We start from the raw sequence: 51,105 nt of genomic DNA on the forward strand, positions 1-51,105 counted from the left end.
TGTTCAGCAAATCGATTTATTTCTTCAGCCAGACAGAGACAATTTGTACAATGAAAAGAGACGGTTTAGCGGACATACACTTTGTTGCAATATCAGACAGAGTAAATTCCACACTATGCATTAAACATACTGTTTCAGCCAATCAGCATTCAGGATCTAAACTAACTGGTTTATAAATAAACATATAGCATGAGTAAAAATGGGGGAAAATAATAAATAACTTAAATTTTTAGCTAGAATATGAAATGACATGCAGTGGGGTATTATGGGATACATTTGAGTTTTCTTGTCTGCATTGGTCTGCGTCGGCGTTCTTCCGGCTTCCAAGACTCGAACGGAAAGGGGAAAGCCTTGGCTGTGATGCCGCTGGATGATGGCTGCTTTCGGGATCTTAAGTTACGAACACCGGCCCCTGAAGCGGCCACGACTCGGACCTCCGGACGTTTATCCACAAGACCCAAAGCAAAAAGAGGTCAGATAAACTTAAATCGTGTGTCAAACCAACGTTGCAAAGAGAAATTGACACAAAGAGCCTATTTGGAAAGGAGCCCTTAGCTACGCTATGGTTGCTAACGTTAGCTAACGTTAATCCCCCCAGACGGCTATCAGGCCCAAACCAGTCTCTCTAGTAATAACAATGAACAGCTACTTGGCTTGTCAGTTTGCCTGCTCGCACTGAAAACACCAACCAGCTAGCTGGCTAGCTATCTTGATAGCTTTCTATGGGGCTAACGTTAAGTCGTAATTTAGTTAACGGTAGCTAGCTAAATGATACGACAAATATAATTTGGTTAACTTTCAAATTAACAAATATTTCACGAACCGTTGTTTGCATTTCAAATAACGTTAACTAGCAACACAACTAGGATACATTTGGAGCAGCTTGGTAGATGGTTAGCGAACGTTAGCGTTATTAGCAACTAGCTACCGCAGATTAGCTAGTTAAATGTCGTCATTCATGGTCATGATGTATTTAGCTACTTTGACATGTCACTTAACGTTTCTGGCATACGTGGAATGGGATCCTAATACTTAGTAAAACAAATTAAATAATTGACTAACAAGTTCAACTCAATTTGATCATGTAGCTAACTAGTTACCTAGTTGGCAAAGCAGTCCCCTACTGAGATAATCGTTTGTTTTGTAAACAAAGGTGGAGAATGTGGTATCCCGTGTCCAGTACATGTGCTCATTGGGTGACTTCATCAACTGCATGGTTTGAATTTCACAATAGAGAACTAATGTAAATAATTTGTGTTCCAGGATGAATTGACTGCGTTGAATGTGAAGCAAGGATTTAATAATCAACCGGCTGTGTCTGGGGATGAACATGGAAGTGCTAAAAATGTCAACTTCAATCCCTCAAAGGTGATCTTCTACTCATCACTGTTTCTTTGTCATCTGTATCAGACACACGTAGTGAATAATGATGCATGTTGTAGGATCTCTTGTTCATAGTATATTTTCCTATTACCCAAACAGATTAGTTCAAACTTCAGCAGCATCATTGCAGAGAAGTTGCGCTACAACACATTTCCAGACACAGGCAAACGGAAGCCTCAGGTCAACCAGAAGGACAATTTCTGGCTCGTTACTGCCAGGTCACAAAGCTCTATCAACAACTGGTTTACAGACTTGGCTGGGACTAAACCCCTCACCCAGCTGGCCAAGAAGGTAGGACTTTGTACCAAAACACCCCTGGGGGCACGTTCGGCAGAGCATCACATTGTGATAGAAATATGTTACTGTATGTAAATCAAACAAGACTCTGACATGTAGACTAAGGAATCATGCTGGCTCTATTCATGACATTTATATCTGCAAAGTTCCAACATGTTTGACTGCTGAACGTGGCCCTATTCTTCCTGTGACCAACTCAAATTTAACCGCAATATGTCTGCCTTGGGAGACTTATACACTATCTTCCTAATATTATTCAAAGTAACTACGTTGCGATTTATAAGACAGACTTGTAAATTATAAAAAATGTATGTTATTTTTCTGCTGCATCTTCCTTTACTGGGTTTGTTTGGGTTTGTGTACCAGGTGCCGATCTTTAGTAAAAAGGAGGAGGTTTTTGGCTACTTGGCCAAGTACACAGTACCTGTGATGCGTTCGGCATGGATGATCAAGATGACCTGTGCGTATCACGCCGCCATCACAGAAACAAAAGTTAAGAAGCGGCACGTGATTGACCCCTGCATAGGTAATCAAGCACTCCTTAAAAAATATATAGCCTAACCATCCTCCCTTGAACAACATCGTTTTTTTAAAATGATTGAGCATGTTCCAGCTAGCCCCCTGTGGCCAAAACTCCTCAATAATGGAACATTCCAATATCCTGAGTGTTCACTGCCATTTAGAAAAGATAGGCTGCTACATCTCTAGAATTTTGCTCAGTCATGCTGCATTAACAGAAGCATATGCCACTGGGATGAATTGAACTCTTAACTGTATGTTCTTTTGTCTGCACTGCAGAATGGACTCAGATCATCACTAAGTACCTGTGGGAGCAGTTGCAGAAGGTGGCCGAGTTCTACCGCCAGTCTCCCAGCCAGGGCTGTGGCTCCCCCCTCCCAGCCAATCCGGCCGAGGTGGACACGGCCATGAAGCAGTGGGAGTACAACGAGAAGCTGGCCATGTTCATGTTCCAGGTTGGTTGGTCCTTTGGTTTGTCTGTTTGCCTGCCTATCTCAGGTACTACGTCTGTCTCTACCGGGGACCTATGTATCTGCCATGTCTGATGCGTTTGATAAGCAAAATAAATATGCTTCAGTTGGTAGAGCATGACCCTTGAAACACCAGGATCGTAGGTTCGATTCCCGGGGCAACCCATGCATCAAATGTATGCACACATGACTGTAAGTCGCGTTGGATGAAAGTGCCTGCTAAATGTTATATTATTTTTGATATACAGTGCCTTCGGAGAGTATTCAGACCCCTTGACTTTGGGGAGTTTCTCTCATTCTTCACTGCAGATGCTCTCAAGCTCTATCAGGTTGGATGGGGAGAGTTACTGCACAGCTATATCAAAATCAAATTTTATTTGTCACATGCACCGACTACAACAGGTGTAGTAGACCTTACCATGAAATGCTTACTTGCAAGACCTTAACCAGCAATGCAGTTCAAGAAATAGTTAAGAAAATATTGACTAAATAAACTAAAGTAAAAAATAAAAAGTAACACAATAGAATTACATAACAATAACGAGGCTATATACAGGGGGTACCGGTATCGAGTCAATGTGCGGGGGTACAGGTTAGTCGAGGTAGTTTGTACATGTAGGTTGGTGTAAAGTGACTATACATAGATAATAAACAGCGAGTAGCAGCAGTGTAAAAACAAAGGAGGGGTCGAAGTAAGTAGTCCGGGTGGCCATCTGATTAATTGTTCAGCAGTTTTATGGCTTCGGGGTAGAAGCTGTTAAGGAGCCTTTTGGACCTAGACTTGGCGCTCCGGGTACCGTTTGCCGTGCGTTAGCAGAAAGAACAGTCCATGACTTGTTTGCCTTTTCAGTTCTCTCCAGAGATGTTCGATCGGGTTCAAGTCCGGGTTCTGGCTGGGCCACTTAAGGACAGTCAGACACTTGTCCTGAAGCCACTCCTGTGTTGTCTTGGCTGCATGCTTAGTGTCATAGTCCTGTTGGAAGGTGAACCTTCACCCCAGTCTGAGGTCCTGAGCAGGTTTTCATCAAGGATCTCTCTTTACTTTGCTCCATTCATCTTTCCCTCAAACCTGACTAGTCTCCCAGTCCCTTCTGCTGAAAAACATCCCCACAGCATGATGCTGCCACCACCATGCTTCACCGTAGGAAGGGTGCCAGTTTCCTCCAGACATGACGCTTGGCATTCAGGTCAAAGAGCAATCTTGGTTTCATCAGACCAGAGAATCTTGTTTCTCATGGTCTGAGAGTCCTTCAGGTGCCTTTTGGCAAACTCCAAGCTGGCTGACGTGCCTTTTACTGAGGAGTGGCTTCTGTCTGGCCACTCTACCATAAAGACCTTAAAGGTGGGGTGCTGCAGAGATGATTGTCCTTCTGGAAGGTTTTCCCATCTCCACAAAGGAACTCTAGAGCAGAGTGATCTTTGGGTTCTTGGTCACCTCCTTGACCAAGGCCCTTCTCCCCCGATTGCTCAGTTTAGCTGGGCGGCCAGCTCTAGGATGAGTCTTGGTGGTTCCAAACGTCTTCCATTTAAGTATGATGGAGGCCACTGTGTTCTTGGGGGACCTTCAATGCTGCAGACATTTTTGGTACCCTTCCCCAGATTTGTGCTTCAACACAATCCTGTCTCGGAGCTCTACAGACAATTCCTTCGGCCTCATGGCTTGGTTTTTGCTCTGACATGCACTGTCAATTGTGGGACCTTATATAGACAGGTGCGTGCCTTTCAAATCATGTCCAATCAATTGAATTTACCACAGGTGGACTCTCATCAGGTTTTAGAAACTTCTCAAGGATGATCAATGGAAACAGGATGTACCTGAGCTCAATTTCGAGTCTCATAGCAAAGGGTCTGAATATTTCTGTTATTTGTTTTTAAATTTGCAAAAATGTCTGAACCGGTTTTCGCTTTGTCATTATGGGGAATTGTGTGAAAATTGCTGAGGATTTTTAATTTACTCTATTTTAGAATAAGGCTGTAAAGGAACAAAAATGTGGAAAAAGTCACGTGGTCTGAATACTTTCCGAAGGCACTGTGTGTGTGTATATTTTATATATTCAGCAAAAAAAGAAATGTCTTCTCACTGTCAACTGCATTTTATTTTCAGCAAACCCAACATGTGTAACATTTGTATGAACATAACAAGATTCAACAACTGAGACATAAACTGAACAAGTCCCACAGACATGTGACTAACAGAAATGTAATAATGTGTCCCTGAACAAAGGGGGGGGGGTCAAAATCAAAAGTAACAGTCAGTATTGTACCAAATACAATGCTCTTAGTTCTAGAGATGTTCAGGACCAGTTTATTACTGGCCACCTATTCCAAAAACAGACTGCAACTCTTTAAGGGTTTCAGTGTCTTCATTAGCTGTGGTTGCTGATGCGTATATGGTTGAATCATCAGCATACATGGACACACGTGCTTTGTTTAATGCCAGTAGCAGGTCATTGGTAAAAATAGAAAAGAGATGTGAGAGTGAGATGTTACCCCACTCTTCCACCAAGGTACCTGCATGTTCCCGGACATTTCTGGGGGGGAATGGCCCTAGCCCTCACCATCCGATCCAATAGGTCCCAGACGGGCTCAATGGCATTGAGATCCGGTCTCTTCACTGGCCATGGCAGAACACTGACATTCCTGTCTTGCAGGAAATCACGCACAGAACGAGTGGTATGGCTGGTGGCATTGTCATGCTGGAGGGTCATGTCAGGATGAGCCTGCAGGAAGGGTACCACATTAGGGAGGAGGATGTCTTCCATGTAACGCACAGTGTTGAGATTGCCTGCAATGACAACAAGCTCAGTCCGATGATGCTGTGACACACCGCCCCAGACCATGACGGACCCTCCACCTCGATCCCGCTCCAGAGTACAGGCCTCGGTGTAACGCTCATTCCTTCGACGATAAACGCGAATTCGACCATCACCCCGGTGAGACAAAACCGCGACTCGTCAGTGAAGAGCACTTTTTTAATAAAAAAAATTAAATACATTTTTATCTCCTTTTCTCACCAATTTTCGTGGTATCCAATCGCTAGTAATTACTGTCTTGTCTCATCGCTACAACGCCCGTACGGGCTCGGGAGAGACGAAGGTCGAAAGCCACACGTCCTCCGAAGAACAACCCAACCAAGCCGCACTGCTTCTTAACACAGTGCGCCTCCAACCCGGAAGCCAACCGCACCAATGTGTCGGAGGAAACACCGTGCACCTGGCCCCCTTGGTTAGCGCGCACTGCGCCCGGCCCGCCACAGGAGTCGCTGGAGCGCGATGATACAAGGATATCCCTACCGGCCAAACCCTCCCTAACCCGGACGACGCTAGCCCAATTGTGCGTCGCCCCACGGACCTCCCGGTCGCGGCCGGCTGCGACAGAGCCTGGGCGCGAACCCAGAGACTCTGGTGGCGCAGCTAGCACTGCGATGCAGTGCCCTAGACCACTGTGCCACCCGGGAGGCGTGAAGAGCACTTTTTGCCAGTCCTGTCTGGTCCAGCGATGGTGGGTTTTTGCCCAACGTTGTTGCCTGTGATGTCTGGTGAGAACCTGCCTTCAGTCCAGCCTCGCTCAGCCTATTGCGGACAGTCTGAGCACTGATGGAGGAATTGTGCGTTCCTGGTGTACCTCGGGCAGTTGTTGCCATCCTGTACCTGTCCCGCAGGTGTGATGTTCGGATATACCGATCCTGTGCAGGTGTTGTTACACATGGTCTGCCACTGCGAGGACGATCAGCTGTCCATCCTGTCTCCCTGTAGCGCTGTCTTAGGCGTCTCACAGTACGGACCCTGCAATTTATTGCCCTGGCCACGTATGTAGTCCTCATGCCTCCTTGCAGCATGCCTAAGGCACGTTCATGCAGATGAGCAGGGACCCTGGGCATCTTTCTTTTGGTGTTTTTCAGAGTCAGTAGAAAGGCCTCTTTAGTGTCCTAAATTTTCATAACTGTGACCTTAATTGCCTACCGTCTATAAGCTGTTAGTGTCTTAACGACGTTCCACAGGTGCATGTTCATTAATTGTTTATGGGTCATTGAATAAGAATGGGAAACAGTGTTTAAACACTTTACAATGAAGATCTGTTAAGTTATTTGGATTTTTACGAATTATCTTTGAAAGACAGGTTCCTGAAAAAGGGTCATTTTTTGCTGAGTTTATGTATGTGTGTGTATGTGTGTGTGTGTGTTAAAGGTCGAGCGATTAATCGGAATGGTCGAATAATTAGGGCCGATTTCAAGTTTTCATAACAATCGGAAATCGGTATTTTTCTACATCGATTTTGCCGATTTTATTTTTTAAATATATATATTTTTTTACACCTTTTATTTAATATTTTTTTAACTAGGCAAGTCAGTTAAGAACACATTCTTATTTTCAATGACGGCCTAGTGGGTTAACCTTTCAGTGATACCCATCCGGGAGCATCCTCATCAAAAAAGCTGACTGGCATAGCCTAGCCTAACGGGACAGGGTTATCATACAATATAATTTTCATGAAATCACAAGTCCAATACAGCAAATGAAAGATAAACATCTTGTGAATCCAGCCATCATTTCCGATTTTTAAAATGTTTTACAGCGAAAACACAATGTATTTATATTAGCTAACCACAATAGCCAAACACACAACGGCATATTTTCACCATGTTTCCACCGCATTGGTAGCTTTCACAAAACCCACAAATAGAGATATAAAATTAATCACTAACCTTGAACAACTTCATCAGATGACAGTATTATAACATCATGTTATACAATATATTTATGTTTTGTTCGAAAATGTGCATATTTATAGCTACAAATCCTGGTTTTACATTGCAGCCACCATCACAAATAGCACCAAAGCAGCCAGAATAATTACAGAGAGCAACGTGAAATACATAAATACTCATCATAAAACATTTATGAAAAATACATGGTGTACAGCAAATGAAAGATAAACATCTTGTGAATCCAGCCAATATTTCCGATTTAAAAAAGAAAAAGTGTTTTACAGCGAAAACACAATATAGAATTATATTAGCTCATCACAAAAGCCAAACACACAACGCCATTTAACCACCGCAAACATAGCTTTCGCAAAAACCAGCAATAGATATAAAATTAATCACTAACCTTTGGACAACTTCATCAGATGACAGTCTTATAACATCATGTTATACAATACATTTATGTTTTGTTCGAAAATGTGCATATTTAGAGCTGCAAATCGTGGTTATACATTGTGAATACGTAGCAACAATTCACAAATCTCCTGAGATATTTTGGACAGTCATCTAATCAAAGAACTCATCATAAACTTCACTAAAAAATACATGTTGTACAGCAAATGAAAGATACACTGGTTCTTAATGCAACCGCTGTGTTAGATTTTTAAAAATTACTTTAGTAGAACATACAGCATGCAGTATTGTGAGACAGCGCTCACATATTCCCCGCCTTGTTGGAGCCAACATTTACCACAAAAATACGAAATAACATCATAAATATTCTCTTACCTTTCTTGAGCTTCCATCAGAATGTTGTGCAAGGAGTCCTATTTCCAGAATAAATTGTTGTTGGTTCTAGAATGTCCATTTCTTCTGTCGAATTAGCAACTTTGGCTAGCCATTTCAAGCTCACGTGTCCAAGAAATGTTTGCGCCTGGAATGAAAAATTCCAAAAGTCCCAATAAACGTTGAATAAACTGATCAAACTCGGTTGAAAAATCCTACTTTATGATGTTTTTCTCATATGTATCAAATAAAATCAGAGCCGGAGCAATTCGCCGTGTATACCGAACGCTTTTCAGAAGACAATGTCGAGTTTCCCCGCGCGCCGTCGAAAACTGACAAAATACCGGACCTGTCACTCCAAAAGCTCTTATTCGGCCTCACATCAAGCTAGACACCCCATTCAACCTTCTACTGCCTGTTGACATCTAGTGGAAGGCGTATGAAGTGCATACATATCGATAAATAAGAGCCAATTGAATAGGCAAGCCCTGACACAGAGCCTCGTTTTCAGATTTTTCACTTCCTGTATGGAAGTTTGCTGCCAAATGAGTTCTGTTTTTACTCACAGATATAATTCAAACAGTTTTAGAAACTTCAGAGTGTTTTCTATCCAATAATAATATGCATATTGTATGATCTAGAACAGAGTACGAGGCTGTTTAATTTGGGCACGATTTTTTCCAAAGTGAAAACAGCGCCCCCTATTCACAAGAAGTTAACTGCCTCGTTCAGGGGCAGAACGACAGATTTTCACCTTGTCAGATCGGGGGATTCAATCTTGCAACCTTGCAGTTATCTAGTCCAACCGAATAACGACCTGCCTCTCTCTCGTCGCACTCCACAAGGAGACTGCCTGTTACGCGAATGCAGTAAGTCAAGGTAAGTTGCTAGCTAGCATTAATCTTATCTTATAAAAAACAATCAATCAATCATAATCACTAGTTGATGACACACATGGTTGATGATATTACTACATATTATCTAGCGTGTCATGCGTTGCATATAATCTGACTGAGCATACAATTATCTAAGTATCTGCCTGAGCGGTGGTAGGCAGAAGCAGGCGCGTAAACATTCATTCAAACAGCACTTTCGTGCGTTTTGCCAGCAGCTCTTCGTTGTGCGTCAAGCATTGCGCTGTTTATGGCTTCAAGCCTATCAACTCCCGAGATGAGGCTGGTGTATCCGAAGTGATATGGCTGGCTAGTTAGTGCGTGCTAATAGCGTTTCAAACGTCACTCGCTCTGAGCCTGTGGTTGTTTCCCTTGCTCTGCATTGGTAACGCTGCTTCGAGGGTGGCTGTTGTCATTGTGTTCCTGGTTCGAGCCCAGGGAGAGGGACGGAAGCTATACTGTTACACTGGCAATACTAAAGTGCCTATAAGAACATCCAATAGTTAAAGGTTAATGAAATACAAATTGTATAGAGGGAAATATTCCTATAATAACTACAACCTAAAACTTCTTACCTGGGAATATTGAAGACTCATGTTAAAAGGAACCACCAGCTTTCATATGTTCTCATGTTCTGAGCAAGGAACTTAAACGTTAGCTTTCTTACATAACACATATTGCACTTTTACTTTCTTCTCCAACACTTAGTTTTTGCATTATTTTAACCAAATGGAACTTGTTTCATTAGTTATTTGAGGCTAAATTGATTTTATTGATGTATTATATTAAGTTAAAATAAGTGTTAATTCAGTATTGTTGTAATTGTCATGTGTCGGAGGAAACACCGTGCACCTGGCCCCCTTGGTTAGCGCGCACTGCGCCCGGCCCGCCACACATTCAAAAGTGACAGCATTCAAAAGTGACCAAAACATCAGCCAGGAAGCATAGGAACTGAGAAGTGGTCTGTGGTCACCACCTGCAGAACCACTCCTTTATTGGGGGTGTCTTGCTAATTGCCTATAATTTCCACCTGTTGTCTATTCCATTTGCACAACAGCATGTGAAATGTATTGTCAATCAGTGTTGCTTCCTAAGTGGACAGTTTGATTTCACAGAAGTGTGATTGACTTGGAGTTACATTGTGTTGTTTAAGTGTTCCCTTTATTTTTCTGAGCAGTGTATATATGTGTGTGTGTGTGTATATACATATGTATGTGTGTGTATATATATATATATATATATATATATATATATATATATATATATATATATATATATTACATACAGTGGGGAGAACAAGTATTTGTTACACTGCCCATTTTGCAGGTTTTCCTACTTACATAGGTACACTTCCTACTTATCATAGGTACACTTCAACTGTGAGAGACGGAATCTAAAACAAAAATCCAGAAAATCACATTGTATGATTTTTAAGTAATTCATTTGCATTATATTGCATGACATAAGTATTTGATACATCAGAAAAGCAGAACTTAATATTTGGTACAGAAACCTTTGTTTGCAATTACAGAGATCATACGTTTCCTGTAGTTCTTGACCAGGTTTGCACACACTGCAGCAGGGATTTTGACCCACTCCTCCATACAGACCTTCTCTATATCCTTCAGGTTTCGGGGCTGTCGCTGGGCAATACGGACTTTCAGCTCCCTCCAAAGATTTTCTATTGGGTTCAGGTCTGGAGACTGGCTAGGCCACTCCAGGAACTTGAGATGCTTTGGCTGTGTGTTTTGGGTCGTTGTCATGCTGGAAGACCCAGCCACGACCCATCTTCAATGCTCTTACTGAGGGAAGGAGGTTGTTGGCCAAGATCTCGCGATACATGGCCCCATCCATCCTCCCCTCAATACGGTGCAGTCGCCCTGTCCCCTTTGCAGAAAAGCATCCCCAAAGAATGATGTTTCCACCTCCATGCTTCACGGTTGGGATGGTGTTCTTGGGGTTCTACTCATCCTTCTTCCTCCAAACACTTCTTCTTCCTCCAAAAAATAGCAGTTAACAGCTAGCAAGTTAGCTTCTATTTAGAAGGTGAGCCATTTCTGTTGTCAACTACACTATGAGGTAACCGATAAGACAATGTATGCATTTTATGACTAAGGCCAGATAGAATCACAAGCAAGACAAAACAGTTTGGGAATTTTTGGGATGATCGTTTCTTGCTCGCCTGCATCATATAGCACATTGTTTACACTGATTAATAGTGAAATGGAGTAATTGCATAAAGATGCGGGATCTTAAGCACAACAAACTCATAGCATGAATTGTACCAATTAGGTTCATAACATATCATACAAATTGCAACAACAAAAAAATGCATGGTGTAACTTATCATAGGAAGTGGATGACGTAGTACACAAAAAACGCTCGTGATCGCCACTTTCAAAACTAATGGATGAAATTATACAAAGTTCTGGAGCATCGTTTTAACTTGCCATAAATACTTCATGCTGTAGAAGAACAAGCAATTACAAATGGTTGTTTGCTTGTGTCCAGGATGGCATGCTAGATAGACACGAGTTCCTGACGTGGGTGTTGGAATGCTTCGAGAAAGTCCGACCTGGAGAGGATGAGCTTCTGAAGCTGCTGCTGCCCCTCCTGCTACAGGTAATGCCGCTATACCATCCCTTTAGCTCCCATCTTAATAATAATTTGGTGGGTGCTTATATTTGTCCTATTTCACACGTGTATTAATATGCATGTGTGAATTGGAAATGTGGTTTTTGCTTTTCCCACTCTCCCTGAGACATCCTCGGAGCAATTAGGGTTAGGTTCCTTGTTCAAGGGCACATCGGCAGATTTTTCACCTTGTCAGCTTTGGGATGCGAACTAGAAACCTTTCAGTTACTGGCCATGCCATACAATGCTCTAACCGCTAGGCTATCTTTCTCCTAATGCAGTGATGAATTTCATTCTCCATCCAGTAGCAAACCACGTATTTCATGTGGAAGAAGTAACTTGAGGAGACACTCACAGAGATGTAGTTTATCTTCACTAATCAGAGAAAGTCCAGGTTCTTACATACTCTAATTATACAATTGGGGACATTAAAAACCTATTTTTCAAATAACTTTTTGTGCAGCAATGGTACATTGTTAATGCGACAAATTATCTTGCAGGGTGATGGCAAGCACCAAGTAAAGTAGCAATCGTCTAACAATAACCTATCTAATGAAAACAAAATCTGACATCTGCCCTTGGAAGTGCAGTTTAATCTACTTTAAAGAAAATGTTTTTACCTGAGCTGCAGTAAATGTTAAGTTTTGAATGCCCCCAACTGTACATCATTGAGGCTGACCTAGCTACCCTCCCCCGTTTTTTCCTATATTGCATTGCTGTGATCACTTATCAGCTCTGAAGAGTTAGAACTGACATTGTGAGTCGTGTCCCCTCCCTCACTACTCAGGGGGGGTTAGAACTGACATTGTGAGTCGTGTCCCCTCCCTCACTACTCAGGGGGAGTTAGAACTGACATTGTGAGTCGTGCCCCCTCCCTCACTACTCAGGGGGGGTTAGAACTGACATTGTGAGTCTTGTCCCCTCCCTCACTACTCAGGGGGAGTTAGAACTGACATTGTGAGTCGTTACCCCTCCCTCAGTACTCAGGGGAGTTTGTGCTGTCGGCTTACCTATCTCGGAGACTGGCCTACTTCTGCACGCGACGCCTCAACCTGCTGCTAAGCGACGGGAGCCTGGGACCCGGCGCCGGGGGGCACCCGGCACACAGCATCCTGGCGCAGCCGGGGAACGCCCTGCCCCCCACACCCACCTCCCAGCCCACGGGGGGCAACCAACCCCAGACCCCCTTCACAGACTTCTACATCTGCCCTCAACACAGGCCCTTGGTGTTTGGGCTCAGCTGCATGCTACAGGTACAAACACACTGAATAGCCTTTCCACTGAATTGAATGGATTGTCTGCTACTGCATTACTATTACACTACTATTGATATTGCTGTTAAGCCATAAGGCTAGTATAGTAAGTACTATTACACTACTATTAATATGACTCTTAAGCCATGAGGCTAGAATAGTAGGTACTATTAATGTTACTGTTAAGCCATGAGGCTAGTATGGTAAGTACTATTACACTACTATTAATGTTAAGCCATGAGGCTAGTATAGTAAGTACTATTACACTACTATTAATGTTACTGTTAAGCCATGAGGCTAGAATAGTAAGTACTATTACACTACTATTAATGTTAAGCCATGAGGCTAGTATAGTAAGTACTATTAATGTTACTGTTAAGCCATGAGGTTAGTATAGTAAGTACTATTAATGTTACTGTTAAGCCATGAGTCTAGTATAGTAAGTACATGGCTATGTTGTTCCTGATGAAATTCTATTGTAGATTTTAAAAATCCTTATTTCCCATATTGTCAATCATATCCCTGAATTCTTCTTTTCCTGGTCTTGGTTTCATCAGAGTATCGTGCTGTGCTGTCCCAGTGCCCTGGTGTGGCACTACTCTCTGACAGACAGCCGGAACAAGACTGGTTCCCCACTGGACCTACTCCCCATATCCCCCTCCAACCTGCCCATGCCAGGGGGCAACAGCACCTTTACACAGCAGGTAAGGCCCAGAGTCTGGTTCCTGTCAAGGTTTCTTCCCGCCTTGGAAGATATTCCATGCTACTGTACCTTTGGCATTGGCTTTATATTGCTTAGAGTTTGGATTATGACTAATATATTTGGGGTTTGGATTATGACTAATGCATTTGGGTTTTGGATTGTGACTAATACATTTGGGTTTTGGATTGTGACTAATGCATTTGGGTTTTGGATTGTGGCTAATGCATTTGGAGTTTGGATTATGGCTAATGCATTTGGGTTTTGGATTGTGACTAATGCATTTGGGTTTTGGATTGTGGCTAATGCATTTGGAGTTTGGATTATGGCTAATGCATTTGGAGTTTGGATTGTGGCTAATGCATTTGGAGTTTGGATTATGGCTAATGCATTTGGAGTTTGGATTATGGCTAATGCATTTGGAGTTTGGATTATGGCTAATGCATTTGGGGGGTTGGATTATGGCTAATGCATTTGGGGGGTTGGATTTGGGCTAATGCATTTGGGGGGTTGGATTTGGACTAATGCATTTGGGGGGTTGGATTTGGACTAATGCATTTGTCAGTTGATTGATTTAATGCCCTCCACGCGCTGAGAGGTTGACATCATTGCATGCCTATTGACTTTGTCTTCTCAGTCGTCCCATCTGCTTATGTCGTCCCATCTGTCTTATCTGTGCTTTTACCTCAGGTCCGTGCAAAGGTCAGAGAAATAGAGGAGCAGGTCAAGGACAGAGGGCAGGCTGTGGAGTTCCGCTGGTCCTTTGATAAATGTCAGGAGACAACTGCTGGTAAGGAAACTGCTCCTTCATGATTAGATCAATAACACCTATAAAATGACATGACATTGCATCCAGACAATGACTGTATGGGCTGGTTTCCCAGACAAAGATTAAGACTAGTCCTGGACTAATAATCTAATTCAACAGAGATTCTCCACTGAGCATGCTTTATAGCCCAGCACTAGGCTTCATCTTTGTCTGGGAAACTGGTCCTGGATGTATAAGGAAAAGGGAAATTAGTAACATTTTGTGTTTTACTTGCTTTCGCCAGGCTTCACCATTGGAAGGGTCCTACACACCCTGGAGGTTCTAGACAACCACAGCTTTGAGAAGTCAGACTTCAGCAACTCCCTGGATTCCCTTTACAACCGCATCTTCGGCTCGGGCCAGAGCAAAGACGGCCACGAGGTAAAGATGTTTTCTCTTAGATGACCACTCTTGCATATGTCAAGTCTGAAGACTTCAAAGGCCCAGTGCAGTTAAAATGGGATTTTTCTTGTTTTTTTATATATCACACACTGCATTTGGAAAGTATACAGACCCCTTGACTTTTTCCATATTTTCTTACGTTACAGCCTTATTCTAAAATGTATTAAATAGTTTTTTCCCTCATCAATCTACACATAATACCCCATAATGACAAATCTAAAACAGGTTTTTAGAAATGTTTGCAAATGTTTAAAAAATGTGAAGTGTTCAGACCCTTTACTCAGTACTTTGTGGTAGCACCTTTGACAGTGATTACAACCTCGAGTCTTCTTGGGTATGATGCTATAAGCCTGGCACACCTGTTTGGGGAGTTTCTTCCATTCTTCTCTGCAGGTTCTCTTAATTAAGCTCTGTCAGGTTGGATGGGGAGTGTAACTGCACAGCTACTTTCAAGTCTCCAGAGATGTTCCATTGGTTTCAAGTCTGGGCTCTGACTGGGCCACTCAAGAACATTCAGAGATTTGTCCCGAAGCCACTCTTGCATTGCCTTGGCTGTGTGCTTAGGGTCGTTGTCCTGTTGGAATGTGAACCATCGCCCCAGTAAGGTCCTGAGTGCTCTGAAGAAGGTTTTCATCAAGGATCTCTATGTACTTTGCTCCATTTCCTCCAGATGTGACGCTTGGCATTTCAACCAAAGAGTTCAATCTTGGTTTCATCAGACCAGAAAATCTTGTTTCTCATGGTCAGAGTCCTTTAGGTGCCTTTTGGCAAACTCCAAGCAGGCTGTCATGTGCTTTTTACTGAGGAGTGGCTTCCGTCTGGCCACTCTACCATAAAGGCCTGATTGGTAGAGCGCTGCAGAGATGGTTGTCCTTCTGGATTGTTCTCCCATCTCCACAGAGGAACTCTGGAGCTCTGTAACAGTGACCATCGGGTTCTTGGTCACCTCCCTGACTGACCAAGGCCCTTCTCCCCCGATTGCTCATTTGGCCGGGCGGCCAGTTCCACGAAGAGTCTTGGTGGTTCCAAACTTCTTCCGTTTAAAAATGGAGGCCACTGTGTTCTTGCGGACCCTCAATGCTGCAAAAAAAATGTGATACCCTTCCCCAGATCTGTGCCTTGACACAATCCTTTTTCAGAGCTCTACGGACAAATCCTTCGACCTCGTGGCTTGGTTTTTGCTCTGACGTGCTCCATTTCGAGTCTCATAGCAAAATGACTGAATACTTATGTAAATACTTTTTTATTTTTTTATTATTATTGTCAAAAATTTCTAGCTCCATTTTCGCTTTGTCATTATGGGGTATTGTGTGTAGATTGAGGGGGGGAAGTATTTAATACATTTTAGAACAAGGCTGTAATGTAACAAAATGTGTAAAAAGTCAATGTTTTTATACTTTCCTGAAGGAAATTTGTGTTTGATAAATGTCCCTTTGCTAAGAAGTTATTTTTGTTTCTTTTTGACCATTTTAATTTGAAACAATCACAGTAAGGTACTTAATTGTTGCCCAGAAATGATTTTGATATTGAGATAAAAATAGCTACATTGGACCTTGAATGGTTTTCAATCACATATGAAAAGGCAAAATGTCAAGTGTGAGCAAGAGGCCAACTAACACCATCTGGCCCTAATCATTACTGTAGAATACATAGAATTTCTTCTTCTGGAGACAATGAACTGTATTCCATTGTATTCTTTCAGAAACACTATTTAGATGGGCCCAGGCTTCCGTGCTGTATGGTCTTCTCCCTGACATGTTTCTCTCTGTTTAGATGTCCCCTGATGACGATGCCGTGGTGACCCTGCTGTGTGAGTGGGCGGTGTGCTGCAAGAGGTCTGGCCGTCACAGGGCCATGGTGGTGGCCAAGTTGCTGGAGAAGAGACAAGCGGAGATCGAAGCCGAGGTGAGACAGTGGCCCACTCACTCGTGCACATACACATTTCCGATTCATGACTACAGCACCGTGACTGCCCCACAGTGACACATGGCCTTGTCACTCAGCCACAGCTATTCCTGAGTATTCTCAAGGATACTTCTTGCCTTCTTTCTTGCCTCGTGAGAACAGGTCTCTCTTGCAAAAGAGATCTTAATCCCGAGATTTCACCTGTGTAAATAAAGGATGAAGATGGCCACGGCCTTTAATAACAAGATTCTGAATTGTTTTAGAAGATGTGAGGTATAGGTTTTTGTATTTCCTCAAGGCTATTGTTGTGTGCAATGCTGTCTCAATCCATTTAATTAAATTGTATTCCCTGCAAACTTGTGTATACAAAACTGAAGAAACTATTGTTCAAATGTTATACCATGCTTATCACATATGTAAGGGATATTTGCTCAATGGCAGTGGTTCTCAGGCTGTGTGTGTGCTTGTCTGTGTTCGCAGAGGTGCGGCGAGTCGGAGGTGGTGGATGAGAAAGGCTCAGTTTCTTCAGGATCTCTCTCGGCGGCCACCCTGCCTGTGTTTCAAGACGTGCTCCTGCAGTTCCTGGACACCCAGGCCCCCATGCTCAGTGAGTCTGCCCTTCACTAGTAGTCAATTATAATCCCTTATTTGGGTTGTCTGCGGCTGCTTCCCAAATCACACCCTATTCCCTATACTGTAAGGTGTCTACCCACTCTGCCCAAATTTCCTAACTTAATACATCTGATAAGCACTGAGCTCTCTTGACAGAGTGGTGCGCTTTCTCGCAGAGACTTTTGAGGATTCTACATGTTGTGGTGTTCGTCTGCAAAGTTGTTTCCGCTGGTCGCAAAAAGCCAAATTAACATGACACAAGCTGAAATAAATGTAAAAGGCTTTGAAAATAAAAAGCTAGCGGTACGCTCAGTGCTCCGTTGATGTTTCACAAATTTTTCTGAGAAATCTTTGAAATCATTCATAAGAAAAGTGTATACTAGAATATGAAAATGTATATATTTCCTCTATATTGTTTTATGTCCTCCGGATTTGAGAAGAAAGATGAGTTCCACTGTAAGCCTGTCCGTTAGCCTTAATTCTTCCACAGCATCCAGCCCAGCTGACGCAATTTTCCATTTTTTTTTTCTCTGACCTCAATTGATTTAGTCACTCTAATTTTAGCCATCCTACAAGAGTAAAAATGGTACCCATTTTTGATTGAACACCATATATAATGCTCTACTTTTGATTAGGGCACTTGACCACAGCTCAATGGGTCCTGGTCAAAAGTAGTGCACTATATAGGGAATATAGGGTCCCATTTATGCTCCCGCTAGGCTCTCTGCATCTCTTGATTCCAGCACTCTTTTGGATTTAGTCTGCCCAGCGGTTGAGTTGTTATGCACTACTATGGGTTTGGGACTTGAGCTGTACTGCGCTGGCCTGGTTACACATCCACCATAGTGCTGAAAAGGACAATGGTGAAAAGAAAAAATCCACAACAGCACAGTATGGTTCAGGTCAGCAACATAGTGGGAAAACGGTATTGTTGTTGAGTAGGGTGAAAGAAATCCTGGTTAGAAGATTCCTGGGCTCTGGATGGAATAAGCAGAAAATTATGGAATTCCCCACTGGTATTTCTGGAAAACCTGGGAGTTTTTGGAATGTTACCCAAATTTAGCAACCTTAGTGTTGGGTTAGCATAGTACACAGGGTCCTGTGTGGCTCAGTTATCAGAGCATGGCGCTTGCAACATCACGTTCGATTCCCGCTTTAGCCACCCAATATGAAAATGTATGTGTGCACTACTGTTAGTCGCTTTGGATCAAAGTGTCTGTTAAAGATTATATTATAAATGTTTATGACTGGTCTCTTACTGCTGCTAATGCTGGAGTGTATAGTGACAAACTATCCCCATCTGTCCCTTCTCAGCGGAGGCAGGCAACGAGAGCGAGCGTGTGGAGTTCTCTAACCTGGTGCTGCTCTTCTGCGAGCTCATCCGCCACGACGTCTTCTCTCACAACATCTACATGTGCACGCTCATCTCCCGTGGGGACCTGGCCTCTGACTCCCACCTGCCCCGCCCACGTTCCCCTAGTGATGAGCCTTCAGACGAATCAGAGCGCAAGGAGCAGGATGCAGGCAGCAGCGTCAAGAACGAGGCATGTTATGTGGTGGCAGCTGTGCTAGTGTCCACGATGTATCATCGGTAGTTACTCACTGCTTTTGAATTGATTTTGGAATGAAACGTGTATTTTCTTTTCTTTATACAGGACACTGGTCTCTCCGAGTTAATGGAGATCGATCACAACTCGAGCGCTAATTTCGATGAGGTAGGTGTATTTGCATCATGCCAGTAGAAGTGGGCAGCTAATGTGTACTAGTGAATATTCTACCTGGCACAACTACATAGTATTCTTACCTGTGCTCCATCAGACTGTCCCATTCACCTCTGGATAACCTTTCCATGCTGTGTGCAGCCCTATTAACGTGAGTTGTCTCTTGCTTTGTAGATGTTTTCTCCCCCCACTCACTGTGAGTCAAAGGGCAGCCCCTCTCCCGAGAAGCCTGCCCCAGAACAGGAAGGGAAGGGCGCCTGCAAAGACAAGGCCCTGGATCCTGCCTTCCCATTGGTGTACGAGCAGCCCCGCCACATCCAATACGCTACCCACTTCCCCATCCCCCAGGTAAACAGCCCTGAGAGAGGATTTGGCTAGCTCAGCTCTAACTCACAGATGGAATTCAATCTGGGTCATCAGTGCAACTGTAGACCATGATAGCCTTCTGAGCTAAAGCCCAGGCTCTGGGAGCTTTATAGTTTCAGACAAGTTTACTTATCACCCCAGCAAAGCTTAGTGAACAACCGCTGCTACATTGGGACTGGTTGTTGGTCTAACTCAAGGTAATTTTAGCCCTTCAAGCTAAAACACACATTTTCAGCTTCCTGGCATTGCTTGCACCCAACCTCAACTACATAGCCTATGAACAAATTGACTCACTCCTTGACACAGTTAGCCCTCTAAACAAAAGACAGATCTCAGATGACTCATAACAACTGGGTGGCTATGTGAACTACCTCCACTATGCATGTATTGACTCACTCCTTGACAGCTAGCCTTCTGAGCTAAAGTCTAGGCCTTAGCTATTAGTGCCGACATAAGTCTTCAGATATCAGGCTATGTGAACTACCTCCACTACATAATGCACAGTGCACACATTGACTGACTTGTCGTCGTCCCCAGGAGGAGAGTGCCAGTCACGAGTGTAACCAGCGACTGGTGGTTCTCTACGGCGTGGGCAAGCAGCGAGACGAAGCGAGGCACGCCATCAAGAAAATCACCAAAGACATCTTGAAGGTGCTCAACCGCAAAAGCACAGCAGAGACCGGTAAGAATAGTACTAGTTCCAGTTCTTATTTGACTCTTGTTTTTAATGACCTCATCTATGGGCCTTCTGTTTTCCCTGGAGCAATATGGCCTGTGACTTTCTATCTGCCGTTGCTTTTAGAATTTTTCTCGTAGAGAGAAAAGACTATGCTCGTTCTGGAAACTCCAGACTTTGACATGAATTTGAGCACCAGTCGTGATGCGCAACCATAGATTTATTGAGTGAGGTTGTATATTCTCACAACTCTCAGCAGATGTGCCCCCTGTCTATCACATTACAGATACTGTTTGAGCAGATTGCAGTGAGACGTTATTTTGTTAACTTTGTTTTTGATGGACGCTGTGCCTGTTTTTTAGTGCATCACAAATGGCACCCTATTCCCACTACTTAAAGTAGTGCACTATGTAGGGAATAGGGTACCATTTGAGAGACAGTCTGCTGTTACATCTGCCCCTATCTGATCCCTTCAATAACGTTTCCCAAGTTGAAAACTGTCCTCAGAAACATTCAAATCTCTTCTCCAACACTCTTTCCTCTCTGTTCTTCATTATTGAACACAGGATTTTTGACGATTGACTCCAGGGCTAGCATCCTATGTTCAATATTCATTTCCATCCTGTCCAATTTCTATGCTCGTAGCTGTAATTTGCTGCCACTCATCTTATCTCTCTTAGCATGTGACATTAACAAGGGGGATTTGAGAAGTTATAATTATGCAGCCTAAAGGGCTTTTTTCTTATGTCATTCAAGTCATTTATGTTCAGACATATTCCTGCTTAGGAGTTGAGCAGATGGCCTTCTGGTTACAAGCCCATTTCCCTTGTGCTTTGCATAACCTTCTCTGTTCCTTTTTAGTTTTTTAGCCATTTGAGCACTGTCATTATAATGTGAACTTTGAAAGTGACGGGCCCTAGGGGCCCTGATCAAAAGTTGTGCACTATATATAGGGACTAGGGTGCCATTTGGGACGCAACCATTTGTCATCAGTAGAGCTTTAACCTTTTTAGAAAGGCTGTGTGAGTGTCACACGCATTCTGAAAGTATTCAGACTCTTTCACTTTTTTCACATTTTGATTTGTTACTGCCTTAAACATTTAATCCATTGTAGAATATTTTTCCCTCAATCTGCACACAATACCCCATGATGACAAAGCAAAAACAGGTTTGGAAATGTATAAAAAATATAAATCGTAACACATTCGCATAAGTATTCAGACCCTTTACTCAGTACTTTTTTGAAGCAATTACAGCCTCGGGTCTTCTTGGGTGTGACGCTACAAGCTTGGCACACCTGTATTTGGGCAGTTTCTCCCTGCTCTGCAGATCCTCTCAAGCTCTGTCAGGTTGGATGGGGAGCGTCGCTGCACAGCTATTTTCAGGTCTCCAGAGATGTTTGATCGGGTTCAAGTCCGGGTTCTGGCTGGGCCACTCAAGGACATTGAAACTTGTTGCGAAGCCACTCCTGCATTGTCTCGGCTGTGTGCTTAGGGTTGTTGTCCTTTTGGAAGGTGAACCTTTGCCCCAGTCAGGTCCCGAGCACTCTGGATCAGGTTTTCATCAAGGATCTCTCTGTACTTTGCTCTGTTCATCTTTCCCTCAAAGCTGACTAGTCTCCCAGTTCCTGCCGCTGAAAAACATCCCCACAGCATGATGCTGCCACCACCATGTTTCACCGTAGGGATGGTGCCGGTTTTCCTCCAGACGTGACGCTCGGCATTCAGACCAAAGAGTTCAATCTTGGTTTCATCCGACCAGATAATCTTGTTTCTCATGGTCAGAGTCCTTTAGGTGTCTTTTGGCTAACTCCAAGCAATCTATCATGTGCCTTTTACTGAAGAGTGGCTTCCGTCTGACCGCTCTACCGTAAAGGCTTCATTTGTGGAGTGCTGCAGAAATAGTTGTCCTTCTGGAGGTTTCTCCCATCTCCAGAGGAACTCTGGAGCTCTGTCAGAGTGACCATCGGGCTCTTGGATCTCCCTGACCAAGGCCCTTCTTCCCCGATTGCTCAGTTTGGCCGGGCGGCCATCTCTAGGAAGATTCTTGGTGGTTCCAAACTTTTTCCAATTAAGAATGATGGAGGCCACTGTGTTCTTGGGGACCCTCAATCCCACAAATGTTTTGGTACCCTTCCCCAGATCTGTGCCTCGACACAATCCTGTCTCGGAGCTCTACGGACAATTCCTTCAACCTCATGGCTTGGTTTTTGCTCTGACTTGTACTGTCAACTAGGGGACCTTTATATAGACATGTGTGCCTTTCCAAATCGTATCCAATCAATTGAATTTACCACAGGTGGACTCCAATCAAGGATGATCAATGGAAACAGGATTCACCTGAGCTAAATTTTGAGTCTCATAGCAAAGTGTCTAAATACGAATGTAAATAATGTATTTGTTTTTTATTTTTAATACATCTCTAAAATACAGTTTCAGCTTTGTCATTATGTGGTATTGTGTGTAGAATGATGAGGAAAACTATTTAATACATTTTATAATAAGGCTGTAACGTAACAATGTGAAGAAAGGGAGGGGATCTGAATACATTTGAGTGGCCTTTTATTGTCCCCAGCACAAAGGAGAAATGCTCACCAACAGGAATGTAAACAAATGTGCGCACAAAATTCAAGAGCAATGCGCTTTCTGTGCGTATGAAACATGTTTTGAATCTATTTCAGCTCATGAAACATGGGACCAACACTTTACATGATGCGTTGTAAATATTTTTTAATAGGACTTTGATTTGTCTCTTCTCTGTCAGGAGGAGAGGAAGGACAGAAGAGAAAGAGGACTAAGCCTGAGGCCTTCCCCACAGCAGAGGACATATTCTCCAAATTCCAGCACCTCTCCCATTTTGATCAGCACCAGGTCACCTCTCAGGTGAGACATCCCCCCCATAGTTGTTCAATCTCATCATTTTAAGTGTGCTCCAAAACTTGCTATTGTAATCGTCAAGTTATTCGGTAAAAATCGATACTTATGATATGCCCGCCATTCAATTCTTCTGGAGGTACAGTTAAATGATTCTCATAAAACAATGTCTTTAATTGCAAACTGATATTTTCAATTACTTTCCTAGAGTATACAATGTTATGGATATTCAGTAGGCCTGTGTAGTAGTAATGAAGTTTGGCTCTTTACTGACAAGTATTTTTGTCTCGTTCAGTCAAAATAACCAATCTTTTGACTAATTTTGTTAATTTGAGTCAGTAATACCGCGAACGATGGACCTGAAAACTGGAAAGAGTTATGATCAGGGTTGGAAATTAACATCTGCCAAATGCGGGAAGATTTTGTCATTGGTAGAATTTATATTTTACCAGCCACGTTGGCAGGTGGTCACACAGAGCATTTGGAAACGGTTTTGAAAAATCCAAAGCCCACATGTAAATGTTGGTCCAATTGTCAAGAAAGGCTACTAAAGTGTGACTTTGTCCTTGTGTTTCTTGGCTAGTTACATGGTTCTGTTCACACGCTAGGTTTTTCAATGTTAGTTTGAGTTTGCTGTAACTGTCTGCTGCAGTCTGAGATTTTATCACCGACAAGCAAGTGCCCAAATTACTATGGTAATGGCCTGTCCCTTGTTAAAGGGCCATCTGACATTTTTTTGTCTCAGCTTATGATTGTGCTTGATTGAGCATGGATCACTCCCTCAAAAAATAGTACATTTCCAAGCCTGATCATGATTCTACTAGCATGGCGTTCACCATAGGGGGCTTATTGGAGCTGTCATTTGTGACAGACTTGTAAACGTATGCTTTAAACTATGTATATTGGTTGATTCCTAGGCATACAAATACAATTATTTATTGATAGTTTTGAAACAAGGTCTAGTTGTGGCCGCAACCAGACTAGATTGTGAAATACTCTTGGCGGAATGCATTGACTACTGTCAGGGCAATAAGTATCCTGACAACTCACATTAAATTCTTCCGCTGCTCTGTTCGCTACATACTGTACATCCCATTGCTGAGAAGAAACAAATATGCGTGGTGTAGCGTTTGGCCAGAGCAAGGAGTCTGGGTAGTCAGGCAAGGTAATAAACACAGTCGTTCGCTAATTGAAGCCCCCCAAACGATTGGAGTTTGTTGAGCAGAGGCTGAGGCTTTTGGATCTTCAAAGCTGTGTCCATCATAACATTCAATAATCAATGAATTGCAGTCATTCTTGCTCCAATGCGATGAATTATCAGTTCAAAACACAGTGGCGTGTATTCATGTATGCGCAGGGAAGCCAGGCTTCCCACAAAAAATGTAACCCCCCCAAAAAATATATCTTTCGTCTATCTGTTTCATAATTTTCCTTCAATTCACAAGAGGCTGAATGTATCTCACAGGAGGAAGCATCTGAGCGAGCGAAACAGCGCCCCTCTGTCTCTCTACGTGTAGGCCATCTATCTGATGCTGTCTGGTCCAAATGAGTTTGACATTGTTACCACCCGTAGCATTGAAGACAAGGGATGCTTGCGATCATTTGGCCTTGGCTTCCCCAGTGATTTTTACCCACCGCTACTGTCTAAACATGTATTTTTCTTCTCTATGCTCATGACCTATTGTCCTGCACGCATATGACCTGCAGTTGGTGGTCGGAGCACGTCTCTGGAGCCGCTGAGCCGGAGGAACATGTATTAATCCTGCTGTAGGACTCATTGCGACCAGCAGGTCAAAAAAATTTGTCACCCAGGGAAAAAATGACTCAAGTCAGTAAAAAGAGTTGTTCCAAAATAACTCATTGTTAGCGAACTTCACATCACTACTGTGTAGAGGTAATAATCCTGTTGGCCTTCTCTCTGACTAGGTGTCCAGGAATGTTCTGGAACAGATCACCAGCTTTGCCTTAGGGATGTCCTATCACCTGCCCCTTGTCCAGCACATCCAGTTCATCTTTGACCTCATGGAGTACTCCCTCAACATTAGTGGCCTCATCGACTTTGCCATTCAGGTATAGCTTTGTCTCTAATGTCAAGGCATATAATCACAGCATTTAATTCCACTTCTCATATTTATACAGTAATATTTCCTTTAATGTCTACTCTTATGCCTGAGTCTGCTTCTCTCTCACCGGTTTCTGTTAGTGTTTGTTTACTGCTGTTCTCCCCTTTATGCTTTAGTATAATTTGTATGAATCGTCTCTCTATAACCGTCTCTCTCTTCCCTGTGCATTTGTGTGTATCTAGCTGCTGAATGAGCTGAGCCTGGTGGAGGCAGAGCTGCTGCTCAAGTCATCCAGCCTGGTGGGTAGCTACACCACAGGTCTGTGTCTGTGCATCGTGGCCGTGCTGAGGAGGTACCACTCCTGCCTCATCCTCAACCCAGAGCAGACGGCACAGGTCTTTGACGGGTAAGTCTTACAAGCTTAACCCTTTAGGCTTTAGCCAGACTGCTCCGTAGAGAACGGACACCAAATTAGACAGGGAATTTTGGTCTGTGTGCGTGCTCCTCTTTTCTAATTGGCTAATGTAACCGTCGGCCTGTTCGTTGACCGTCAACGTGCGACGCCCATTGAGAAAGCATTGGAAATCACAGATATGGATAAAATCTACAGGCCAATTTGGCCGTGCCCTTAACCGTTCACCTCTATAGCCTGGGTGCTAATGTTATCCAAGCCTTAAACATTCACCTCTATAGCTAGGGTGCTAATGTTATCCAAGCCTTTACCATTAACCTCTACAGCCTGGGTGCTAATGTTATCCAAGCCTTAACCATTCACCTCTATAGCCTGGGTGCTAATGTTATCCAAGCCTTAACCATTCACCTCTATAGCCTGGGTGCTAATTTTATCCAAGCCTTAACCATTCACCTCTATAGCCTGGGTGCTAATGTTATCCAAGCCTTAACCATTCACCTCTATAGCCTGGGTGCTAATGTTATCCAAGCCTTAACCATTCACCTCTATAGCCTGGGTGCTAATGTTATCCAAGCCTTAACCATTCACCTCTATAGCCTGGGTGCTAATGTTATCCAAGCCTTAACCATTCACCTCTATAGCCTGGGTGCTAATGTTATCCAAGCCTTAACCATTAACCTCTATAGCCTGGATGCTAATGTTATCGAAGCCTTAACCATTCACCTCTATAGCCTGGGGGTGCTATTCAATAACATTGCGTTATTGGATGCAGAAACAGTTGGGGCACCTAATCTATTCACTGCCAATAAACCCGCCTCTGTTTTTTTTACAGACCTGGGTCATAGAAAATTGTAACTAAATCAAATACGCCCCTCAAATACTTTGAAGTGTGGACTATTCCATTGGTGCCCTTGTATCCTGCACTCTGTCTTCTATAACTCATTTAGTACAGAAAGCTTGTTTTAATACTATTCATTGACCAGGTTGCGCATCGTGGTGAAGTCGGGGGTGAACCCAGCCGACTGCTCCTCAGCCGAGCGCTGTATCCTGGCCTACTTGTACGACCTCTATACCTCCTGCTGTCACCTAAAGAGCAAGTTTGGAGAGATCTTCAGGTAAAACATCAACATACACTAGCAACTGTTCAATGCAGTTTTATTGTATACTGTAGTTTCCCTGTGATGTTTTAGGGGGCCAAGTCATGTTACATGCTAATATTGTGTTGAAACTGAAATATTTTTCCCCACATGGTAGCCATATAATGATAGGAGAACCAATCGGTGTCCTTTCTCTCCCTCTTTTGTCCAGTGAGTTCTGCTCCAAGGTGAAGAACTCCATATACTGTAACATTGACCCGTCTGACTCCAACATGCTGTGGGACCCTGTGTTCATGATGGAGGCCATCGCCAATCCGTCGGCCCACAATTTCAACCACAGCATGGTGGGTAAGATCCTCAATGACAGCCCCGCCAACCGCTACAGCTTCGTCTGCAACGTGCTCATGGACGTGTGCGTGGACCACAGGGACCCCGAGAGGCAAGCATTGTTTTTCTATAAAACCATTATCAACAATCAATTATTGGTATGTCCAGATGCATTGAAACAATACAGGATTCTTGACTTAGTAACTGTCAACTCACCAGGTATACGTATCTTACCTGAATTCAATAGTAAGGTGTTACGAGTTTAATGTCTATCTCTGCAGGGTGAATGACATTGGGATCCTATGTGCGGAGCTGACTGCCTACTGTCGCTCTCTGAGTGCTGAGTGGCTGGGCGTCCTCAAAGCTCTCTGCTGCTCCTCCAACAACGGCAACTGTGGCTTCAACGACCTCCTGTGCAATGTGGATGTGAGTGTTCACACTCGCAGCATACACACACCTTGCAATAGCCTTGCGCCTCTCTCTCTGCACCAATTCATGTGCATTGCTCACTCAGGCTCTGTGAGGCACGGGTTAGAGGGGAACACTGGCAGTTCACATCAACTGTGAACATTTCCTCTCTGTTTCCTTCTCTCTTCCGTCTCAGGTCAGCGATCTCTCCTTCCATGACTCTCTGGCCACCTTCGTAGCCATCCTCATCGCCCGCCAGTGTCTTCTTCTGGAGGACCTGGTCCGCTGCGTAGCCATCCCCTCCCTCCTCAACGCTGGTAAGAGCTCCTCTGTCAGACCCGTAGACAGGGTCCTGTACATTAGGCACCAAATGGAAGAAAACTAACTAAAACATTGAGGGACTACCTGGACTTTTCCAATAAGAAATGTACTAGAGCTGGGTGATATGGCCAAAATCTCATCCTGATAACGATACATATCACGATATAGCACATTTTCTGTAAATTAAATGAACGTTTATATAAAATGACCGTGTAAAGGCCTATTTCTTATTACATTTTGAATTATAATCAGACAAATAAAAGGTACTTACTCATATTTTATTTTATTTAGAACCTGTGCAAATTTTAAATTAAGCATGTAAAAATATGAATGTATAAAATCTATAAAGGTAAATAGAAAACACTTCAACTACAGTTGCAAACAAAATAAATGTAGGCCTAAAATATATATTTTTTTGGGGGGGGGGTCTTGCTTGTTTTGCATGTTATTTTGGCATTAATACGTGTCACATCAATTTGCATTTGGTACCTTGGGTCGAGTGTTGGCACCAACTCACGAAACCCCCGTTTCTCGACCTTGCAAATTGGAGCCGTGTCTTTGCAGATGTAAGTTGTAACTGCAGCTGTTATTTCCTTCCAGCTTCGTAAATTCTTTGCCATATGGTGTGCCACGGGCAAAAGTCTCTTGCAACGTCTGAGTCGAGGGTTTGTTTTGAGCACTCGACTGTACTTTTTGGGGTCTTATCCGTAGACTCTCTCCGTACTGTTTTACATGATTCTTGCGTAGGTGGTAAAATAGGTTAGTGGTGTTTCAGCCTGTTTTCGGGACCGGCCTCCGGCATATTTTGCAGTGCACGGTTTTCTGGTCTGTCGGACTTTTCATACCCAAACCACGTTCATGAGTCCGAAGTTGCCTCTCTTTTAGGTACGAGCTCTGTGTCACGTAGACTGTCTTCGAAGTTTGTTTGTTTTACAAATTTGTGTGGAAGAACGCAAAGCGTCGTCCAATTGACGAAGAATATTGCCGTAAAGAGTGTGATTTGCGACACAACGAAATAAACGATAGAGCACAATATGAAACGATAGACGTTATATATTGTCATATCGCCCAGCCCTAAAATGTACATTATCACTTTTTGTTAGAAAACGTTTTCAAGCTCATGCCCCAATGAATACTACCCAGACTTTAACTGACAGATTCTCAGGTCCAAGTCTCTCCACAGGATCTATATTTAATGTAGCCCAGCTACCCAGCCAACAGGTCCTGTTAGAAATGATTGAATGGTACACCGAGGCCTGCTCTGCCTGAATGACACTCCAGGTTCTAAAGGAACTCCCTGCCCCATAATGCATTGCTTACTCCTGTTTGTCTGAGAGGGAGGTAAATGCCACAGTGTGTTTGATACCTCTCTGCAGTTTGTGTGCACACGCCCATTCAGCCTGTTTTCAAAGTCCCCTGTGGGTGTTAGTTACCACGTGTGCTGCCAGACAACCCCCTACACTCTCCCCTTCTCCTCCTTAGCCAGCAGTTCAGCTATGTGTCGAATTCTTGTTTGGCGACACTCCTTCGCAGCCAGGCTCTGAAAATGGCACTTGGTATTTGGTACTCCTTGAAAGTCAATTTAGGACACCTTCCAAGTTCTTCAAGCGCTTCTGTTCTCTGTAGTTGGCTGTGTTATTAATTTGCCATGTCATCTTGACAACTTGAAGCTCAAGGCTGTTAGTGTAAGGTCTATATATTTTTTGGTCATACTGGCCCATTCATTATGTATTAGAATTTTGTTTCAATTTTAAGAATTTAGATTCAGTGTTGAGGGTGTGTGTGTGCCCCTCTAACCTACCTCTCTACTGCTCTCTGTGTGTCTCTCCCCCCAGCCTGCAGTGAGCAGGACTCTGAGCCCGGAGCCCGTCTGACCTGCAGGATCCTGCTGCACCTCTTCAAGACCCCCCAGCGCAACCCCTGCCCCCAGGATGGAGCCAAGTCAGGTACACACACAGCAATCCCCGGCACCCCACACCCATTTGAACCCACATCGGAGGAAATTAATTAATTAATAAATGCTTTGATTTAATAATTGTTTTAAAGATACAATTTTATATTTTGCAGATAAATCTTCTGTTGGGATCCGGTCGTCGTGTGACCGTCACCTTCTGGCTGCCTCGCAGAACAGCATAGTGGTTGGAGCTGTTTTTGCTGTCCTAAAGGCCGTCTTTATGCTAGGTACAACTCTCAGTATTATGCTATTATTTTGTCCTTAAAGTTGCATATAAGTCCACTTTGACAATTGAATGTGATTAGATTGATGTAATTATAGTTATTAAATGTCTATCTATTACAACTGGTCACCAGTAAGACCACATAACCCTTAAGTTATATTTTTTGTAACATTCTTTCTCCATCTCTCTCTAGGCGATGCAGAACTGAAGGGATCGGGATTCTCTCACCCCGCCGGCCTCGACGACATCGCCGATGACGACATGGGTTCCAAGAAGTCGGGCGGCCGCACTGTCTCCATAGAAACGGCCAGCCTGGACGTGTACGCCAAGTATGTGCTGAAGAGCATCTGCCAACAGGTGAGAACATGAGAAAGAAGGTTATCGTTCACACCAGGGTTACATTTTTCCCTCACACCAGAAGCTGCATATTTCCGAATGCAGTAATGTCCAGGTGTGGAGTCCATTTCATTACAGTTTCATTTCAGTCAACCCAGGAGTAAACTGAAATTCAAAATGTTCAAATTGAAAGCTACTGGAATTTCTGTTCACTTCCTGAATTGAAATGGAATTGACACCTTCTCTGGTAATGGCACTCTATTTCTATGCATTTAATCCTCTATCCGATAGTCTAAATCCAGATAGATAACTTTTGAAAACGGGTCCTTGGTGCTCTCATGAGAGGCAAGGTTGACCCCCCCCCACCCGTTAGTCTGTTATTTTCCTCCACAACACCAACAATTACAAACTTGAGTCATGACCACTACTTCTGTTTTCCACAGAGAAGCACATTGTTTAGTGGTAGTTGCTGAATGTCGACAGGTGCAGTCATTGTAAATCTCAATTTGCTCTTACCATAAATAAAAGGACTGTGTGCCTAGCTGTTGTTGACAGATTGTGTACAGTGGAAAAACAAACTCAGAAAGTATTTTTAAATTGATGTAGTGATTTTTTTATTTTCTTCATATGATACAATAAGTCATTTTTTTATTAGGATTTTAATTTCGATTCTCTTTCTGCATTGACTGAATTGAAAACTGAATTAACCCAAACCCTGTTCAGTATATACCCCTTGGTGATCTCTCTCTCTTCACCCATCTCTCCTGCTATCCTTCGTCAGGAGTGGGTGGGCGAGCGCTGTCTCAGGTCCCTGTCGGAGGACAGCAGTGCCCTGCAGGACCCGGTGCTGGTTAACATCCAGGCCCAGCGGTTGCTGCAGCTCATCTGCTACCCCCACCGCCAGCTGGACAGTGAGGAGGGGGACAACCCCCAGAGGCAGCGCATCAAACACATCCTCCAGGTCAGCCCACACAAGCCCTATGCACTGACCACAGGGCTGCGTTCAGCAGGGCACAATGTTGTGGAACATTCAGATAAAAACTTTGTGGAACAAACATGCCTTTCTGTAATGTAGAATAAGGAAACATTACATTTCTGTCTGCGCTGAATGTTGCCCTGGCAACAGACAGCACTTCTCATGGGCAGAGTAGAATTTTCACTTTTCCCTTTTCCATCAAGGGCAGCAGATGTATGACCTAAAAGCTTTTTCTGGAAATTGCTTTGAAATGGTTTTTTGAAGCCATCAAGGCAAGTTGTAAGTGAATCAGTGTCAGCCCTAGATGATCCTTGGGGATGGCTGAGAGCACAGCAGAAAGACGCACACGGCACATTCATTAGAAATGGGGGAGTTGTGGGTGCTAGAATGAATCAGTGGGTGAACTGTCTCTGAACCCCTGCCTTAGCTCAGCAGACCACATTAGGGTACATGAGTGTTCTGAGTTTTGTGAATGGCATTACTGCCATCTGCTGACTAAAGCGGCGCTACAGGGAGAGTGGAGCTAAAGGTCTCTGACTATTTAACTGCTTGGAGATGATTGTGGTTTATAAATGTCTAAAAGTGGTGTCCTATCCTCCTGCCTCTAGAACATGGACCAGTGGACCATGAGACAGTCATCCCTGGAGCTGCAGCTTATGATCAAGCAGAGTACTAACAACGTAAGTTACCAGACTCCAGTGTCCTGTAAGGCCCTGAAAACACTCACAACACTGCCATCTAGGCACAATTAAGCATTTTTGTTTTTTTCTCAATAAAATATTGATTTAGAATACAATCCATCTGTAAAGTTCCAAGTGTGCCTTTGATTCAATGAAGTACATTGAGATAGAATATTAAAGTGGGTTATGTCATAACCCTTCATAACTGTAGAATGTGATGATAATGGCAGCCATCTTGTTCAGGGATCAATTCTCTGTGATTGAGGTTAAGTGGACGAACTCGTCTTCCTTGTCTCCCTGCAGGAGCTGTACTCCTTATTGGAGAACATCGCCAAGGCCACTATCGAGGTGTTCCAGAAGTCAGCGGAGATGAACTCCACCAACCTCTCAGGGAACGGGTCAGCCGGCGCTGGAGGATCTGCCTCCAACAGCAACAACCCAAGCAAGAAACCAGTGTTGAGGTGTGTGTGTGACCTTTCTAAATTCTCCCTTTTTAAAAATAGGTAGAGACTGCGGAACTGTAGGTAACCTCCCCCTCCCGCCCCCCTGAATCCCTTTTCACCAGAGCTGAAGATCTGAATCACGTTCTGCGCATGGGTTTCTTTGCCTCTTCTTTACACACACATTTCTGTGGTCCCCCTCCCTTCACAAGTCTCACTGTCAATCGTGAATGATAATTCTTCATGTTTTACTGGTGAAATGTCTATGTAGCAGCTGCATACCAACTATTTGATCTCCATCAGTTTCATGGGGATATGCGTTTAGATCCTCTTGAGTTATACAGTGTTTCAAAGTAGGTACAGTGAGTACATTTTAGAGCATGGTGTTAAACTGTAGCATACCTGTGTTTTTAGTTTCAATCAAAGCACATATTTTGCCTTGTGATGTCTGCTTTTGAGTTTTGGTCACGCTATTATATTCACTTCTGTTATGTAGAATACTTAAATTTTTCAAACATTGATTTTACTTTATTAAACAAGCACCATTCGCCTGAGTAGCCTGAGCATGTGCAGGTTTCTCATAAAGTAAAGAGACTTGCACATGCGGAGAAGCTTCTGGACCTTTAGCTGTCGGAAAGAGGGGTCCATAAAAGTTGGATCCGCAGCCACACCGTAAAAAATATGTAGGAATATTGAGTTATTGGAGAAAACACATGGTAAAAGGGTTATTTGCAATCTTATTATTTTATTATAACTTTTTGTTGAAATGCATTGAAACAAGCATGGATCATAGGTACTACCAATTATCAAATTTCAACCAGAAAATATCCATTGTTTTCATATTATCTCTTTTGGTGAAACCATTTGAATCCGCTAAAGCGAGGGTCTGAAACAGGTGGTCCGCAGGCCAAAGCTGCCCTGCGAGTGACTGTTTTTGGCCCCCTGAAGATTTCAGTAAAAACTATAAAACCGGTGCGCCTGGCACCTACTACCATACCCTGTTCACTTAACTTTTGTCTTTCCCATTCACCCTATAAATGTGTTCCTAAAGTTTTGTGCATTCAGTGTAGATAATTTTCTAAGGTTTTTAGTTTGTAGGTAAAAAAAGATAAATCACCAGGAATTCAGCTAAAAATATGTTTAATTTTGGAAATCTGTTCCCAAATATTCCCATGAATAAAAAGAGACGTGATCGTGTCTCAATGAAATCAAGGTATGAAATTGTTATCAAATACAGTCTCTTATTGGGCTTAGTTGTTGTTAATTTGCAATGTACAAATATTATAATTAGGTTCCGGCCCACCGACCATCCGCTGTGACATAAATGATCCCGTGGCTGGATCTAGTTTCCTACCCGTAAGCTAAAGAATCATCAAACATGCTTTCTCATTGTTGGTGAAATCTAACCTCAGCGTAACAGCTCATTCTTTTTGTTTGTGTTCCCCCCAGTTCGTCTGAGCGGTCTGGTGTGTGGCTGGTGGCGCCACTGATAGCCAAGCTGCCCACCTCGGTCCAGGGCCACGTCCTGAAGGCGGCAGGGGAGGAGCTAGAGAAGGGCCAGCATCTGGGGTCCTCCTCACGCAAGGAGAGGGACCGGCAGAAACAGAAAAGGTCAGACAACTCACCCCGACTATTTTGGGTCATTTGGATAATGCTCATTTTGTCAACATAGTTGTACTTTCATCCCGAAAGCGTGATAATCTGTGTTAGATACTAAAAACAAATTGGATGCAGGAGTTATTATGATGCAATTATGATAACATTTTTGCCCCAGCTTCAATATTCCCAAATTGATGGTGGATGTATCGCCCTTACACTTTTGTCTGTTTCCAGCATGTCTCTGCTGAGCCAGCAGCCCTTCCTGTCTCTGGTGCTGACCTGTCTAAAAGGTCAGGATGAGCAGAGGGAGGGCCTCCTCACTTCCCTCTACAGCCAGGTGCAGCAGGTAACACTCAACACAGCCTCTCCTCCATTTTCCTGTCTACCCAAACTCCAAATGCTACGCCACACCCACAGAAGTTTGTTTCCTTTCTGCAGTGAGTGGATGGGAGTTACCTCCCTGACAATTTCTAGAACGCAAACACAATCTAATTTTTCCGATTTGTCCCAGAAATTGATGGGTTGACCCAGAGCCAGAACACACGTGGTTAAAGCAGCAGTTTGAAAATGTCATTGGTTTTAATATTCTGATTACTTAGAGATAATCCAATCACTGATGACTTTGTTTTGTACAACAACTGTCATTTTGACATCACTTCAACAATGTCAGTCTGACTGAAGTATGTAGCTAACATAGAGCAGCGGAAGAATTCAGCTGGAGGAGTCAGACAACTCCCCCCGTCTTCTCCCACTTCACCTCTATTAGGCCCAAATCCCAATTTGAGATCTGTGTGCATAACTGAAGATTCTGTTGACATCAATGAACACACTTTTGTGTAAAAATGTGCATCTCAAGTTAGGATTCCCTCCTCAGTGTGCTTAATGTTGGCTAAATGTGCCGTCTCATGCTGACTGCGGCTATTGGCTGCGTTTCCATCTTCCAGATTGTAACGAACTGGCGGGAGGACCAGTACCAGGACGACTGCAAGGCCAAGCAGATGATGCATGAGGCGCTGAAGCTGCGGCTTAATCTGGTGAGGGCTCTTCGTCATCATAGTCATGTTATCCCTGTCATGCCTGGAAGTGGTCACTTGTCTCAGTATCAGTTTGGACCAGATGGTATCTAAGGGGACCGAAATTCCTCACTAGGAAGGATTGGAAAGTGTTAACTTAAAATGACACAACGACTAGGTTCTAGTTTAACAACGTTTACTAAACCGTATTTCCACAATACATAGTTGCCATTGCGCTCAGGTCAGGTCCATCAACAGTGAGACTCCGGCACAGCCGTACTAATAACAGAGTGATAGCACAGAGTAATAACAGAAATATAGGGATACTTAAAACATGAACTTAACAAAGTACGTCTGTAAACAGATGAAACCCAGTTATTTACTGCTACAGAACACTGTTGTTTTATCCATTTAAAGTACGTAGAGATCAAATTATTATATCTTTTTTTAACTCGCCCTTTGAGTTTTCATGAACGGTTCTGAAATGCATACTAAAAAGAAATTGGATGTGTTATCTTTGCTGTCCAGGTGGGTGGGATGTTTGACACGGTACAACGCAGTACACAGCAGACCACGGAGTGGGCCGTGCTACTCCTCGACATCATTAGCAGTGGTACAGTGGACATGCAGTCCAACAAGTAAGTCACAACACAACTGCTCACACATTTTAAATTTCATGTGTTCATTTGTTGTTATTGTAATGTCACCATGTAATGCATCCCTGTATAATTTCCTCCCCTCCCGCTCTCTCTTCCACCTCCCGCTCGCTCGCTCTCTCTCCCTACCTCCCTCCCTCACGCTCACTCGCTCCCCCCCGCTCTCTCTCTCTCTCAGTGAGCTCTTCACCACGGTACTAGACATGCTGAGTGTGCTAATTAATGGCACGCTGGCTGCTGACATGTCTAGCATCTCTCAGGGTAGCATGGAGGAGAACAAGAGGGCTTACATGAACCTTGTCAAGAAGCTCCGGGTAAGATCACACACATCACACTGGATGTACACAATATATACAACAGTATGTGGACACCCCTTCAAATGAGTGGATTCTGCTATTTCAGCCACACACTTGCTGTATAAAATCGAGCACACAGCCATGCAATCTCCATAGATAAACATTGATGTAGAATGGCCTTATTGAAGAGCTCTGACTTTCAACGTGCCACCGCCAAAGGATGCCACCTTTCCAACAAGTAAGTTGATCAAATGTATGCCCTGCTAGAGCTGCCCCGGTCAACTGTAAGTGCTGTTATTGTGAAGTGAAAACATCTAGAAGCAACAACGGCTCAGCCGCGAAGTGGAAGGCCACACAAGCTCACAGAACGGGACTGCCGAGTGCAGAAATGCTTAGAAATTGTCTGTCCTCGGTTGCAACACTCACTATCAAGTTCCAAACTGCCTTGAAGCAACATCAACACAATAATTGTTCGTCGGGAGCTTCACGAAATGGGTTTTCATGGCCGAGCAGCCGCACACAAGCCTAAGATCACCATGCGCAATGCCAAGCGTTCTCTGGAGTGATGAATCACGCTTCACCATCTGGCAGTACGACGGACGAATCTGTGTGTGGCGGATGCCAGGAGAACAATACCTGCCCAATGCGTAGTGCCAACTGTAAAGTTTGGTGGAGGAGGATTAATGGTCTGGGGCTGCTTTTCATGGTTTGGGTTAGGCCCCTTGGTTCCAGTGAAGGGAATTCTTAATGCTACAGCATACAATGACATTCTAGATGATTCTGTGCTTCCAACTTTCTGGTAACAGTTTGGGGAAGGCCCTTTCCTGTTTCAGCATGACAATGCCCCCATGCACAAAGCGAGGTCCATACAGAAATGGTTTGTCGAGATCGGTGTGGAAGAACTTGTCTGGCTTGCACAGAGCCCTGACCTCAACCCCATCGAACACCTTTGGGATGAATTGGAACACCGACTGTGAGCCAGGCCTAATCGCCCAACATCAGTGCCCAACCTCACTAATGCTCTTGTGGCTGAATGGAAGCAAGTCCCTGCAGCAATGTTCCAGCATCTAGTGGAAAGCCATCTCAGAAGAGTGGAGGCTGTTATAGCAGCAAAGTAGAGACCAACTCCATACTAATGCCCATGATTTTGGAATGATATCCTTGACGAGCAGGTGTCCACATACTTGTGGTTATGTGTAATATATAATAATGTATGTCCTATGTAGCAGAGTATTCCACCATTTTGTATTTTATCTATTGAAGTCAGTGGAAGGGTATTATGCTCTGTGCTCGCCACAAGAGGTCCCCACTCGCCTAGAATTCAGTTGAATCAAACTACTTTCAAAAAATGCTAGGAAACTTTTAAATTAAATACTTTTTGTCTCGTTCTCTGCTCAAAGGTATCAACAACTCAAATGTTGTGTATTTGCAGAAAGAGCTGGGTGACCGGCAGTCAGAGAGTCTGGAGAAGGTGCGGCAGCTGCTCCCCCTGCCCAAGCAGACCCGTGATGTCATCACGTGTGAACCACAGGGCTCGCTTATTGACACCAAGGGCAACAAGATCGCTGGCTTTGAGAAGGAGGTACAGTACTATGAGCTCTGACCCTTTGAAGGTATTGTCAACTTAATTGTTGCCTGTATTACGGTTTCTCTGTCACCAGTATTGAGATTGACTTTTTGTCCCACACGGTTCTTCATAAAATCTTGTCTCTTAGCTGTTCACTAGGAATGTCTTCAGTAACTTCTCTAAATAGCAGACCTGGGTTTTAGTTCAAATACTTGATTGAGATTGCCTGGCAAAGTGGAACCAATGGAATAGTCCCAAAACTGTAAACCATACACTCTTGTCTAGATGCAGTCCAGGCACCTTCAAATGCTCAACGTTTCTGAAAACAAATTGTATTTGAACCCATGCCTGCTTAATATTACTGCCTCTCAACATCGTAGTTGTCAGGAGATATTTGTGGCAACACTAATTGTAATTTTTATCGATGTAAAACCATCTTCCTCCTTTACCGTCAGGGTCTCCAAGTGTCGACCAAGCAGAAGATCTCTCCGTGGGATGTTTTCGAGGGCCTCAAGCACTCGGCCCCTCTCTCCTGGGGCTGGTTTGGTACGGTGCGCGTGGACCGTAAGGTGACCAAGTTCGAGGAACAGCAGCGCTTCCTCCTCTACCACACCCACCTGAAGCCCAAGCCGCGCAGCTACTACCTGGAACCCCTCCCCCTGCCCCCTGAGGATGAGGAGCCGCCCACGCCCGCACCCCAGGAACCCGAGAAGAAGATGGCGGAGCCAGTGAAGCCGGAGAAGAGCGTCTCTGTGGTGTCGTCCGATTCAACCAAGAAGAAGACCAAGAAGAAGAAGACACCGTCCACCAACAAGACTGAGGTTAGTGAGACACTGGGACAGGTCCTGTCCAACAAGACTGAGGTTACTTAGACACTGGGACAGGTCCTGTCCAACAAGACTGAGGTTACTTAGACACTGGGACAGGTCCTGTCCAACAAGACTGAGGTTACTTAGACACTGGGACAGGTCCTGTCCAACAAGACTGAGGTTAGTGAGACACTGGGACAGGTCCTGTCCAACAAGACTGAGGTTAGTGAGACACTGGGACAGGTCCTGTCCAACAAGACTGAGGTTAGTGAGACACTGGGACATGTCCTGTCCAACAAGACTGAGGTTAGTGAGACACTGGGACAGGTCCTGTCCAACAAGACTGAGGTTAGTGAGACACTGGGACAGGTCCTGTCCAACAAGACTGAGGTTAGTGAGACACTGGGACAGGTCCTGTCCAACAAGACTGAGGTTAGTGAGACACTGGGACAGGTCCTGTCCAACAAGACTGGGGTTACTTAGACACTGGGACAGGTCCTGTCCAACAAGACTGAGGTTAGTGAGACACTGGGACAGGTCCTGTCCAACAAGACTGAGGTTAGTGAGACACTGGGACAGGTCCTGTCCAACAAGACTGAGGTTACTTAGACACTGGGACAGGTCCTGTCCAACAAGACTGAGGTTAGTGAGACACTGGGACAGGTCCTGTCCAACAAGACTGAGGTTAGTGAGACATTGGGACAGGTCCTGTCCAACACTGGGACAAGTCCTGTATTCTACCTAGCCTATCAGAAGGCAAGATGGAGTTTCAACCATGTTATTTATACCGGTCTGATCCTTTCAGATCTAGAAATATAAAGTTACTCATCGCTTTAAGCACTCATGAGTGGCATCTTGACAGGGATTTGAAGGCCTTGTTCTAAGGGTCCAAAAGCTGGATGATGAGGTTGTTGCACGTATGACCAGTCTTTTTTTTCCTCTCCAATTTCATGATTTCTATTTGGTAGTTATAGTCTTATCCCATCGTTGCAACTCCCTTACGGACTCGAGAGAGAGAGGCGAAGGTCGAGACCCATGCGTCCTCCGAAACACGACCTGCCAAGCCGCACTGCTTCTTGACACACTGCTCTCTTAACCCGGAAGCCAGCCACACCAATGTGTCGGAGGAAACACCGTACAACTGACGACCGTGTCAGTGTGAGTGCGCCCGGGCCGCCACAGGAGTCACTAGAGCATGATGGGACAAGGACATCCCGGCCGACTAAACCCTCCCCTAACCCGGACGACGCTGGGCCAATTGACGATTGGCTGCACCTCATGAGTCTCCCGGTTCGTGGCTGGCAGCAACACAGCCTGGTATCGAACCCAGATCTGTAGTGATGCCTTAGACCGCTGCGCCACTCGCAAGGCACACATATTACCGTTCTATACAAGTAGCATGTCTCGTAGAAGATGCACATCTTCTCCTCTCTACAGGACTATGTGACCCGTACCCAGGGTGGAGTGTCATATGGAACGTGTATACCCCCAGACAACCTCATGGGCCAGCAGGCCCACCCCTACAGCAGGATAGGCTACAACCAGCAGCCCATGGGCATGTATGCCCAGAACCAGCCTCTGCCTCCAGGTCAGTGGCAACATTATCATTGTCTAAAATCAGGGTTCTGATCCACTATCAGTTTTTCCTTTATAGATCATGATGATTAAGATTACAAGGATAGCGGGGTGCGTACCTGATCTTTGGTCAGCACTCCTACTCTGATACTGATGAATACAGGCCCTATTGTATTTATTACTAGTGTGTTTTTACATTACTATCAAGACAAGAAAAACTCTGGAAACCTGTATTCTTCTCATGACCTTTGAATGTGATGTGTTTTGTTCCATTCCAGGACTAGATTTTAATGTTGGGGTGGAGCAAAACCCTACAACCTTGTAGTTCCCCCAGGACTGTGTAGTTCCCCCAGGACTGTGTAGTTCCCCCAGGACTGTGTTGAAGCTATTTGGAATTTTGACTTTAACGCTCATCTTTTTCCCCTTCAGGAGGCCCTGGTTTGGACACCCCGTACCGACCAGCCCGGAACCCTCAAATGGGCAAGATGATGCCCACGCGGCCCAGCTACCCAGGCATGATGCCCGGCATGCAAGGTGGCATGCCAGGCATGATGGGCATGGACAAGCAGTACCCGATGGGCTACAAGCCCCAACCCAACATTCCGCAGGGTCAGATTCTGCGCCAGCAGCTACAGGTCAGACTGGTGAGTGTGCAGTAACTAGACTCCACTGGAAGGGGACAGTAGTGAGTACAGAGGTTATTCTGGACTGGATCTACCACAGTGTGCCTGAGGGGTTTGCTAGAAGTGTTATTAACATGCTCACAGAATAGGACCTTGAACCTGGCTTTCGCTGTACGCAGGACATGTTGATAAGTTTGAGTTGGAATTCACTCCCTGTGGAGAAAAAAATGTTGGCCTTCAGGTGTAAAAAGCAGCACATTGCTTTTAGAGAACGTTGGAGGATGACTGTTGTCTCTTGTCATTTTCAGAACCAGAGTATGATAGGACCGCAGATGAGGCAGATGACGCCTAACCAACAATACAGCTCCATGCAGCCAAGTCAGGCAAGTCTTTCAGATGAGACGCTCTCAGCAACATTTCATGTGATTTTCTTTCCAGATGAATCAGTACAACCTGTTTTCTTATATTTCCTCCACCTCTGAAATTGACCACATGTGTAAACTAGTGTCCTCTATTCCTGATCATCAGTATTCTACCCATCTCCTCCCTGCATATTGGTCCTATTTTCATGAACATTCTGGTTTCCCTCTCTCCATGTGCAGAACATCTCCCAGGGATATACCACGTACGGCTCCCACATTGGGATGCAGCCACACCCCTCTCAGGCGGGTGGTATAGTCCCTCCATCGTATGGGAACCAGGGCTTCCAGGGAAGCCACCCGGGGGCCAACCCGGCCGTGGTGGACTCTCTGAGGCAGAGGCCCAGCGGCTATGTTCACCAGCAGGCACCAGGCTACTCACACACCATGCAGAACACACCAAGGTGGGCAGGAGGGAGGAGTTGCAGAGGGGTGGGGGTGTGGACAATACACCCCAACAGCACAGGGTTGTCTACTGTCCATTTATTAAGGATATTTAGGTTACTTTTATCTCATATTGTGTTCATGGAGTTCCATTTTTCACTCCTTTTTCTTGCACATATCAAGGCCTTAAATATGTCACATTTAGCATCACTGCCTAGTATCTGGATACAGTGTTATCAGTCAGTCCCACCCAGAAACTGGACTCTTGATTTACTTTAATGAGGTAGATGGGAACATTGGACACTGCAGTCACAGAACATGTCTTTGTTCCATGCTGTAGCACTATTGGACAACAGTGACCTTATTCAAGATATAGTGGTGTATTTATGAAACATTGATGATGTACCTGTCCACTGAATTTGTCTCTCTTCCACCATCTCCAGGTTTCCCCACCAGTCCATCCAGCCAGCTCCCGTCATGCAGCCCCTGAGTCACATGGGGGTCCACCCGGGCATGAGACCAAACCAGATGCTGGCCGAGCAGCAGCAGCAACAGCAGGCCCAGCAGCAACAAGCCCAGCAGCAACAGCAGCAGTACCTCAGACAGCAGGCACTCAGAGTATGCTTTGTCTAATTGTCTAAATACTACTAACAATCTCTAACACTACAGACCAACATGGAACAGTGGGTCAATACTATTGCAACAACACATGTATTGCTATTGCCACTCAATGTGCTATATATCTACATAACCACTTGAACATTCATTCAATGCTTTACCTGATGATCTAACACAGGTGTGGACAAATTTGTTTGGCTCTAGGGCCACATGGGGATTTCAAAATTCAACTGAGGGCCACACAGATTTTTTTTGGGGGGGGGGCGATTTTGTTGTTCAATCTATTTGCGTGCCAGAAAATGGGCTGTTATTTTAAAGAATATAGGTCCAATTTCTACATCCTTTCTATCTAGTTTTAGACATTCAAGCGACGCCTGGAGTTTTTTTGTAACCCAAAATAATCAACCCTAATAACATCCCATGGGCCGTTATTAGCCCACTGCTGCTCTAGTATCATAGTCAGTGTAGGAATTCCTGTATAGTTGTACTATGGTCTAACCCTGCTCTTTTCCTGTGTTTGTCCCTGGCCCTATAGGCCCAGCAGCAGGCTCAGCAACAACAACAGCAGCAGCAGCAGGCTCAGCAACAACAACAGCAGCAGCAGCAGGCTCAGCAACAACAGCAGCAGCAACAGGCTCAGCAACAACAACAGCAGCAGCAACAGGTTCAGCAGCAGCAGCAGCAACAGGTTCAGCAGCAGCAGCAGCAGCAACAGGTTCAGCAGCAGCAGCAGCAGCAACAGGTTCAGCAGCAGCAGCAGCAGCAACAGGTTCAGCAGCAGCAACAACAGGTTCAGCAACAGGTTCAGCAGCAACAACAGGTTCAACAACAGCAACAGGTCCAGCCCCAACAAGTTCAACAACAACAACAACAGCAGCAACAACAACAACAGCAGGTAGCGTCGGCCCAGCCCCCCGGTACCCAGGCTCAGAACCAGGCCCTGGGCATGCAGCAACCCATGGTACGTTCCACTTAGAGGGTTACGCTGTCAAATTACCCAGGGGTGGTTCCAAAAAGACGGATCAACTTAGCCAACTAACTGTCCTAAATATTCACATTTAACTTAATCTTTTTGAGAAATATAGACTTGAAATTAGCATGGTATAATTGACTTCACTACCAACGTGTATTCAAGTTTATCTTTCAAAATGAACCATAAAATGATATGTACAAAATTGTGTGTGTGTATACTATGTATGTGCAGTATCAGTCAAAAGTTTGGACACACCTACTCATGAATTGTAGAATAATAGTGAAGACTTCAAAACTATGAAAGAACATATATGGAATCATGTAGTAACCACAAAAGTGTTAAACAAATCAAAATATGTTTTATGTTTTAGGTTCTTCAAAGTAGACACTGTTTGCCTTGATGACAGCTGTGCACACTCTTGGCATTCTCTCAATCAGCTTCACCTGGAATGCTTTTCCAACAGTCTTGAAGGAGTTCTCACATATGCTGAGCACTTGTTGGCTGTTTTTCCTTCGCTCTGTGGTCCAATTCATCCCAAACCATCTCAATTGGGTTGAGGTTGGGTGATTGTGGAGGCCAGGTCATCTGATGCAACACTCATCACTCTCCTTGGTCAAATAGCCCTTACACAGCCTGGAGGTGTGTTGGGTCACTATCCTATTGAAAAACAAATTATAGTACCACTAAGTGCAAACCAAATGGGATGGTGTATCACTGCAGAATGCTGTGGTAGCCATGCTGGTTAAGTGTGCCTTGAATTGTAAATAATTCACTGACAGTGTCACCAGCAAAGCACCATCACACCCCCACCTCCATGCTTCACGGTGGGAACCACACATGCGGAGATCATCCATTCACCTATTCTGCGTCTCACAAAGACACAGCAGTTGGAACCAAAAATCTCCAATTTGGACTCAACAGACCAAAGGAGAGATTTCCAATGTCCATTGCTCGTGTTTCTCGGCCCATGCAAGTCTCTTCTTCATATTGGTGTCCTTTAGCAGTGGTTTCTTTGCAGCAATTTGACCATGAAGGCCTGATTCACGCAGTCTCCTCTGAACAGTTGCTGTTGAGATGTCTGTTACTTGAACTTTGTGAAGCATTTATTTGGGCTGCTATTTCTGAGGCTGGTAACTCTAATGAACTTATCCTCTGCAGCAGAGATCTTCCTTTCCTGTGGCGGTCCTCATGAGAGCCAGTTTCATCATAGCGCTTGATGGTTTTTGTGACTTGAATGAACTTTCAAAGTTCTTGACTGACCTTCTTGTCTTAAAGTAATGATGAACTGTCATTTCTCTTTGCTTACTTGAGCTGTTCTTGCCATAATATGGCCTTTTGACAAATAGGGCTATCTTCTGTATACCCCCCCTACCATGTCACAACACAACTGATTGGCTCAAACGGATTAAGAAGGAAAGAAATTCCACAAATTAACATTGACAAGGCACACCTGTTAATTGAAATGCATTCCAGGTGACAACCTCATGAAGCTGGTTGAAAGAATGCCAAGAGCGTGCAAAGCTGTCATCAAGGCGAAGGGTGGCTACTTTGAAGAATCTCAAATATAAAATATATTTTGATTTAACACTTTTGGTTACTACATGATTCCAAATGTGTTATTTCATAGTTTTGATGTATTCACTATTAATAGTAAATTAGAGGAAAAACCTTGAATGAGTCGGTGTGTCCAAACTTTTGACTGGTAGTGTGCATACATGCATACATACATACATATACATACATGCATATACAGTACCATAAAAAAGTATTTGCCCCCTTTCTAATTTTTACTATTTCTGCGTATTGTTGATACTGAATGTTATCAGATCTTCAACCAAAACCTTATATTAGATAAAGGGAACCTGGATAAAAGGTGAGCCACTTACATGGTACCGGTTATCCCTAACACAGAGTTGTCCGAAGTTACCTTGCTAACTCCTCAAAACACGTATGTAGTATAGGGCTCTGCTTTCTGGAACACCCCACAAGTCCAAAATCAAACCCTACCTCGCCTTGATCTATTTTCAAATATCACGCTGACATGAACAATTATTTGCTAGTCTATCTTTTCACTGAGGTTTGTTCAGTTTAAGGTTAGCGCACCCTGCTTACGTCCAGCCTGGTTTAGTCAAGGCATGGCTAGTGAACTGTGCCCCTCTAGGTTGGCACCAGCCATGTTATTGGATAGAGGTTTGAGTCAGCACGATATATCTCAAATAGATGTTATTCCTATATCAATAAGGATAATGTGGGTATAAGTAATTAGCAGGAAACTAACATATTAAAGATGGCTAGAGGAAACTCCTGCCTTATTGCCAGTTGGGGCCCTCTCACAGAGTACTGATATGAGATTCACTAGTACAAGACTGACAGACTGTAGCCAGACAGAAACGCATTAATAGGAATTTGTATCTTATAAATTGTCTGTTTTTTCCATTAAAAGTTCAACTCAAGTCAATTATTTTTGGGACAAGTTGCATATGCACAAAGGCCTAAATATTGTGTTTTTGGTCGGACAATCTTGTCAACGGTCTCAAACAGTGGTTCAATTTTCGGATTCTGAATATCTGACCTCTTTTGCCTCATCTTTTTTTGTAAATGTGTGCTACTGGAAAGGGACAATGAGTCCCAAGTCATGGTCACAGTATTTTTTTATTAGTTCATTCCTCTCAAATTAGGTTTGATGTGAAGTTATAGCCTGTACGTTCAACCACCGAAATGTGTGTGTGTGTGTGTGTGTGTCAGTTCCCACGACAGGGGATGCAGCAGACTCAGATGCAGCAGACTCAACAGCAGCAGCAGACCGCAGCACTGGTCAGGCAGCTCCAACAACAACTCTCAAGTAAGAAAGAGACTCATCATGTCAGTGTACCTTAGTGAGATCTGTTATAGCCTTGTACTAACCCCAGGGTCACATTCATCAGGCACCAAACAAGAAAATAAATCACTAAATATGATATTCTATTTTCACCATTTCCAGAAATTTTAGGTGTTGATAACAAGTGTGTTCTTTTCTTTTCCCCAGATACACAACCCGGACAGAACACCAACTCATATTACTGATAGTGCTTGTTGTATATTAGTGTGTGTGTGTGTGGAAGGATAGGGAGACCCTGTGTGTGGTCGTGTCCCCAGCCAGCCTGTAGATTGGCAGATAGATGTGTCAATGCCCCGCAGACCCCATATTTAGAGGTGTAGGCTCTTAGGAGGGAAAGGCTGCTATTGGCCAAGAAAGACGACCAGGCGGAAGAACCCACAACTCAACCAGAGGCCCAACATGCCATTCGAAAACCATCTCAACTTCAGTCATGTAATTTCGGAACATCCAAGGAGGGATTGTGCTGTGAAATATTATGATCATGGAGAATAATGGAATGGAAGAGTCTATGTAAAAAATAAGTACAAGAAATTATAAGAATAATGCAATTTTTTATTTTATTTCAATTTGTACAATTTTTCAGTTTAGTGTATTTCTCATTAAATATCATGTCAGTTTTTATGTCTTGTACTTGTGTTTGGTGCATTCTTTTCATCCTGACACAGCATTTTACTAATCAGGTTGTGAATAATCAGGATATTATTAATGATTTTGAAATACTATGAGTCATCATTATTATCCACTTATTGATTGTAGATAGTATTGTTTTCATTTTTTTGTGTAGTCAGGGTTCGCACAGGTCAGTGATTTGTTTTTGTTAAGTCAGAATTTTCTGATATGCATTCCAGAGGGATAGTCAGGGCATTTTGCATATTGGTCACTACTTGGAAATGAAATGATCAGAAAAATGTATTCTGTTCTTTTTCCACATTGCATTGCCCAGTGAGCTTTTGTCCATTGTCATGTACATTCTGTAAGGTATATGGAAAGTCATGGAATATTTTAGAAATGGGAACCCTGTTAGATATGTCGCTAAAACCAGGCAGTCCACTAATAAAAAATATCGAGGTTAGTCTTTTTTTCTTCATGCGAGCTTCTGAAAGGACTTTTGATCTAAAACCATGCCCCCGCTTCAACATCTTTATGACTTAACAGAGGCATGATGCTTTCATTGGACAGAGCAACAACAAAAAACTATGAGCAGCACGAAATACAGCAGACTTGTCACAGGGTTACTTGCGCTAACCAAAAAGGTATGATAACTATTGATGCGTCTCAAAAGACGCCCTATATAATGGTGCAGTACTTTTGACCATGGCGTATGGGCTCTGTTTATGCGTCTCAAAAGACGCCCTATATAATGGTGCAGTACTTTTCAAATGCGCCATTTTGGAAGCACCCTTTCTAAGAGCTTCCCAGGAGCCTCCAGAGGCCACATTTCGCTCTTTAAAAGCATCGCGGTGAGCTTCACATTTTGCAACAATACGGAGGGCTCCGTATAGCTCCGCATTGACATGATTATTTGCAGGTAGGTGAGGGCGGGAAGTCCTGTATAAACAAACACACACTCACTAACTTCACACCATCGCTGCACTGCTCCGCGAAGCGCAAGAAGTATGAATGTCCTGACTTCTGCAGAAGCTACATCACCATAAATGCTGCACGGCCAATACAGACAACAGATTGCCCATGCGGCGCATTTTACTGGCCATAAACTACCCTAATTACCAGAGACGGTGGAAACAAATGTCATGACCAGTGATGTACCCAGTGGAGGGGTAAACTCAGTTATGCACCTTTATTTTGTGAGTAGGATTTACATGGCCAAAAACAGACAGAGGTCCTGTTTAGAAATCCTTTATTTAGAAGAATTTAGATCATTGACGTTTCCATCTTGGCCATTGCTGTGCGAAAAGAGGGGATAGTGTAACAAACCATGCTAACTGTTAGATGATAGTATAATGTAGTGCACAGTAATAAGAAAAATTATTACTACTATTGGTTGTGGGTTTTTATTGTTATTAATATAATTTTCATGTAAATCATTGATGCTAAGGCTCTCTTTGTTGCATTTTATTTTGGTAGCGGTTAGTTTGTTCGTATTACGAACAAACTACTTCAGGGAGCAACGTCCCTGTCCTTCGTGAGTCCCAGGCTCAGCTGGCCCAGCTGTCAGTACCTGGTAATGCATCTAACACCAACAGTGTTTTTGCGCAAAATAGTATGCAGTGTCATCTGGATAAGTACGCAACAAAAGTTCAACATTCACCTTCTGCTACCATTTCTGTCAAACCTCTTCCATACAGTTTGACGAGTTAACAGTTGTTTTGAGCTTGGCACAAATCATGCTTCATTGACAGCATGGCCAGTGTTGAATGTTTACAATTTTAAACTTGGAAAAGAGACCCTTAATCTTAGACTTGGGACCACACAGCAACTCCATTGAAGAGCAGGCTAATGATTGCTTTGCAATGCTTGCAGTTAGCAGATATGTTTTATCTATAATTTCTCATCATTATTTCTATTCATTTGACAAGGATAAAAAATTATTTGACAGTAGATTGTCGACTTGATTCATGATGACTGCCAGCTAAGATTTTGAAAGTATGATGTTGACATGATCAGTCCAATGAAAGCTACTGTAGATATGTGATTTTAAGTCCTTTTATCTGTGTCCAATGACCTTGAGCCTTCTTGGATGGGCACTTCTAATGTAACTCTATGGCAGCACCCAAGAGGCTAGAATTTTAGAGCTCTGCCCTTAGACTTGGCGGTGACGTAGTGTCCCCATGAGTGACAACACTGAGCCAATCACGGCGCAACGCTCCATATTTTCTGTAGGCTTGCTCCACCACCACAGAAAGCACTGAGCTAGGCTGAAACACCTGCATTTTGGAGCTGCCTTACTCAAGAAAACAAAAGCGAACATGTTTGCATGCCGCTTAATTAACTCAATGATATATTTTTTACATTGTTTGCAAACAGATGTGACACGTATTAATGTCAAAATAACATGCAAAACAGGCTAAATGTAGGGCTCAAAACAGGTGGAGCTTTGCTCCCCGCTTGCCCTGAATGACGGGTCACCACTGCACGTCTATGAAGTTTTACAGATTTGTTGTGGATTCCACAAGAGCTGGGATAATCCCCACGACATCATGAGAGTCTACTCTACTCTCAGTCTACTCTCAACAGCAAACGGGTTGAAAAGAAGGATACATTGAATGTGGATATTGGTGATAAGGACAGCAATATGTTAGTAGAGCCATTTCGTATGTGAGGTGATTACATATGTAAATCATCTATGATACAAAACATAAATAAGTAATAATAATTGAAAATTATTTAAACTCTGTCATTTGGGCCAGGATTGCGTCAAATATCTATTTTAAACACTTTTGTAACTTGGGCTAGGATTCCATCAAAGATCTATTTTAAACTGTATTGTAACTTGGGCCAGGACTCCATTAACGATCTATTTTCGTCAAGCTTAATGCACTTGACTTTTAAAGGTATTTTAAAACTGCAGTATTTAGTGTGAACGCGATCTATTCGAACATCAGGGAAAATGCCTTTAAAATTTTAAAGGCAGATGCGCTTCTCGATTGCGACAACATACCTGTAATTGAAGCCTGGCCGTGACCAAATAAAGAGCAATAATGTTGTTCTCTGAAGAGAGGAGGTGGAGGAGGGTTAAGGGCCCGTACTGCTTGTGGCAAATAAAAGACTGTGCCACAAAGGAAGCCTTTTCATGGTTTTATTTGCAACCTTGCACAAACTACTACCAATGAAATGGCTTCTTTTGTGTAGTGTTTTACCCTGTGAACAGACCCTAAAATATTACATTTAAACCTTTATGTCAACTTGATGCATTTTATGCCTACAGACGTGAGTGGCACAGGTCAGTATTCATTTAGACAGGGTACCTTAGTGTTATTGGGCACAGGGACTATGGTGGTCTGCATGAAACATGTTGGTATTACAGCCTCAGACAAGGAGAGGTTGAAAATGTCAGTGAAGACACTTGCTAGTTGGTCAACGCATGCTCGGAGTACCCGTCCTGGTAATCCATCTGGCCCTGCGGCCCTGTGAACATTGATCTGTGTAAAGGTCTTACATCGGCTGCGGAAAGCGTGATCACACAGTCATCCAGAACAGCTGATGCTCTCATGCATGTTTCAGTGTTACTTGCCTCGAAGTGAGCATAGAAGTAGTTTAGCTCGTCTGGTAGGCTCGTGTCACTGGGCAGCTCTCGGCTGTACTTCCCTTTGTAGTCTGTAATAGTTTCAAGCCCTGCCACATCCGACGAGCGTCGGAGCCGGTGTACTATGATTCGATCTTAGTCCTGTATTGAGGCTTTGCCTGTTTGATGGTTCGTCGGAGGGCATAGCGGGATTTCTTAAAAGCTTCCGGGTTAGAGTCCCGTTCCTTGAAAGCGGCAGCTCTACCCTTTAGCTCAGTGCAAATGTTGCCTGTAATCCATGGCTTTTGGTTGGTGTATGCATGTACAGTCACTATGGGACGTCCGATGCACTTATTGATAAAGCCAGTGACTGATGTGGTGTACTTCTCAATGCCATCGGAAGAATTCCGGAACATATTCCAGTCTGTGCTAGCAAAACAGTCCTGTAGTTTAGCATCTGCTTCATCTGACCACCTTTTATAGACCTGTCTATTATCTATGCATAGTCACTTTACCCCTCACATTGACTCTGTACCGGTACCCCATGTACAGTCGTGGCCAAAAGTTGAGAACCAAATCAAATCAATTTATATAGCCCTTCGTACATCAGCTGATATCTCAAAGTGCTGTACAGAAACCCAGCCTAAAACCCCAAACAGCAAGCAATGCAGGTGTAGAAGCACGGTGGCTAGGAAAATCTCCCTAGAAAGGCCAAAACCTAGGAAGAAACCTAGAGAGGAACCAGGCTATGAGGGGTGGCCAGTCCTCTTCTGGCTGTGCCAGGTGGAGATTATAACAGAACATGGCCAAGATGTTCAAATGTTCATAAATGACCAGCATGGTCAAATAATAATAATCACAGTAGTTGTCGAGGGTGCAGCAAGTCAGCACCTCAGGAGTAAATGTCAGTTGGCTTTTCATAGCCGATCATTAAGAGTATCTGTACCGCTCCTGCGGTCTCTAGAGAGTTGAAAACAGCAGGTCTGGGACAGGTAGCACGTCCGGTGAACAGGTCAGGGTTCCATAGCCGCAGGCAGAACAGTTGAAACTGGAGCAGCGGCACGGCCAGGTGGACTGGGGACAGCAAGGAGTCATCATGCCAGGTAGTCCTGACGCATGGTCCTAGGGCTCAGGTCCTCTGAGAGAGAGAAAGAAAGAGAGAGAGAGAATTAGAGAGAGTATACATAAATTCACACAGGACACCGGATAAGACAGGAGAAGTACTCCAGATATAACAAACTGACCCTAGCCCCCCGACACATAAACTACTGC

General features: G+C 43.8%; 1 protein-coding gene across 1 annotated transcript; it reads left to right on the plus strand.

Moving 5' to 3' along the window:
• The first annotated feature begins 303 nt into the window (after nt 1-303).
• Nucleotides 304-46,271, plus strand: LOC129858188 (mediator of RNA polymerase II transcription subunit 12-like). The gene is made up of 44 exons (XM_055927218.1): nt 304-472; nt 1,264-1,368; nt 1,483-1,674; nt 2,047-2,206; nt 2,479-2,654; nt 11,565-11,675; nt 12,668-12,940; nt 13,498-13,644; nt 14,331-14,430; nt 14,693-14,829; nt 16,624-16,755; nt 17,236-17,362; nt 18,682-18,911; nt 19,023-19,082; nt 19,263-19,436; nt 19,992-20,136; nt 22,894-23,012; nt 24,930-25,073; nt 25,309-25,472; nt 26,462-26,593; nt 26,787-27,014; nt 27,184-27,328; nt 27,507-27,627; nt 29,467-29,577; nt 29,699-29,812; nt 30,002-30,165; nt 30,926-31,105; nt 31,729-31,800; nt 32,104-32,261; nt 33,690-33,851; nt 34,074-34,185; nt 34,784-34,873; nt 35,381-35,490; nt 35,687-35,822; nt 37,237-37,386; nt 37,827-38,192; nt 39,618-39,768; nt 40,185-40,399; nt 40,687-40,761; nt 40,981-41,201; nt 41,625-41,799; nt 42,335-42,760; nt 45,518-45,614; nt 45,798-46,271. The coding sequence occupies exons 1-44, from the start codon at nt 371-373 to the stop codon at nt 45,833-45,835; spliced, it is 6,747 nt and encodes a 2,248-aa protein (XP_055783193.1). The 5' UTR covers nt 304-370; the 3' UTR covers nt 45,836-46,271.
• The last annotated feature ends 4,834 nt before the right edge of the window (nt 46,272-51,105 follow it).

This window comes from Salvelinus fontinalis, chromosome 6 (genome assembly GCF_029448725.1).
Source record: "Salvelinus fontinalis isolate EN_2023a chromosome 6, ASM2944872v1, whole genome shotgun sequence".
NCBI lineage: Eukaryota > Metazoa > Chordata > Actinopteri > Salmoniformes > Salmonidae > Salvelinus > Salvelinus fontinalis.

Coding starts and splice junctions, on each gene's coding strand:
- LOC129858188 (XM_055927218.1), top strand. CDS start 371: ATGATGGCTGCTTTCGGGATCTTAAGTTACGAACACCGGCCCCTGAAG. Junction 19,437..19,991: donor CCCACTTCCCCATCCCCCAG/GTAAACAGCCCT, acceptor CGTCGTCCCCAG/GAGGAGAGTGCCAGTCACGA. Junction 25,473..26,461: donor ACGGCACAGGTCTTTGACGG/GTAAGTCTTACA, acceptor TTCATTGACCAG/GTTGCGCATCGTGGTGAAGT.